General features: G+C 54.2%; 2 protein-coding genes across 2 annotated transcripts; one reads left to right on the forward strand and one right to left on the reverse strand.

The window, feature by feature from the left end:
- Nucleotides 1–12,732: 12,732 nt before the first annotated feature.
- Nucleotides 12,733–17,927, reverse strand: SOX8 (SRY-box transcription factor 8). Its single transcript, XM_071571446.1, has 3 exons — nucleotides 17,283–17,927; nucleotides 15,881–16,119; nucleotides 12,733–14,917 (listed from the first exon to the last, which is right to left on the reverse strand). The coding sequence occupies exons 1-3, from the start codon at nucleotides 17,726–17,728 to the stop codon at nucleotides 14,190–14,192; spliced, it is 1,413 nt and encodes a 470-aa protein (XP_071427547.1). The 5' UTR covers nucleotides 17,729–17,927; the 3' UTR covers nucleotides 12,733–14,189.
- Nucleotides 17,928–24,957: 7,030 nt separating this feature from the next.
- Nucleotides 24,958–51,789, forward strand: LOC139679583 (lipase maturation factor 1-like). The gene is made up of 3 exons (XM_071571450.1): nucleotides 24,958–25,196; nucleotides 36,757–37,066; nucleotides 51,724–51,789. The coding sequence occupies exons 1-3, from the start codon at nucleotides 24,968–24,970 to the stop codon at nucleotides 51,740–51,742; spliced, it is 558 nt and encodes a 185-aa protein (XP_071427551.1). The 5' UTR covers nucleotides 24,958–24,967; the 3' UTR covers nucleotides 51,743–51,789.
- Nucleotides 51,790–68,734: the final 16,945 nt, after the last annotated feature.

The raw sequence follows: 68,734 nt of genomic DNA on the forward strand, positions 1-68,734 counted from the left end.
TTTATATATATATTGTTAACTCATTCTTAGCCCATACCCAGGAAAAAATTAAAAAACAAGAGAATCGTGGGAAAAGGACAGGGACACCTTCCACCATCCCAGGGTGCTCCAGAGACTGTGGAGGAAGAGAAAACCAAGTTCTCCCTCTTCTTTCCACCAGTCAGGACCAGAGAGGTCGTTTTCTGAAGGATGTGAGTGTGGGAGCTCATCCTGCTCCAAACTCCCTTCCCTGAGTGTTTGGGACCTGAGGGGGAGGATGGGGATGGGGAGGCAATGCTGGGAACTCCATGGGAGCCAGGATGAGGCCACCCCAGTCCACCCCAGTCCATCCCAGTTCACCCCAATCCACCCCAGTCCACCCCAGTCCATCCCAATCCATCCCAGACCATCCCAGGCCACCCCAATCCATCCCAGGCCACCCCAGTCCATCCCAGTCCACCCCAGTCCATTCCAGTCCACCCCAGACCATCCCAGTCCACCCCAATCCATCCCAGGCCACCCCAGTCCATCCAAGTCCATCCCAATCCATCTCAGTTCACCAGAGTCCATCCCAGTCCATCCCAGTCCACCCCAGTTCACCCCAGTCCATCCCAATCCACCCCAGTCCATCCCAGTCCACCCCAGTCCACCCCAGTCCATCCCAATCCATCCCAGTCCATCCCAGTCCACCCCAGTCCACCCCAGTCCATCCCAATCCACGCCAGTCCACCCCAGTCCACCCCAATCCATCCCAGTCCACCCCAGTCCATCCCAGTCCATCCCAGTCCGTCCCAATCCATCCCAGTCCACCCCAGTCCACCCCAGTCCATCCCAATCCACCCCAGACCATCCCAGCTCACCCCAATCCATCCCAGTCCACCCCAGTCCATTCCAGTCCATCCCAATCCACCCCAGACCATCCCAGCTCACCCCAATCCATCCCAGTCCACTCCAGTCCATCCCAGTCCATCCCAATCCATCCCAATCCACCCCAGTCCATCCCAGTCCACCCCAATCCATCCCAGTCCATCCCAGTCCACCCCAGTCCACCCCAGTCCACCCCAGACCGTCCCAGTTCACCCCAATCCATCTCAATCCATCCCAGTCCACCCCCGACCATCCCAGTCCACCCCCGACCACCCCAATCCATCCTAGTCCACCCCAGTCCACCCTAATCCATCCCAGTCCACCCTAGTCCACCCCAGTCCACCCCAGTCCATCCCAGTCCACCCCAGTCCACCCCAGTCCACCCCAGTCCATCCCAATCCATCCCAGTCCATCCCAGCTGGGCAGCAGGAGGCTCAGGCAGCCTCAGGGGTGCTGGATGCTGTGAATTGGCTCCCAGTCACTTTTGCTCCCCTAATCCTTGGCAATAAGGAGTTCACCCGCAGCTCCTGCTCCGAGGGCAGGCAGAGGGATGTTCCCTGCCGGGATCTGGGAGCAGGAGGCACCTTCCCTGTGGTACCAAAGGCATCCTGAGGACAGGAAGGAGCCTGTCAGCCATGACGTCACCCCGGGTGAGCTCAGAGCGGCATTCAAAGGGCAAGCTCAGTGTGCCAGGCCCGGGTGCCAGGGGGCACAGCTTTCTGTTTCCATCGGGCTGCAATGAATCACTCCCAAGGTGAAAAAAAAGCTGCATCTTCATTAAAGTTCCCTTCCCTCCCCCTCCCCGAAACTTCCAAGCAGCTGCGCACGGAGCTGACAGCGAACTGCTCTTCCCATTTGTTATCCTTCTGTAAAGCAGAAAGCCCTTTCCTCGTCCAAATCCCCCCTTTCCTGGTCCAAATCCCTCCTTCCCAAAGCTTTTTAGCGCTTCCTCCTCTCCCTCCTGCGTGTGTGGTTTGTGTTAGAACCGCTTGACATCAACAACAACCACAGGGCAGCTCCGGCAGGAGCCGCCTCGGGGGCTGCGTGTGCGAGGTGGTCCAGGAACTTCCAGCGCCCGGCAATTCCAGGGGGATGCTCTTCCCTGCCCTGCTGCTCCCGGGCTGGGCTGGCACAGCGGGCAGTGCCCGGCAATTCCAGGGGGATGCTCTTCCCTGCGCGGGGCTCCCGGGCTGGGCTGGCACAGCGGGCAGTGCCCGGCAATTCCAGGGGGATGCTCTTCCCTGCGCTGCCACTCCCGGGCTGGGCTGGCACAGCGGGCAGTGCCCGGCAATTCCAGGGGGATGCTCTTCCCTGCGCGGGGCTCCCGGGCCGGGCGGGCACAGCGGGCAGTGCCCGGCAATTCCAGGGGGATGCTCTTCCCTGCGCGGGGCTCCCGAGCTGGGCTGGCACAGCGGGCAGTGCCCGGCAATTCCAGGGGGATGCTCTTCCCTGCGCGGGGCTCCCGGGCCGGGCTGGCACAGCGGGCAGTGCCCAGGTGGATGCTTTTCCCTGCTCTGCCGCTCCTGGATGCTCTTCCCTGCGCTGTCTCTCCCGGGCCAGGCTGGCACAGCGGGCAGTGCCCAAGTGGATGTTTTTCCCGGCTCTGCCACTCCCGGGCTGGGCTGGCACAGCGGGCAGAGCCCGGGCATTCCAAAGGGATGCTCTTCCTTGCGCTGCCGCTCCCGGGCTGGGCTGGCACAGCTGGCAGTGCCCGAGAATTCCAGAGGGATGCTCTTCCCTGCCCTGCTGCTCCCGGACCGGGCTCCCACAGCGGGCAGTGCCCGGGAATTCCAGAGGGATACTCTTTCCTGCCCTGCCGCTCCCGGGCCGGGCTGGCACAGCGGGCAATGCCCGGGAATTCCAGGGGGATGCTCTTCCCTGCCCTGCTGCTCCCGGACCGGGCTCCCACAGCGGGCAGTGCCCGGGAATTCCAGAGGGATACTCTTCCCTGCCCTGCCGCTCCCGGGCCGGGCTGGCACAGCGGGCAATGCCCGGGAATTCCAGGGAGATGCTCTTCCTTGCGCTGCCGCTCCCAGGCCGGGCTGGCACAGCGGGCAATGCCCGGGAATTCCAGGGGGATGCTGCGCGGAGCTCCCGCGGCCGCCGCTCCTGGAGAACGGGGAAAAGCAGGGCAGGTTTATTAGTTCTTTTTCCTCGTGCTAAATGAAGCCGCTCCTGGCAAGTCTAAATATTTACTGCCGTTCTCGAACACACACACACACAAAAAAAAATTAATAAAACTATCCACGGAGCCAGATTCTGATTCCCAATTATTTTGCTCTGGTGAAGTTAAAATAAAATAAAAAAAAAAAAAGATCCCAACTTTGTTTGTGCATTCTCATTGGAAGGACAATGCCAACAATGGCTAAATAGACAGCATAATAAATAGCCCCACAATGCCGACATAAAGGCCTTTCTGGTACTGCATACAAAATATAAACTGTGCCATGCCATTATTATTCCGCAGCCCTTGCCGAAACACTGCAGTTGAAATTCCACCCCCAACGTGCACCTAATCAGCCATTCACAGCCCCTTAATGACTTGTCAGTTCTTTGCCCTGCCATTTTCTGTCCAATTAATTCTTTTATTGTGCACCGGATAAAGGAAGACAAAGGCCTTCCATGCAATAATGAATCATTAAAATTCAGCAGCTCCTCTCTTGCGCTCTTGGCTCCTCACCAGCAATTCAGGCTGGTTCGCATTCGTTATGTGTGTGGTGCTTAAAATTCACTCTACCTCAAACAAGACCTTGCAAAATGCTTAACCCTTTCCTGGGTGGAGATCTCCAGCCCCTCGCTGGGAATTTCAACACGCAGCAGGGGGAAAAAAGGAGAGAGAGAGAGAGAGAGAGAGAAAAGAGGAGGAGGGGGATGAGAGAGGGGAGGGGAGAGGCAGGCAGGGGGGTTTGGGGTAAATGGTTTAATAGCACGTCTCTGACAGTCACAACATCGCCTGAGCACACCCACAAACAAACACGGGCAGCAGGAGCTGGTGCCAGCGCGGTGCCAGCGCGGCCGGGCTGCGGAGAGGGGTGGGATGGGTGAGATGCCATGGTAGGATGGGTGAGGTGCCAGGGTGGGATGGGGTGAGATGTCAGGGTAGGATGGGTGAGGTGCCAGGGTGGGATGGGGTGAAGTGCCAGGGTGGGATGAGTGAGGTGCCAGGGTGGGATGGGTGAGGTGCTGTGACGGGATGGGGTGAGATGCCAGGGTGGGATGGGGTGAGGTGCCAGGGTGGGATGGGGTGAGATGTCAGGGTGGGATGGGGTGAGGTGCCAGGGTGGGATGGGGTTTATGGTGGCAGTGTGGGATGAGTGAAGTGCCAGGGTGGGATGGGTGAGGTGCTGTGACGGGATGGGGTGAGATGCCAGGGTGGGATGGGGTTTATGGTCCCATGGTGGGATGGGGTGAGGTGCCAGGGTGGGATGGGGTGAGGTGCCAGGGTGGGATGGGGTGAGGTGCCAGGGTGGGATGGGGTGAGATGCTATGGTGGGATGGGTGAGGTGCCAGGGTGGGATAGGTTTATAGTGCCATGATGGGATGGGTTTATGGTGCCAGGGTGGGATGGGGTGAGGTGTCATGGTGGGATGGGTTTATGGTGCCATGGTGGGGTGGGTGAGGTGCCAGGGTGGGGTGGGTGAGATGCTATGGTGCGATGGGTGAGATGCCACAGTGGGATGGGTTTATGGTGCCAGGATGGGATGGGTTTATGGTGCCAGGGTGGGATGGGTGAGATGCCACAGTGGGATGGGTTTATGGTGCCATGGTGGGATTGGTGTGAGATGCCATGGTGGGATAGGTTTATGGTGCCATGCTGGGATGGGTTTATGGTGCCAGGGTGGGATGGGGTGAGACGCCATGGTGGGGTGGGTGAGGTGCCAGGGTGGGATGGGTGAGGTGCCATGGTGGGATGGGTTTATGGTGTCAGGGTGGGATGGGGTGAGGTGCTGTGATGGGATGGGGTGAGATGCCACAGTGGGATGGGTTTATGGTGCCAGGGTGGGGTGGGTTTATGGTGCCAGGGTGGGGTGGGTTTATGGTGCCATGGTGGAATGGCATGAGGTGCCACAGCAGGCCAGGTGTGCAGCTCCACATCCCTCCCTGGGCAGCACCTCCCACCCCCACCGACACCTTTGCATCACTTTCCCTAAACCAACACAGCCCCAGGAGCTGTGACAAGGCCCTGAGGGACACTCTGGTGTTTCAGATTACGAGTGGCTTGGTTTTCACTCCTAATTGGTTTAAGATAAACTGCAAGAAGCGGCTTTTAAAGCAGAATAAGTGTGTCCAAGTGGCTTTTTTTCAAACAGGGGCTTCTCTAAATCAGGTCAAAGCCAGCCCTGCAGTTAAGCCCGTGCCAGGCTGTGCATGGCAGAGCCCCCGGGGCCATATGGGAGCAGCTGAATAGGGGTCAGCAGTGACACTGGTGGCTCTTTGCAGCCCGGGGGGGGCAGAGCCCCGATTTCAGCACCACCCACCCTGTTTATCCAAGTGCCAAACCAGCCCTGGGTTGGTGGCAGCAGCCACCCCACCGGTGTGTCCTGTCCCACCAGAAGAACCCAGGGGTGGGTTTGCTTTCTGAGCTCTGTTAAAAGGGAATTTTTCAGTGCAGGCAACGTGGTTTTGTGGAAAAATGATGCCTCTGGAATCTCCCTTCTCATGCAGGAAGGCTCTGCAAAAAATAAACTGGCTTTGCACCTAATCCATGGAACTGCTGCTCCGGCCACATCCCCGTGGCTGGAATCTGCAACCACTCTGTGGCAGGAGCCCCATGGCCTGACATCCATCAGGAGCCACCTGAAGGAATGGCATTCCCAAACTCCCATGCCCCCCATCAGGCAGCAGCCCCTGCACTGCCACCCCCTCCCAGCAGCAGGGATTTCCCTGCAGCTCTGGCTCCAGCGGGGTCTGGGAGTTCAGGATGGCAGGAGAAGGAGGTGATTGGTAATAAGCACCATTTTCTGTGGTTTGGGCTCCAGGGTGACTATTTTTAGCTCCTGCTGACTCATTTGGGAAATGGCTTCCCCTCCACAAGCCTCAGTTCCTGCCTGTGCCATCCTTATTTCCTGCCTGTGCCATCCTTATTTCCTGCCCGTGCCATCCTCAGTTCCTGCCTGTGCCATCCTTATTTCCTGCCTGTGCCATCCTCAGTTCCTGCCTGTGCCATCCTTATTTCCTGCCTGTGCCATCCTTATTTCCTGCCCGTGCCATCCTCAGTTCCTGCCCGTGCCATCCTCAGTTCCTGCCTGGGCCATCCTCAATTTCTGCCTGTGCCATCCTCAGTTCCTGCCTGTGCCACCCTCAGTTCCTGCCTATGCCATCCTCAATTCCTGCCTGTGCCACCCTCAGTTCCTGCCTATGCCATCCTCAATTCCTGCCTGTGCCATCCTCAGTTCCTGCCTGTGCCACCCTCAATTCCTGCCTGTGCTACCCTCAGTTCCTGCCTGTGCCATCCTCAGTTCCTGCCTGTGCCACCCTCAGTTCCTGCCCGTGCCACCCTCAGTTCCTGCCCGTGCCACCCTCAGTTCCTGCCTGTGCCATCCTCAATTCCTGCCTGTGCCATCCTTATTTCCTGCCTGTGCCACCCTCAGTTCCTGCCTGTGCCACCCTCAGTTCCTGCCCGTGCCACCCTCAGTTCCTGCCCGTGCCATCCTCAGTTCCTGCCCGTGCCACCCTCAGTTCCTGCCCGTGCCACCCTCAGTTCCTGCCCGTGCCACCCTCAGTTCTCACTCATAAGATGCATAAGGAGAACTTAACCCCCCCTGTCCTGGCTCAGCTGGGCAGTGCAGAGGAGATGGATCAGGGCTGGATTGGGTGGTTCTGGCTCCCACACTCCTGAGCAGCTTTCCCTCCTTCTGTTAATTAAAGTGGCATATGATGAACTCCCCAGACCCTGTGCAGCCTCTGCAGGGTCTCCAGGGAGGAGTGGGGCAGTGGGAGGTGGTGCTGGTGTCACCTGGGGGCTGGGGTGTCTCCAGGTATCCCTCCTGGAGAGGTCAGGAGTTGATGGGAAAATCCCTGCTCCATTCCCACCCCCCAAAAAGGAGCTTGGAGCCCTTGGTCAAGTCTTGCTCAAGAATTTGCCTTCAGAGCCCTAAATCAGATCCAATCACACCTTCTTGAAGGCTGGAATTAAGGCAATATTGGAGTTTCCTCAAAGTTCTTCCCCAGGCCTGGGCTCATCCAGGCTCCATGGGGACCAGGGCTGTGCCATGCTCTGTTCCCTCAGGTCACCCAGCCTTGGCCCAGCAGCTCCTGTGGCCACCAAGACCTTCCTGTGGCCACCAAAACCTTCCTGTGGCCACCAAGACCTTCCTGTGGCCACCAAAACCTTCCTGTGGCCACCAAGTCTTCCCATGGGCCTGTACATGCTGGTCCTGCTCCCCAGCTCTCTCTGGCACAGCTCTGCCCCACCAGGGTCACTTGGCTGAGCATTTGCACCCCTGAAACAGCCCTTGTGCCCTCCTGGCACCTCCACACCCTCAGTTCCAAATGGCACTCACATCTCTAGTCATATTAATGTCATATTTCATTTTTTGGCCCCCAGATCCCAGGGCACAGGGTGCCAGGGGCTGTGAGCACCCAGCCCTGGCACTGGGAAGATAAAAGGTGGCAGAGGGAAGAGGCCAATCCATTACAGGGAGCAGGGACATCCCCACGTGGAAGTTTATTAAAGCTCAGCACTCTCCTAAAAATGCAATTTAATAATCTCTTTGCCACAAACTTACAACCCAACTGGAACAAACTCACAACAAAAATTGATACCACTCCAGGAAAAATTAAAATAATGAGGATGTGATGGGAAGGGACTTTTTTTTTCCCACCATGCAGAAAGAATGTGGGTACAGCCTATAAAATGAATTTCCTCCTTCTTACTCACCAGCCCTGTCTGAGCAATTCAGCTGAACAGCAACTTCCATTCTTCTCTGCTCCAGAAATGAAATGGGGGAACTTTTTATCACTCGTGGATCCCTGCAATTATCTTGAGAACCTTTTTTTGCTTCCAGGCAGGGGTCAAAAGGCAGCCTTGGTTTCACCTGATCTCATTGACTTTGCAGAGACATTCCAGACTCAGGCCAACAACACGAGGGCCACCAGCGCCGGGTGGGACACACAATGGTGCCATTCACGGGGGCAGGAGGGCACCCAGCTCATGGCAAATCCCTTCTCCTTCTGCAGCTGGGACAGGCACGGGGCAGGGAAGGGCAGGATGAGGCCTGGAATGAGAGGGGCACCCACAGTCATTGCTGATCCAAGTGCCCCAGGTGGGGTTTTTGCCCTGGGAAATGACAGGGGAGGCTCGTGAAGTGGGAATGGGGGTGAGGGGAATTGTGGGGGTGCCAGGGTGTGTGGGGGTCTCTCCAGGTCTGAGGTGGCTGATGATGGATCCTTAAGGACCAGAGAGCCCCCTGGACACTGTGGGTGCCTCAGAACCAGTAGCATCTCTCCATGTGTGTGAGGTGAACTCCTGACCAGTGCTGTGCTGGCAGGTTGGGTACAGGGGTGGATAAAAGTGAAGGGATTCCTCCAAATCAACTCCTTTGTCTTGGGTGAGCCTTGTGAGCCCAGGGCAGCCTGAGCTGGCTCTGCCTCCTTGACCACCACTGAGCTGATCTACAGTACCCCAAGAAAGGGTGACTCCCAATCCTGGTGCCCTTGGCAATGCCCAACTCACCCTGAGCCCTGAGGGGTAACGCTGGTTTGTCCAGGTTGGCACATTTTACCTGCCTGGCACCTTCCTGAGCAGCCATTTCACAAGGGCTTTGAATTGGAGTCACCAGAAACTGCATAGTGAGTGTCCCAAAAACCCCACCCTGAGCATCCCAAAAACACATCCTGAGTATCCCAAAAAACCCACCCTGAGCATCCCAAAAACACACCCTGAGCATCCCCAAAACACACCCTGAGCATCCCAAAAACACACCCTGAGTATCCCAAAAACACACCGTGAGCATCCCAAAAACCCACCCTGAGCATCCCAAAAACCCACCCTGAGCATCCCAAAAACCCACCCTGAGCATCCCAAAAACACACCCTGAGTATCCCAAAAAACCCACCCTGAGCATCCCAAAAACACACCCTGAATATCCCAAAAACACACCCTGAGCATCCTAAAAACACACCCTGAGCATCCCAAAAACACACTCTGAGCATCCCAAAAACACACTCTGAGCATCCCAAAAACACACTCTGAGCATCCCAAAAACACATCCTGAGCATCCCAAAAACACACTCTGAGCATCCCAAAAACACACTCTGAGCATCCCAAAAACACACTCTGAGCATCCCAAAAACACATCCTGAGCATCCCAAAAACACACTCTGAGCATCCTAAAAACACGTTCTGAGCATCCCAAAACCCCACCCTGAGTATCCCAAAACCCCACCCTGAGTATCCCAAAACCACCCTGAGTATCCCAAAAACCTCCCCCGAGTATCCCAATCCCCCCCTCCGAGCATCCCAAAAACACACCCTGAGTATCCCAAAAACACATCCTGAGCATCCCAAAAACACACTCAGAGTATCCCAAAACCCCACCCTGAGTATCCCAAAAACCTCCCCTGAGTATCCCAACCCCCCCCCCCCCCGAGCATCACAAAAACACACCCTGAGTATCCCAAAACCCCACCCTGAGCATCCCAAAACCACCCCTGAGTATCCCAAAAACCCACCCTGAGCATCCCAAAAACACACCCTGAGCATCCCAAAACCCCACCCTGAGTATCCCAAAAACCCACCCTGAGCATCCCAAAACCACCCTGAGCATCCCCAGCTCAAAAGGCAATAAAAATCACCAGTCAGCATTTCCTGCCCAAACTGGAATTGCTTTCAGGAGCTGCACAGGAGTCTCCAACGTATCCCTGGAAATGTCCAAGGCCAGGCTGGATGGGGCTTGGACCAGCCTGGGCTATGGAAGGTGTCCCTGCCCATGGCAGGGGTGGCACTGGGTGATCTTTAAGGTCTCTTCCAGCCCAAATGATCCCATGATTCTAATTCCAAGGCTTACACCACCAGACCACACGATGGAGATCCAGGATATCCACAATCAGCAATTGGACTTCGATGATCCTTGTGGGTCCCTTCCAGCTGCAGGTCTATGACAAATCTATCCTATAAAATACACATCTCTATTGTATATTAATTCCTCAGTTTCTCCATGTACTCCTAAAAGCCAATTTTATGTTTGCAAACCTTATGGAAAGCTAAACCCAGAAAGAAAATGGATTTAAAAGCTGCCTGTTTGGGATGTGCATCTGGAGGAGAGCACAGCTCCACACCCCCCCTGCAGCTCCTGGAGGGGACAGGGAGGTGGCACTGCCGGGATGTCACCCCACACTGGAAGTCAGGGCTGGTGGAAACACCAGGAGAAGGGAGAGAAGAGCCTGGTGATGTTCCCCAAGGCCAGGACTGGGATCCATCCTGCTGGGTGCTGCTCTCCCAGGAGCCAGGGAATCTTCAGTGCAATCTTTAATTGCAGCTGTTGGGGTGATTGGCAATTTTTAATATCAATATTCTGGGGTGATTGGCAATTTTCAATATCAATATTCTGGGTGATTGGCAATTTTTAATATCAATATTCTGGGTGATTGGCAATTTTCAATATCAATATTCTGGGGTGATTGGCAATTTTTAATATCAATATTCTGGGTGATTGGCAATTTTTAATATCAATATTCTGGGTGATTCACAAGTCTTTATTTTAACTGCCTTTTATCAGGTCCCAGTGAAGTCACCCCAAGCTTTGCTATGGAACATCAAGGAGAAAGCAAAGATAAATCCTCACATTCTCATCCCACCTTTATTTTTTTTCCTTTCCCCCCACCCAAAGTGTGCAAGTTTGGAGAGGAAACTCTCCCTCAACAGGCAGGGCAGGCAGAGCCAAAACATGGCTATTTTTCAAGCATAAATCAGGATTAAGGCTCAGAACTTGCAGTGTTGCTGGAGGGAGGGAAGGGAAGGGAAGGGAAGGGAAGGGAAGGGAAGGGAAGGGAAGGGAAGGGAAGGGAAGGGAAGGGAAGGGAAGGGAAGGGAAGGGAAGGGAAGGGAAGGGAAGGGAAGGGAAGGGAAGGGAAGGGAAGGGAAGGGAAGGGAAGGGAAGGGAAGGGAAGGGAAGGGAAGGGAAGGGAAGGGAAGGGAAGGGAAGGGAAGGGAAGGGAAGGGAGGAAAGGGAGGAAAGGGAAGGGAGGGAAGGAGAGGGAGGGAAGGGAGGGAAGGAGAGGGAGGGAAGGGAGGGAAGGAGAGGGAGGGAAGGGAGGGAAGGAGAGGGAGGGAGGGAGGGAAGGAGAGGGAGGGAGGGAGGGAAGGAGAGGGAGGGAGGGAGGGAAGGAGAGGGAGGGAGGGAGGAAAGGAGAGGGAGGGAGGGAGGAAAGGGAGGAAAGGGAGGAAAGGGAGGAAAGGGAGGAAAGGGAGGAAAGGGAGGAAAGGGAGGAAAGGGAGGAAAGGGAGGAAAGGGAGGAAAGGGAGGAAAGGGGGAGGGAAGGAAGGAAAGAGGGAGGGAAGGAAGGAAAGAGGGAGGGAAGGAAGGAAAGAGGGAGGGAAGGAAGGAAAGAGGGAGGGAAGGAAGGAAAGAGGGAGGGAAGGAAGGAAAGAGGGAGGGAAGGAAGGAAAGAGGGAGGGAAGGAAGGAAAGAGGGAGGGAAGGAAGGAAAGAGGGAGGGAAGGAAGGAAAGAGGGAGGGAAGGAAGGAAAGAGGGAGGGAAGGAAGGAAAGAGGGAGGGAAGGAAGGAAAGAGGGAAGGGAGGGAAGGGAGGGAAGGGAGGGAAGGGAGGGAAGGGAGGGAAGGGAGGGAAGGGAGGGAAGGGAGGGAAGGGAGGGAAGGGAGGGAAGGGAGGGAGGGAAGTTACTCTCAGCTTTGGCTTTGGGTGCAATAACGTCCCTTTGCCAGGAGTTCTGTGAAGGAGCACGGAGCGAACGGTGCCCCCTCGCAGGGGCTCCTGGCACAGCCTGCCCAGGGCACCCCCAGCCGTGGCACCGCGTCCTGCAGGCTCCAGTGACAGCCCGAGCTTCCCTCCTGCTCAGCACAGTTCACCTTTTCCCCAGTGCTGCCCAACACCCACGGCAGGGAGGGCTGAAATTCCCCAATCCCAACTTTTCCTGCCAGGCTGAGTCCCCCTTTTGTCCGAGCTGGTGAAACCAAACTGTGCCTTCACATCTATATGAGAGAACAGAATAAAAGTCACAAATGTAACTATTTCAATCACTGCATTTATAAAAAAAAAAAAAAAAAAGCCTCAACCAACCACGACATGCAACATGTAATTTGGTTGCTCTCATAATTCAGAGGTATTTACAAGGGCTCAGCAACCAGAAAACTGAAATTCTTATGTCAAATTCCTACGTGCTCGACAGAAGAAAATCAACTTGGACTAAAACCACACGGGGCTGACCCTGCAAACCCGTCCTATGTGAGCAGGCTCAGTGAAATCCTAAGAAATCCTGGGGATTGTGGGCATGGAAATACCCTTCTTGAAGGAAAAATTAAATAAATACATTTAAAGGTATTTAAAAAACCTCCTAGTAAGACACTGTTAAAGTAGAGGGAAAAGGAGGGAGGGGGAAAAAAATAAAACCAGACAAAAAGGAAAAGAAATCCTCGACGAAAATATTTTATTCCAAATAATCCACCTCTTTCCAAGCTGTTCTCCCCCTTTTTGTCTCAGCACAGAAAGAAAACAGAACGACGTCCTCGATAAAAAGCCACTTTTAATTTTATCAAATGGATCTGTACAAAAGTTAGCATTGCTTAGTCAGAAGCCAGTGAAGAGAACAGATCAGTAACAGGCAAAGTCTTTCAAACTTCATACAGAAAAATAGATTGCATAAAAATCAGCTTTTTTTGTCTTTCCCCCCAACCCCCACGTCCCCCCCCACCCCCCCACCATCCCAAAGGAAATATGCAAAAAAATATTTTTTTAGAAAAAAGAGTAGGAAACGTAGAAAAGGTAAAAAGATGAATAACCTCTGAAATGTGGGTTTAGATTTACAAAGGTTTAAAGGCACAAGTTCCCATAAAATAGACAGTTATTATATGCTCAGCATACAATGGAAGAAGTAGAAATATATCAATGAAATATTAGTCTAAAAACTAAGTACCTAAACATTTTTAGTGGAGGAGATTTTAGTTTCACAGCTTGATGGATGGTCCCTAGAAGCCAAAATTAAAGCAGAAGTTGGTAATTCCTCATTAAATTACACCTTCCTATAAAGTAGTCCTGGATCTGAAGACTCCGCAATGCCTCAAAAATCCCATTTTAACACCCCAAGGCAGGTGACTAGAAAAGCCACCTGCCCTTTTTAGCCATCGTTTCAGCCTCCCAAATTAATTAGTAATTTCCCCCCCTCGTTATTTCACATTCCCATCTGAGCTTCCAGGTCTGCCCTGGGCAGGTTCCCTCAGTCCCTCTCTCCAACACGACTCCAAAAAAAAAAAAAAAAAACCCCAAAAAACCAACGAAAATCTATAGACTCATAACACCATTTTATTGGATCATCTCCACTATTTTTTATGCTCCCTCCTCCCCCATCTTTAAAATCTTTTAAAATTCTGCTTTGTTTTTCTTGCACAAAATTACTTCATTAATTAAACGACAAAATAATACAGAACATAAATACGTATTTAACAGATTTCAAAAAAAAAACAAAACAAAAACAACCAACAAACCAAAGAAAAAAAAACATTTGAAGCTTCCAAAAAAACAAAACAAAATGTTAATTACAGCCAAACCTTGCTTAGAAGAACTCCTGACTAAAAAAAAACCAAACACTTCAGACATGGAATTGGTTGGTCCCACCAGCCTCGTTTGTTCCCACGGGATTGTTCCAAGGAATAGTTGGGTTTTCAGGGTTCAGCCCTCTTGGTCCCAGTGAGTTCTTGCCCTCAAGGTTGGTCCGTTCCTCACATTGCAATAGACCCTTAAAGTCTCAAACAGCTTTTTATTGTTGTTTTTCCTCTCTCCCTTTTCCCACCCCCTGCTCCACTTTTGCACTTGTCGCCTTCCCCTCCGAGGAAGTTCAGTCCAGTCCAGTCCAGTCCTCACAGAGGAGTCGAATGGTTTTTGTCCTTCATTTATTCAAAAGGCATCGCTTCGCTTTTGTTGGTTTTTTTTCCTCTTTGTTTGTTTTTTTAAATCATTTTTGTTTGCTTTAAACCATATTAATCAAAGAAAAATAGAGCTCTGTCCTTTTGGAGAGTTCCGAAGCAAGGGGACATCCAGTCGTAACGAACAGAGTTCCCAGCGGCTCAGGAGGCACTTTGGAAACCATGGTGGGCACTCCACGCTCTTCCTCCTCGTTCCTTCATTAGTGCAGATTCCTGGGAAGCCCTGGAGGGCCCCACACATCCCTTAAGGCCTCGTCAGGGTGGTGTAGACCGGCTGCTCCCAGTTGGCGGTGGGGCTGTGGGCGGGCGGGATGGACAGCCCGTTGAGGATGGGCGTCGCGTAGGGCCGGCGCGACGAGTGGAAATAGGGGTACTGGTAGATGCTGGAGGGGTACCCGGGGTAGGGGTTGTAGTAGTTGGAGCTCTGCAGGTCCGTGTAGTCGCACTGGGAGCTGGAGAAGGAGGCGGCGGCCGTGGCGCTGGCGGCGCTGGTGGCGCACGCCTGGGCGCTGTAGGAGCCGTAGTCGGAGTGCGCGGGGGAGCCGTGGGACTGGTCGCTGTAGTGGCTGGGGCTCAGCTGCTCCGTCTTGATGTGGGGCCTCTGCTGGCCCGACTCGGCCGCGGGCGGCGACGCCGAGGCCGGGCTTTTGTGAGTCCACACCTGGTTGGCACCGGCGGTGCCCGTGGCAGAGTGGGAGTAGGACGTGCCATAGGAGCCCCCTCCGGCGTGCTCGGCTGGCATGGCCCCGTGGCCGTTGAGCGGCAGGTACTGGTCGAACTCGTGCACGTCGAAGGTCTCCATGTTGTTGATGACCTCGGTGCTCAGCTCCGAGATGTCCACGTTGCTGAAGTCGATGTTCTGGCGGCCGCTCTCCACCAGGCGCCGGCCCTCGTGCTTCAGCTCCTGCTTGCTGCCGTGGTGCAGGTCGGTCTTGGGGGTGGTGGGTGGGGTGGGTGGCCCGTGGGTCTGGCCTGGGGAGGAAGGGACAGTGAGGTTTTAGGAGTGACCACAAGACACCCGACTCCTTCAAGGACCGTTAAAAAAAAGCGTTTCTCCCATTTCTTATCGCAAGGGAGATTTAAATCTCCGTCCCCACATCGGAGCTGGGTGATGTCCCCCTGCGAGCGTGCCAGGGACTGGGTGCCCTCTCTGGGGTAACCCACTCACTTGGGTGATGGTTCCCAGCGGGAAGGAGAAGACAGGGAGCGCGCTGTGCCCATCGGGATCACTTTGGGACACAGCAGGACACCCTGGCTGCACAAACCGCCCTGCACGCAGGAAGCAGAACCAGGGGGTGGCTCCAGGGGGACCTGCTCAGGCTCTCCCCGAGGGCAGCCCGGAGCCAGCGCGGCTCTCCCGGGGGCAGCGCAGCCCCGGCCGGGCTTCCCAGCCAGGCCGGGCGGGAGCGCAGACGCGTCTGGAGCCGCAGGACGTTCGCAATGCTCCTGGAATCTGTCAACACGCGCCCGGAGCCAACTCACGGCCGAGCGGGAGCTGGGGGGGAGCTCAGCCCCGGGACCTGCTCCCCAGGCACCCTGATTATTAATACTCTTATTAGCTCGCAATTAACTCCCTGCTCCGGGAGCTGGGAAAACGAGATCCCTGAGCTTTGGGGTTTCCTACAGCACAGTCGGCTCCGTGAGGATTTACTACAGAAAACAGATCCAGTACTACATTGACAGATCTGGTAAAGGGACTGGAGTTGGACCACGGGTTGGACTTGATGATCTCGGAGGTCTTTTCCAACCCAATCCATTCTATGATTCTGTGAAAACTGTGCCCACACTCACAGCTGGGGCAGCACCACAGCTCCTGCCCTCGGACGGTCCCAGTGCCACCAACACCCATCCGTGGGCCGTGCCCGCCCGCAGGTTCGCATCCCAAACCCACACGGCCGGGATGTGCCAGTCTCCCTTGCCCTCGGGGCTCGTTACCTGCGTGGTCGCCGTGGTGGTGGGGGTCGGCCATGCCCCCCAGCCCGCTGTCCCCCTTGTAGAGCTGCGTGCCCCCGTGGTGCCCGAGCTCGGCGCCCGAGTCCGAGTCGCTCTGCCCAGCCTTGACGCTTTTCCTCCTCCGGGGCTGGTATTTGTAATCCGGGTGATCCTTTTTGTGCTGCACCCTGAGCCGTTCGGCTTCTTCCACAAAGGGACGCTTCTCGTTTTCACTTAATAAACTGGGTCAATGTGGATTTTTTTTTTAATAAGGAGAGAAAAAAGAATCCAAAATTAGTATCTTTTCTATAAAAGTTTTCAGCCTGTTTTCAGACTTGCACATCTCCACTTCCCACACACTGACTTGAGCCATCAGCGATTACAAAATGAACATTCTGTGGCAAAAAAAGAACTAAAATCCAAGGCAAAAAAAATAGATTATAATACCAACTATAGAGGCATGAAAAACTTCATGACTATGGATAGTGATAACTGGGCAAAACAAAATCCCCCTTTCCCATTTTCAAACGCCTTTCCCAAACACAATTCCCGTGTTTGTCCTACAAATGCCACCCCCTCCCCACGACAAACATCTCCAGCTTTGTTTGGTGCTTACAAAGAAACCACGAAGGCACCAGCGATGGGATTATCGCTTCCCAAACTCTCCCCGTCCCTGCCCAGACCTCTCTTTGCAAACTCTCGGAGAGGCTCAAACCGCATCGGGAGCATCGCAGGAAAGTCTGGGAGTTGGGGACAGGCACGGTGGGATCCACCACGAGGGAAAACGTGGCTGGAAACAGAGCAGGGTCGGATATAGCCAGCAAAGAAAAGTTTCCACCCGTGGGAAGCACCGAGCTGATAAGAAGGGAAAGTAGGAAGCTCATTAAAATAACTGCTAAAAAATTGTTGTTTGCGTTTATAGCTCGTTAAGCTCCAAGAAGCCGAAAGGAAAAAAATATAGAAAACCCATAAAACAAGTAATTAAAAAAGTCTCATCGCCTGGGGATGGGGACGGGGGAAACCCCAGCCAGGCAAGGGAAGGCCCCTGGCTGTGCATCTCCGTGATGGAGCAGGGAAAGGACCGAGGGGGGCCAAGGCCACGCTCGGGGCATGTTTCGGAGCAAGGAAGGACCGGCGCGTCCTTCGCGGGGATGCTCGGGGTGTTTGGGGGAGTTCGTAACTCGGTTCGAAGCGCTTCCCGTGGGCAGGAAAAATGAAGATTAATAAAAACACCGCAGGGGAAAAGGATTAATAAAAACACCGCGGGGAAAAAGGATTAATAAAAACACGGCAGAGGAAAAAAGAAAAAGGTTTCGAGAGGCGGCGGGAAGGGGGATCCAGGCGCGGAGGAGGCAGAGCCGTGCGGGGGGATGCGGGGGGTCCGCGAGCGCGGCTCGGCACTCACCGCCAGAGCTTGCCCAGGGTCTTGCTGAGCTCGGCGTTGTGCAGATGCGGGTACTGGTCCGCCAGCTTCCTGCGGGCAGCCTGTGCCCACACCATGAAGGCGTTCATGGGCCGCTTGACGTGCGGCTTGGCCTTGAGCGATCCGTTGCCGCGGACGGGCATGGGCACCAGGCTCCAGTCGTAGCCCTTGAGCACCTGCGAGACGGCGTCGCGGATACAGGCGGGGAAACGCTCGTCCACCTCGGCCGCGTCCCCCTTGGCACCCAGAGCGCCGGGGCCCGGCGGGCGCGGGGCGGGTGCGGGACCGCAGCCTCCCAGCCCCTCGGAGCCGGCGGGCGACAGCGGCGAGTCCGAGTCGGAGTCCACGTGCGACATGGAGCTGGTGGTGCCCGCGGGGCTGCACGGCGGCTCCAGCGCTTTGTCGCGCTCCTCGGTCATGTTGAGCATCGGTGGGCGCAGCGGGTGCGGGGGGCACGCGGGGCTGGCCGGGCCGGGGGCCGCGCGCGCGCGCTCCAAAAGGGCGGAAAAAACCAATAAAATCGTAGAAAAAGTTTGTTTAAAAAAAACCCCAAACAACAACAAAAAGATAAAGACACGAACAGCTCGAAACTCAGCCCTAAGCCCGGCGCGCCCCCCCCCGCGCCGCCCGCGCTCCACGTCCAGTGCGGAGCGGGGGCCCCGCAACCGGCGCCTTTAAGGGGAGCGCGCGCGGCCACGCCCCCGCCGGCGCCTCCCATTGGCGGAGAGAGGCCTAATTTGCATAAGGGGCGGGGCGAGCCGCTCGCCCGCCCGTCCCGCACTCCCGCCCCGCACTCACTCCCGCAGCGCCGCCGGCCCGACCGGGGGTCCCGCACGGGGGTCCCGCACGGGGGTTCCCTGCCCGCCGCCAGACCCCGTCCCGGCTCCGTCCCGGCTCCCTGTTCCTCTCTCGCCTCCTCTGTGCTTTTTGCGCTGCGAGTTGCCCGGGGGCTTCACCGCGCCGCGGAACCGGCGGAGACCCCCCGACGGTGGGGATGGGTTTGATGCTCCAGCCCGTTTTGGGGGGCACCGGGGAGCGGCTGCGGGAGGGCCCGCGGGGTTCTTTTCCGAGGGTGCCCGAAGGGGCTGCGTGCTCTGCGACAGCCGCTTCCTTCTAAAGCATCTTTGCTGGGGGTTTTTCGGTGCGGGGCAGGGCGGGCAGAGCCCCCCGTGTGTCCCTCGGTGTCCCCCGGTGTCCCCTCGGTGTCCCCCGGGCCGCCGTGCGCTCCCCGCAGCCTCCAGCGCGTCGCTTCCCTCCTCTGCCTCTACGGGCAAAAAGCGGAGGAAAGGGGGAAATCGCTGCAAAAACCGACACGAGACCCTCCGTGTCGCCTCTCCCGACTCTCCTCTCCTGCCTCCCCGCAGCATTCCCGCAGCATTCCCGCAGAGGTCGGTCCCGGGGGGCAGCCGGCAGGTCCCGGCCGGAGGAGGATGCGGCAGCTCGGGGTGAGCCTTTGGGAAAAAGGAGATTACTCCAAAATCTCCCCCATCAGCTTGAGCTGCCCCTCTCCCAGCGAGCGCCGCTTTTGCAGCATTTATTTGGAGCATTTGATTCTAATTATCCGCGGAATTCAGCCTTCTAATTGCGACTCTGGAAAAAAGAACCCAGCAACTCCCCAAATTCCAGTTTTATCCGCTACTTCCCCCCGGAAAAAAAGAGGGTTCATATACAAGATCGACACGGGGAAAATTAGGAATTGGGCTTCAAGCATTCCGGTATTTAAAAAAATAGCAGGAACGTGGCGGTTTTAAAGCGTTTTGTTTAATTACTGCGATGTATAATAATAAATAAAGCTTATGCTTTGAATTTCAATGTGTTTAAATGTGCCTGAACGTCCATCTGCTTTCTCTGTGAAAATTAATATATTGTCTTCAATGTAAAGCAGGACTTTTTTATAATTTTATTTTAAAAATTTCCAATTTCCTTATTCTGTACTTTCTCCAGATTTCAGCTTTGGCTTTGCAGTCATAAAGTGAGTTGCCTCCTGACAAAGCTATTTTAAGTATAATTTTACAAAGTATCTCTTAAAAAACTATTATTTCGAGGCTCAAGGTGAAATAAATGTGTTGAACTTGCAAATGAGGAATAATTGAAATTTTCTTCCGAAGCTTAATGAGATTGGGGAAGAGTTTGTTCCCCTGGGCTCCAAACCAGTGGCTTTGCAGTGCTGTTGAACATTTGGCAAAACCTTTTTCCCCCTCATGTGACATGTAATTAATGTATATTCCTATAAATCCTGTCTCGTTGGGTTCTCACAGCTCTTTAATAACTTTACCTTACAATTTACCTGACTCACAGAATTTCAGTGTTTCCTCTGTCTTTGGCAGAGTCAAGCAATAATCCCTGTTTTTAGTTCAGCTTTTCCAGCCTGTCCTTCTGGAGCACCTTCCTCGGAAGATCCGACCCTCATTGCGTGACTGAGACTGGGAAGGGATTTGTGGGATCCTCAGAGTGTTGGGGCAAACCCACCGAGGTAGGAAGGAAAAGAGCTCCCGTTTTCTGCTCCCTGTCTTCAACTCCAAGTCAAATTCCTGCAAAAGAAGCCCCCAAGGACAGCAGGAATTAGAGCCGTCGCTTTTCTCCCCGCTTGCTGCTGCTTTTCGGAGCTCCCCAGCCCTGCCCGAGGCAGGAATTGCATTTCCCAGCCCACACGCTTCAATTCCTCTTTGTCCAGCGCAGGTAGAAGGAGGACAAGTCGCAGGAGCCGTTTCCTCTTGCTCAGAGATGGGCACGGGGAAGAGGCCGTGCCTGGAAGGGGAGCAGGGAACGTGTCCTGCTGCACGTCTGGGCTGGGGATGCTGCACAAACCATGGCGTGTCTCTGTGTGTGTCACTTCTCAGCTGAGCTGCTGGAGGGAGCAGCGTTGTCCTGCCCAGGACACCGGGAGAGGAGGGAGCTGGAGCACCTGGGAAACCTCAGAGCTCCGGTTTCCTGAGAAGGTCACTCATCCATGACAGGGAATGAGATAATGCTGGGAGAACAAGTAGGTTCAAGTGGTGCTGTTTGTCTTACAGGGTCTCACACTCATTTTTTGTATGACAAAGGACCAGTGGTGTTTGCCCAGGAGCTGCAGGGCAGGTCCTGCACTGATCCCACAGGATGTGCCACCTGGCCTGCCCCAGGATGCTGCAGGGCAGGCCCTCCCATCAGGATTCCCAGGAAAAGGTGCAGATCTGGGAGGGAAGAGCTGAGGTTCCTGCCACCCAATGGAGCCTTCAGAGCCCACCCAGGTGGGATTTGGTGGAACAGAACCAGCTGTTCCTGGCAGGGTGGGCACAGCAGAGCTTGGTATTTGGAATATTCCTTCAATTTCTTTAGAGTCTGACATGGCCTCCCATAAAGCTCCTGAACAGCTCACACGAGTGTTTCCTGGAATCAGGCACTAAATATGAGGTCCACATGCCTGTCTCCATCACAGTGGCCCTTGGGAATCCTCAGAATCCCTGTGGGATGGAGGCAGCTTGACCTCCCATCCAGCTTCCTCTCTTCCATACCCATTCCTTACACAGGGGCAAGACTGTGTGCATTGGCTTCAGAGCAGGCAGAGCCCTGCTAGAGCCAGGGAGGAGAAATTCCTCCTCAGTGGAAGCCTGGGAAGGAATTTTTGGAGCATGAGAGCACATGGGAATCACTGGACACGACAGACAGACAGACCACACTCCTCCCCTGGCTGGGTGCAGGCCCAGCCCAAAGGTGGGCTTTGCTCTCAATCTCAACAAGAGGCAAAGTCACCATTTATCAAAAATTGGCCTCCTTGGAAGTGCCAGCATATTTTACTTGGGAATTCCAGAGGGCAAATAGAAAGTGTCTTACAGAGTGTGGGGTGGTGGTCCCTGATAAGGCCTCACACGTGTATAAGTTACACAGCAAGCCCAGGTGAGCTGTTGGCAAAGGATCTCTTCTTTCCTCCTGCACAGCACAGGCTGGATGGCAGCTTTTCAAAATAATGGAGATTATTACAATTAATTATGATTACTGTGGTTGTTGTTTGTCCTGTGGTACTGCTTAGGAATCCCTCTTCTGAATCAGCACCTCCTCATTATCCTGTACAAATACAGGGTGAAAAAAGGTAATTCTTCCTCTCAAGATCCTTTTCAGCCTTAATCCTGCTAACCCTGGAGTTAAAGATCAGATTTCCCCAGGGAAAGTCTGGGGATTTTAAAGGAAAAATCCTTATTGCTGGAAAAATCTTAACTACTGGAAGGAAGCTCCCAAATTCTTTGTGAGATCCCCATGTCCCTTTCAGGCAGCGCAGCTGAAGGCTCAGTGGGGTGCTGTGTAACTGCATTATCCATAACTGAATGTATGTTCTCTTCAGAGGAGCCCCCAAACGTTAATGCTGCTTTACAAACAACTTATTTCTGCTCCCATTCCCTTTCTCCGTTTTCTTTAAAGCCAATTCCTGGCAGCCAGAGGGGGCAAAAGGCCAGACCTGAATGAACACAGAGCAATTTCGGGTGCCAGGGCCGGCAGGGTTGAGGTGCTGCTGGGGCCAGCTGCTGGGGGCTGGCACAGTGAGGGTTTGTTTCCCTGGCACTTTTGCAGCTGTTTGGAACGCAGCAAAACAGGGGCGGGCGGGGGAGGCGGAGCGGCGGCCGCCGCTGGGTGAATGAGGATGAGCATCAATGATGCCCCTGCCCGCCTGGCATGCAGGAATCGCCCCCCCTTGGAGGCTGCAAGGCTCACAGCCTCGCTCTGCAGGGGCTTCTTGGCCTCATCTGCTCGGGGCTCACACTGTTTTCTCTTCTGGTGTCTCACTTGGGAAAAGGGGGAAAGTCACAAGCTGAAAATAAAAGTCAATGGTGAAGAGAGGAGTGAGTAGAAAACCCCCCAGAGAGGATGGTCCACTCAGAGCTGTGTCCCAGCAGGGAGTTGGGACACAGGGCTCAGCTGATGTAGCCACCAACTGGTTCACCACGTGTTTTCCTTTATGGCTTGAATCATCTTCCAGTAAAGCCAGGAAAGGCTTCCATTGCCTGTTACGAGAACTGATCAGTCCTTTTTAGTGACAATTCTGCCATTTTAAGGCTTAAAATGTGCAGCTCATCTTGTTGGAAGGTGCTGCTGACACACGATGTGCCCCAGGTTTGGTGTCTGTTCCTGCCACCATCCCACCCTGTGCATCTCAGGGGGACCCTCAGCAATGAGAACAACCCAGCTTGGTGTTCCTTTCCCAGCTCTGGTGTCTGTTCCTGCTACCATCCCACCCTGTGCATCTCAGGGTGACCCTCAGCAATGAGAACAACCCAGCTCAGTGTTCCTTTCCCAGCTCTGGTGTTTGTTCCTGCCACCATCCCACCCTGTGCATCTCAGGGTGACCCTCAGCAATGAGAACCAACCCAGCTTGGTGTTCCTTTCCCAGCTCCATTTATTCCTTTCCCAGCTCCATTTATTCCTTTCCCAGCTCCATTTATTCCTTCCTTTTTTTGGTTAAATCTTTAGCCTAAACCCTTCGTTTTTCCTCAGTGATTTCCTCAATTATTGTTTGTTTTCCAGACATTTCCATTTAATGTGGAATTCGCTGTGAAAGACCCCACAGAGGAAACCATTAGTTTCCATCCATTCCAGTTTCTCCTCCCCAAACTGCAAGAGCCAAACTGCAGTTTACCAGAGGCCTTTAACAAACAGCTGATTTTCCCTCCCCTATACAATGCACCATTATGTGGGGGTTTTTTTCTGGGCAGAACAATGAGAGCAGCAGTGATGGGAAACTGGAAAAACAAAAGGGGCATTTAGAAGGGGCCGTTTCAGAGGCTGAGAAGGGGTGAATAATGTCACACCTGACAGCAGATCCTTTCTCAGTGGGCATCAGATGGGGCAGCACGGCTGGGGTTGCTGGGTGGGTTCATGTCTGTGCTCAGCACTCACTGCTGGGGACACTTCACTGAACTGGTTTGGCTAAAAAATGCAATTTATGAGCTCAATGTGGCAAAGTGCTCGATGGCTATAGATTATTGGAAGTAATCACAGTCAGTGAATTTAGGTAAGATATTGGGAAAAAAATCCCTCCCTGTGAAGGTGGGGAGGGGCTGGAATGGATTTCCCAGAGAAGCTGTGGCTGCCCCAGCCCTGGGAGTGTCCAAGGCCAGGTTGGAAAGGGCTTGGAGCACCCTGGGCTGGTGGGAGATGTCCCTGCCCATGGCAGGGGGTGGGACTGGATGGTCCTTAAGGTCCTTCCAACCCAAACCACTCTGTGATCCTGCATGGGAAGCCTGGGGAATGTAGCTTTGGATGTTCCCTGGGGATGAGCTGTGGGGCTGCAGCCAGTGCAGGAGACAATCCCGAGCCCCTGGCAGGGGTGGGCACAGGGCTCTGGAGCCACAGAATCCCGGGATGGCTGGGGTTGGGAGGGGCCTCTGGAGAACACTCAGTCCAGCTCCCTGTCACCTGGAGCAGGTGACAGAGGGACGTGTCCAAGTGGGGTTGGAATGTCCCCTGAGAGGGAGACTCCACAGCCTCCCTGGGTGGCTGTTCCAGAGCTCCGTGGAAAGAAGTTCCTCCTCACACTGAGATGGAACTCGTGTTTTAGTTCATGGCCATCACTCCCTGTCCTGTCCCTGGGCACCTCTGAGCAGAGTCTGGCACCGTCCCCTGATAACCCTTGGGGATATTTGTGTGGATTGATGGGATCCCCCCTCAGCCTTCTCCTCTTCAAGCGATGCTCCCGACCTCTCGACAGTCCCTTCTTCCCTCTATTCCCAGGGCATTCCCGTCTCTCCCAGACGCTCAGCCCCTCCATTCCCGGTTCTCCCGGCCGCTTGTCCCCTCCATTCTCGACTCTCCTGGCTGCTCATCCCGTCCATTCCCAGCTCTCCTTCCCTCCATTCCCGGGGCATTCCTGGCTCCCCCGGCCGCTCATTCCCATTCCCGGCTCTCTCGGCCGCTCATCCATCCCCGTTCCCAGCTTTCCCGGCCATCCCCCCACTTCCCGATCCATTCCCGGCTCTCCCGTCCTCTCTGTTCCCGGCTCTCCCGGCCGCTCGTCCCCTCCATTCCCGGGCCATTCCCAGGGCATTCCCGTCTCTCCCGGCCGCTCATCACCTCCATCCCCGGCTCTCCCAGCCGCTCATCCCCTCCATTCCCAGGGCATTCCCGGCTCTCTCAGCCGCTCATCCCCTCCATCCCCGGGCCGTTCCCGGCTCTCCCGGCCGCTCATCCCCTCCATCCCCGGGCCATTCCCGGCTCTCTCAGCCGCTCATCCCCTCCATCCCCGGGCCATTCCCGGCTCTCCCAGCCGCTCATCCCCTCCATCCCCGGGCCGTTCCCATCTCTCCCAGCCGCTCATCCCCTCCATTCCCAGGGTATTCCCGGCTCTCCCGGCCGCTCATCCCCTCCATCCCCGGGCCATTCCCGGCTCTCCTGGCCGCTCATCCCCTCCATCCCCGGGCCATTCCCGGCTCTCTCAGCCGCTCATCCCCTCCATCCCCGGGCCATTCCCGGCTCTCCCAGCCGCTCATCCCCTCCATTCCCAGGGCATTCCCGGCTCTCCCAGCAGCTCATCCCCTCCATGCCCGGGCCGTTCCCGGCTCTCCCAGCCGCTCATCCCCTCCATCCCCGGGCCGTTCCAGTCTCTCCCAGCCGCTCATCCCCTCCATCCCCGGGCCGTTCCCGTCCCTCCCGGCCCCGTGCCCGGCCCCGCCCGGCCGCACATGCTCGCTGTGTCGGACATGGCGGCGCCCGCTGCGGGGCCACGGCGGCGGCGGCCGGAGGGGTCCGGAGAGCGCGGGACAGAGCCTGCTGTGCCCCCCGGTGTGCCCCCCGGTGTCCTCCCCGATGACACCCCCGATGACACCCCCGAGCCCCCCGGGCGTGCTCAGGCGGGTCCCGCCGGCGCCGGCACCGGCACCTTCTGGCTGACCCGCATCGTGCTGCTGCGCTGCATTGCCCTGATGTACTGTGAGTGCTCCCGGGGCTGTCCCGCATTGTCCCGCATTGCCCTGATGTACTGTGAGTGCTCCCGCAGCTCCCGGGGCTGTCCCGCATTGTCCCGCATTGCCCTGATGTACTGTGAGTGCTCCCGGGGCTGTCCCGCATTGTCCCGCATTGCCCTGATGTACTGTGAGTGCTCCCGGGGCTGTCCCGCATTGTCCCGCATTGCCCTGATGTACTGTGAGTGCTCCCGGGGCTGTCCCGCACTGCCCCGCACTGCCCTGCACTGCCCTGATGTACTGTGAATGCTCCCGGAGCTGTCCCGCACTGCCCTGCATTACCCCGCATTGTCCCGCACTGCCCTGCCCTGCCCTGCTGTGCCATGAGTGCCCCCGGGGCTGTCCTGAGGCTGTCCCGCACTGCCCTGATGTACCCTGAGTGCTCCCGCGGCTGTCCCGGAGGGGCTGGTGCGTGCGGGGAGGGCGCTGTGCTGTGGCGTGCCATGCCGTGCCATGCCGTGCCGTGCTGTGCCCATGCCGTGCCGTGCCCATGCTGTGCTGTGCCGCGCCATGCTGTGCTGTACTATGCTATGCCATGCCGTGCCCATGCTGTGCCATGCCCATGCTGTGCCGTGCCATGCCCTGCTATGCTGTGCCATGCCCATGCTGTGCCGTGCCGTGCTGTGCCCGTGCTGTGGCGGGCCCATGCTGTGCCATGCCATGCTGTGCCGTGCCATGCCCTGCTATGCTGTGCCATGCCGTGCCGTGCCGTGCCATGCCGTGCTGTGCCATGCTGTGCCATGCCCCAGGCCCACATCCAGACCCCATCCCGCATGGAAGGGAGGCAGTGATGGCACGGATGGGCCCTGCCTGTCACCCTGTTCCTGCTGGATTTGGGGTGTTGGGGACCTGTTAGAATGCCAAGCTCCAGGGGATGGGTGAGATGTGACATGGGAAGGGCCAAGGCTGCCAGAGATCAAGGGGTGCTTGGACAACACTCTCAGGGTCAGGCTGGGATTTTTGGAGGGTCTATGCAGGTCCAGGAGTCAGACTGGATGATCCTTGTGGGCCCTTCCAGCTCAGGATATTCTTTGATTCAATAATCCTGGTGGGTCCCTTTGAACTCAGAGTCTTCAATGATTTTATGATCCTTGTGGGTGCCTTTGAACTCAGAATCTTCAATGATTTTATGATCCATGTGGGTCCTTCCCAACTCAGAATATTCCATAATTCTCTGGTTTTCCACTCCTGCTTTGCTGGTGGGATTCTGGTGGCAGGACAGCGTTGGTGAGGTTGGAGCTCCTGTGCTGGTGGAGCTGGAAGGAGGGTTTGCTCCCACCACGAGGCTGGAACCTCCCAGCAGTGCTGGTGGAGCTGGAAGGAGGGTTTGCTCCCACCATGAGGCTGGAACCTCCCAGCAGAGCTGGTGGGAGCTGGAAGGAGGGTTTGCTCCCACCATGAGGCTGGAACCTCCCAGCAGTGCTGGTGGAGCTGGAAGGAGGGTTTGCTCCCACCATGAGGCTGGGACCTCCCAGCAGTGCTGGTGGAGCTGGAAGGAGGGTTTGCTCCCACCATGAGGGTGGAACCTCCCAGCAGAGCTGGTGGAGCTGGAAGGAGGGTTTGCTCCCACCACGAGGCTGGAACCTCCCAGCAGAGCTGGTGGAGCTGGAAGGAGGGTTTGCTCCCACCATGAGGCTGGAACCTCCCAGCAGAGCTGGTGGGAGCTGGAAGGAGGGTTTGCTCCCACCATGAGGCTGGAACCTCCCAGCAGAGCTGGTGGGAGCTGCTCATCCTTCAAGGCAGATGTTGTGAACTCAGCTGTTCAAGCCTTTGCCTTATGCAGAAGCAGGACTGGAGGGAAAGGTGACATCCTTGGGTGCCAACACTGCCAACCAGAGCCTGGAACGGACACAACCTTAAAATGCTTGACAGCAAAACCAGTTTCCAGCCTCTGCCGTGCTGGTTTGACTCTTGTTCTGGCCCTGAGCACACAGAGAGCCCTGCTCAGAGCCCAGGGTTGCTCCACTTCAAAAATATTTACAGTGAAACCAAAACTGACATGTAACACACTACGGTACAAATTCTAAACTTGCCCCAGATTTGTCCACAGAATCGTTAGAATTTGTAGCCTGCCAGCCTGCTTAGATTATTTTGCATCAAACCCGTGCAGAAGTTGTAGCTCCGTATGGGTTTGACACGTGCTCTGTTTCTAGTTTGGTTTCAGCTCTTGGTGAAATGGGAGGTTATGACTCTTTCAGTCAAAATGAAAGCGATTCTGATATTCCCCCGTGTGTAAATCCAGACTGCTGAGTTTCCCAGAGCTCAGCTGGCAGTTCCTTCTGAAAAACTGATTAGTGTTCCCTTTGTGGAGGCTCCTGCTCTTTGATCGTGGGTTTGGGCTTATAAACGGGCCACATCTGGGACCAAGTGTTGTCCCCAAGGGTGGTGGCACGTTCGGTGGGGTGGGGCTGGAGGGGAGAGTGGGAGGGCAGCTGGTGGTGGCTGGAGGGGTGGGAATTGGGAGAAGGCAAATGGATGAGACCTTCTGGTGATGGGGAGACCTGATCTGGGACACCAGAGCAGTAACAGGTGAGACAAGTTTGGAGTTAATTAAGGGTGAGGTGATTTACAGGTGGAAACAATTACGAGTGATGGGCTGCAGGATAAGGGGAGGGTGGGAATGGTGGGACAGGGAGAGGAAGCTGAGCCTGCAGAGGGTGAGTAGAAGGAGAATGAGGACAAAGAAAGAGGGAGAGGAATTGTACGTGGTGCTTTTCCACGTGGGAGAGGGGAGTGGCTGAAGGAGGGAGGAGACCCCAAAATGCTTCTGCAATGCTGAATGTGGAAACTTTTTTAGGGAGAGGTGCCCAAAAGTGTTTGGGTAGTGAAGCTGAAGGAACAGAGCAGGAGTCTGGTTGTGTCCTGTGTGAGGGAAAAGTTTATCTGCTCATTATGCAACTTCTGCTGGGCTGCAATTGGGTAACAGGGATGTCTGGTTTTGGTTTTGGCTGAGGCACAGCTGAGTGACCCAGAACCAGCAACCTGGGCCTGGCTTGAGGCAGCTTCAGTTCCTTCTTGGGCTGACCCTGGTGCTGGGGCTCCATCTCCAATCCCAGAGTGGGGGAGATGCCACCCAACCTCCAGCCCTTCCTGAGGTGAGTGGTCCCTGGTGTGTGGGAGGTGGAGAGGCTGTCAGCAGCCTCCTGGGACCTGGCTGTTGGGCTGGGAAGCTCCTGAGGGAAGCTGGGCTGCCTTTTGATCCCTTCTGAGAGCCCAAGTCTAGAAACAGAACACAGTGTGGTGTCTCTGTGCCCGGCTGCTCTTCCAAGCTCTCTTCTGAAGGTGGAACCATTGACTGTGCCACGTGAGTTCTGGGTGGTTCAGAGGCTCAGGCTGGCTGAGGAAGCACCTGATGCTGTTGTGACAATGTGACATTCCTCAGTTGTGGGAGGTTTCCCCCACTTTTGCATCCAGCCCTTTCATTGCTGCTGGGTTAAGCAGCAGACCCTGTGGGGACCTTGTGTGGAGGTTTGGGGCAGTGGTCACTCCCTGGCTGCAGCTCCTGCCTCAGGGCAACTGTGGGAGCTGAGGGCTTGCTCTCCTCCTGGGTGGAAAGGGAGGGGTGGGAGGGTGGAGGACCCTGTGCATGGGATGGAGAGGACCATGATTTGGGGGCTGCAGTGATGCTGAGGTGAGGGGCAGAATCCTGGGGGTCCTGCTCCTTCCTGCCCCTCTCTCCATTCTCAAGAGGGTGTTTATTGCCTGCTGCAAACAAGGGAGATGCTTTCCCTGAGGATCTTCCCCTGTGGAAGGAGGAGAGGCAGAGCAAGGCAGGTGGGAAGTGTCCTGACGTGTGCCCTCCCTTCTCCTCCACCCCCTTTGCTTATAACAACTCTCTTCTTTTCTTGAAGGGGCTTTCCAGCAGCAGCCAGAGCCTGGGAAGTCCCTGGCAAAGCAGCTCCTGTCTGAGAGGCAGGTTAGAGAGGGGAAGGAGGACCTGGATCTGATGGTTTGGGGAGGTCAGTGGCCAAACCCACCTGCTGGTGCAGGAGTGGGGAGGAAGGGCAGTGGCTCCAGGTGCCAGTGCTCTCTGAAGGTTTGCTCTCTGTGTTGGGGGGCTCAGCAGAGCAGGAGGGTAAAGGAAACCCCTGTCTGCAGTTCCCTGCTGAGCAGGAGCTGGTACCATGTGCTGGTAAATGCTCTGACTTTTGAGTTCTGGCCACTCACAGCCCTCAGGTGTTCTCAGATCCGGGACCTCTTTCACCTCACAGGTGTGGGCAGAGCAAGCAGGAACACCCTTGTGGAGGAGGAGAGCTTGGGGTAACTCAGACAATCATGGCATGGTTTGGGTTGGAAGGACCTCAAAGCCCACCCAGTGCCACCCCTGCCATGGGCAGGGACACCTCCCACCAGCCCAGGGTGCTCCAAGCCCTGTCCAGCCTGGCCTGGGACACTCCCAGGGCTGGGGCAGCCACAGCTTCTCTGGGCACCTGTGCCAGGGCCTGCCCACCCTCCCAGGGAAGGATTTCTTCCCAATATCCATCTAACCTGCCCTCTGGCAATGGGAAGCCAATCCCCCTTGTCCAGGCACTCCAGGCCCTTGTAAGGAGTCTCTCTCCATCTTTCTTTTAGCTCCCTTCAGGCACTGGAAGGTCTCAGGGCACCCCAAAGCTTCTCTTCTCCAGGCTGGACAATCCCAGCAGAGCTGCTCCATCCCTCTGGGCATTCTGCTGCCTCCTCTGGACTCTCCAGCAGCTCCAGGTCCTCCCTGTGCTGCCCCCAGGGCTGGAGGCAGCTCTGCAGGTGGGGCCTCACCTGGGAGGGCAGAGGTTTGGGAAATGCTGTTTTGAGATTTGAAGGTTTTCCATCCCGGTCTTGCACTGTGTGTTCTTTCTTTGTGACAGGGAGTGATGTTTTGGCAGTACAGAAATTCTTTGAGGTCTTGTTGGAGGTGCTGTTACAGGTAAAGAGCTGGTCCCAAAGCTCTTGACAACAAATGTGCATTATTTTCTCCCTTCACCTTCCTTCTGAGTCGTTGTTAGGTGCCCTTTTTGGATGATTGCTCTGATCAGATTCCAGATGTAGAAGTTGAAGTAATTAGATACCACCCTCCCCAATCTCAGCCAGGCTCTGTGGAGTGCTTTGAAATAAAAGCTATTATTTAAATGCAGTTTATCTTCCCTCTCCTTATGTCGTGTTTAGCAGTATTTTCTTTCCCCAGAGCTGGAGCTATGGGAGGCTCATGCTCCTTCTTCCTAATTCTGAAATCTAAAGCCCTCTCAGGGGGGTTTGGCTTCCTGTAGGTTCCTTCCTCCTCTTTCCCTGCCATCTCCTCTGCTTTCCCTTCCCTCAGTTACATTAAAAGGCTCCCAGTGGCTTCCAGCTTGCCCAGTCAGGCTTAGAGAGCATCTTCTGGTGCTTTTTCTCCCCTGGAAGGTTTTGTTTCAGCTTAGACCTTGTTGGGAGGTCTGTCCAACAACAGCAGCACGTCAGCACTGGGTCCTCTGAGCAGCTGATCCCCCTGAAATGGGAATATGGGACCAGGACAGGAGAGGGGAGCCTGTGTCCCAGTCTGCTGCTTGCCCAGAGCTGCTCTGGGCCAGAGGGATCCTCTCAGGGGGTCCCCCAGCTGCAGACTGGGCTGTACTGGTGTGGCTGTACTGGTGTGGCTGGACCTGAGCCCCCCAGGGAAGGTTTGCAGCAGTGCCACAGCCCAGCCTGCTCTGTTTGCCCCCAAACAAGGAGGCAATGGGAGATAAGGGCTTAAAAACCCACCCCAAAGTCTTCAGTGGCAAGAAAAAAAGGTGTGAAGAAGAGAGGAGTTTGTTGTGTGGTTCTTTGTGGAGAAGGGGGTGCTTGGCTTTGCTCAGTGCTGTGGGGTTGGTGCTTCTGTGTTGCAAAACTTTGCAGGGGAATTTATCAATTGAAAACTGAACTTGGTTAATTCCTCTGATAATAAACCAAATACCAGGAATATTCTTCTCTTTCTTCTCTTCACCAGCACAACCTCAGCTTGCAGCATCCAGCACAGGGCCTGTCTGGATGCCTTCCTGGGTCAAAGGGCCACTTGATCTGTGGCTCCAGGCAGACTCTTTGGTGGTGGGCAAAGTGTAGCTTGGTTTTCATGCAGAGCTCTGTGCTCTTGCCTCATTCCTTCTTGTGGTTTGGGCATTAAGTAAAAGTTAAGACTTATTTTAACAGGGGAGGGGGGGAGAGAAAACCACATGACCGGAAAGGTTTGGATTTCACATCTTTAAATCTTTACTGAGCATGAAGAGGGGGATTCTCTCATTCCCCTGCCATGAGAGGCTGAGCCTGGGCTGGGGGAAAGGAGCTGAGGTGACAGGGAAAGGGGGACAGACCAAATCACTTGGGATGGGGGGCTCTGGTGCTGCAAGCCTGGGTAGCTCAGCTGGTTATAACTTGGTTGTGACAATGCCAAGGTCAGGGGTTCAATCCCCTGTGTGGGCTGTTGATTCAAGAGTTGGACTCGCTGATCCTTGGGGGTCCTTCCAGCTCAGAACAGTCTGGGATTCTGAGCAGTGCTGGGTTTAGGGGGAGAGAAAGGAGCCTGGGAGGGAAAAGGAAGGTGTGGAGGGAGGGGGGAGTTAATGGAAAAGTACAGTTAAAGCACCTTCTGAGGTGAGAACAAGCAGTGAGGAAGAAGGTCTATTAGCAGTCGGTGCCAATTTACATGTATTATGTAAAGCTCAGCTCTGGCAGGGAGAGGAAGGTGCTCCCATGTGAGCTGTCACAGGCTCTGCTGCTGCACAGGGAGGGGGTCAGAGCCACTGAGCTCCTCAATCTGCTCAGGAGAGGGTGGGCTGGACAAGGGCCAAGGGCTCCAGGTGGGACACAGGAAACTGGGATGGGCTGAAAGCACCCAAATCTTGGAAGTGTCCCTGAAAAGTCCCGGCAGTGGGCACAGGGAAGGTGAGAAATGGGTTTTATTCTGGGGAGTTGGAGGGGTGCAGACTCCCAGGAAGAAGCTCCAGGACAAAAGAGGAGTGGGTGAAGATCCCCCAAGCCCTGGCAGAGCAGGGAGTGTGGCAACCAGTGCCCAAGGTGGAAGGAAACCTGTTTGACGTGGAGGGAGTGGGAAGATGGAGAGTGGAAAATCCCCCAAGCCAAGGCCACAGGGAGAGGGATTTCAGAATGGGGGTTAGGGAAGAGGAAGAAGCTGAGGCTTTGGGGGAAAAGGGACTTTTTTACCTCCCTGCCTGAGCCAAGGTCAGAGGGAAGGTTGCTGGAGAAGGGAGGGAGGTCTGTTACACTGGAGTTAAGGGTACAGTTTCTCCAGGGGCTCAGGGAGAGGAAGCAATGACAAGCTGATAAATAACTTCCCTTTTTCCCTGCTGGATCTGTGCATCTCCTGTCTTGGTGGAATCCTTTAAAGAGTCAGGCCTTGGTTATGGCTGTTCCCTGTGTCCAGTAACACAGAACTGCTGCTGGAGGGCAAAGCCTCTTGGAGATGGAGCTGGTGCTTGGGATGGGGCAGGGAGAAGGGATTGGGTGGGATTGGGAGCTGCCTGAGGGATGTGCTCTTGGAAGGTGCTCCTGAGATCAGCTCAGTTGGTTAAAACTTGGTTATAACAATGCCAAGGTCATGGGTTCAGTCCCCTGTGTGAGCCACTGACTTGAGTTGGACTCGATGATCCTTGAGGGTCCTTCCAGCTCAGAACGGTCTGTGAAATCCCAGAGATGCTGGGGCTGAGTGCAGGGGGTGCACAGTCCCCAAGGCAGCAGCTCAGCCTGGGGAGTGTCCAGGAGAGGGAGCTGGAGCAGGCTGGGAATGCTGCAGGTGTGAGCAGTGGCCTGGGAGCCCAGGGATCAACACACAGCTGGAAGGGGCACATTTGGTTTGGGTCAGGTGAATTCTGCCCAAACTGGGGCTGTTGCTGGTGGCTTTTAGTTGGGAATGTTGAAAAATCCATGTTCTGGGAGAAAACCCCTTTGGAGCCCAGACTGGGCAATCCCAAAATGTGCATTTTGTGTCAACCCCAGCTCAGGGTTTGCTGCTCTCAGACTCCAAAAGGCTGTGCAGCATTTTGTCCATCCAGTGTGCACTTTTCTGCAATTGCTGTAGTTTGTTTTTCCTAATTTACCCTTGCCTTGTTTGTCCTGCATATGGTGCAGGGGTCTAATTTAGACTTTTTTAGGCAGTGATGGGTTGGGGCAGCAATTCTGGAGCACTTAGAGGTGAATTTGATTAGCACTTTTGGAAAACTCTGCAGCAAATTGCAGTGCTAATCACGGGGAAATCAAGCCATGGAGTTTTAAGGCAGAGCTGGTCTTTACTTGTGTTTTATTTAAGCCAAAAATGAAGATATTAAGCTGTCTGAAGGTCCCAAGTATTTCTGCTGGTTTCACATGTCAGGCTTTATGGAGTTGTGCTGAACTGGGTGTTGGTAGAAAAGTAGGAATAAAATATAAACCATTTAATTTGCAGTCCAGACAGACCCTGTAGAGTTAGAATGGATTGGGTTGGAAAAGACCTCTGAGATCATCAAGTCCAGCCCTTGATCCAACCCCACTGTGATCACCAGATCATGGCACAGAGTGGGGCACTCCATGCCCTGGGCTGGTGATCACAGTAGGGTTGGATCAAGACATGGTGGATTCTCACTCAGTGCCACATCCACAGAATCATAGAATGGATTGGGTTGGAAAAGCCCTCTGAGATCATCAAGTCCAACCCTTGGTCCAACTCCAGTCCCTTTACCAGATCATGGCACTCAGTGCCACGGCCAAGCTCAGCTGAAAACCCTCCAGGGATGGGGAATCCACCCCCTCTCTGGGCAGCCCATTCCAATCCCTGAGCACTCTCTCTGCAAAGAATTTTTTCCTGATTTCCAACTTCAATTTCCCCTGGCAGAGCTTGAGCCCATCGTGCCCCCTTGTCCTATTGCTGAGTGCCTGGGAGAAGAGACCAACCCCCAGCTGGCCAGAACTTCCCTTCAGGCACTTCCAGACAGTGCTGAGGTCACCTCTGAGCCTCCTCTTCTCCAGGCTGAACACCCCCAGCTCCCTCAGCCTCTCCCCACAGCACTTGTGCTCCAGCCCCTTCTCCAGCCTCGTTGCTCTTCTCACTTGGGTTGGAAGAGACCTCTGAGATCATCAACCCTTGATCCAACCCCACTGGGATCACCAGCCCAGGGCACTCAGTGCCCTGGGCTGGTGATCACAGTAGGGTTGGATCAAGACATGTTGGATCAAGACATGGTGGATTCTCTGTCCCTGATCACAGTGGGGTTGGATCAAGACATGGTGGATTCTCTGTCCCTGGAGGTGTTTCAGAGGACACTCAGTGCCACCTCCAGTCCCTTCTCCAGCCTCGTTGCTCTTCTCTGGCCCCGCTCCAGTCCCTCAATCTCTTTCCTCAACTGAGGGGCCCAGAACTGAACACAACACTCAAGGTGTGGCCTCCCCAAGGCAGAGTCCAGGGGAAGGGTCACTGCCCTGGGCCTGCTGGCCACGCTAGTTTGGATCCAGGCCAGGATCCCATTGGCCTTCTTGGCCACCTGGGCACACTGGTGGCTCCTGTTGAGCTTCCTGTCCCTCAGTCCCCCCAGGTCCCTCTGCCTGGCTGCTCTCCAGCCACTCTGTGCCCAGCCTGGAGAGCTGCAGGGGTTGGGGTGGCCAAAGGGCAGGACCTGCACTTGGCCTTGTTGAACTTCATCCCATGGACTTGTGATCAGATTTTCTGTTGTCTGATAGAATAAAATATTCTGTGTATCTTATTCATTTGTAAAACCCTTCACTGTGTCTAAGAGATGGATGGGAAGAGATGCAGGGAATTCACTTTGTGGTGTCTCTGCTGTGCTTGAGGATCTGCTGGAATCAAAGGGAACCCTCCCAGTGACCTCTGATGTGGATTAGGACTTTTTAGTGGTTTTCCAAATGAGAACAAAACAGTTGGTGTGTGCAAAGATCTGGGGAAAGTGTTAAGTGGATTAAGTGGCCCCCAGTGGAGCCCTTTGTCTGGCTGGGCAGTGGGACATGAGTTTGAGTCCCTGGGGCTGCACACTCCTGGTTGCTGCTTAAGGCTTCAAAGAACTGGGAATCCAGGGTTTAATTTCAGTGTTCCCAGCCAGAGCCAGTGACCAGATGACACCAGGATTCCTGTTTGCAGAGTGACCCTGCTCAGATAAGCAAGGACCCAAATTTGATCATTAACCAGGGAGGTTTGGGGGGGGGGACAAAATGCCCTTTGCAAGAGCTCTGGTGGGGCTGGAGGCTGATAATGTTTGAAAGATGGGCAATGAGTGATGGAGCCTAATCAGGGAGTGTTGGCCTTCATTGCTTTTTTTTTCCCCTGAGAAATGGAGATTGCTGCAGTTACAAACTGCAAATTGGTAAGGGGAGGAGATTCTTAAAATATGAGCTAATCCCTACGAACTGACCAACTTTCTCTGTAGAACATCAAATTCTAGGTCTATGATCTGTAATTAAATTGCTTCTGTGCTGTTAAAAATAGCAGCTGGTTGTTCTAAGCCTGTCCAGTGCAGGAGCACAGACACTATAAATGGCAGAGCTGCAGGGATGTGGAAAAGTAGCAATTTAGGGGAAATATTAAGACTTTTCCAACCTTGCAGGACGTGAGAGGATCCACAAAGTCAACCCATTGCAGAGCTACTGCCTTGGCAGCTGTGATGGAGAACCATTAACCATTGCACTGCCAAAGGAAGTGAGGGGTGCTTGGAACAGCTCAGGGGGCCTTAGGACAGAAGGGACATGGACCTGTTGGAGCAACTCCAGAGGATCTCATGGAGATGCTCCAGGGCTGGATCCCTCTGCTCTGGAGCCAGGCTGGGAGAGCTCATCTGGACAAGAGAAGGCTCCAGGGAGACCTCAGAGCTCCTTCCAGTGTCTAAAGGGGCTCCAGGAGAGCTGGAGAGAGACTTGGGACAAGGGTCTGGAGGGACAGGACAAGGGGAATGGCTTCCCACTGCCAGAGGGCAGGTTTGGATGGGATACTGGGGAGGAATTCTTCCCTGGCACAGGCTGGGCAGAGAAGCTGTGGCTGCCCCAGCCCTGGGAGTGTCCCAGGCCAGGCTGGACAGGGCTTGGAGCACCCTGGGCTGGTGGGAGGTGTCCCTGCCCATGGCAAGGGTGGCACTGGGTGGGCTTTAAGGTCCCTTCTGGGATGAGCTTCCTGCTCCTGCCCTGGGGCAGGTCACTCAGGTCCAGGGAGCTTTTCCCAGCAGTGCATTGGGGAGTTTGGCTGCAGCAGGTGGGGTGGCCCTTCCAGCTGTTGAGGAGCAAATGATCTCAGACAGACTCTGTGCTGTCTCCTGGTGTGAAGGGAGAGACAGGATTTAGGGAATTCCTCTGCCTTCTGCATCGTGGTTAATAGAAATCAGGGAGTCATGGAATGGTTTGACTTGGAAGGGACCTTAAAGATCATCCAGTTCCAATCCCTGCCACGGGCAGGGAATCTTCACTTGAGTGTTGGATTCTAACAGAGATGGAGACTTGAACAAGTTCCTCCTGACACTTTAATATTCTTCTGTAACTCAGGACTCAAAATCCATCCTTCAGCCTGGCTGATTCCTAACACAGCTCCCCCCTCTCCTTGTTTTCTGTAGTTGTGGCCTTCCTGGTGGCATTTCACCAAAACAAGCAGCTCATTGGGGACAAGGGGCTGCTCCCTGCCAAGCTGTACCTGCAGAGCATCAAGAAGTATTTCAAAGGCAAGATCAACCTGGATGCCCTGAGCTATGCCCCAACAATCATCTGGTTCCTGGACTGGTCTGCCATGGACAGCACCTTGGACTGCCTGGCCCTGGTTGGCCTGGCAGTGTCATCCTTTGTGCTGGTGACTGGATGTGCCAACATGGTCCTCATGTTCATCCTGTGGGTTCTCTACCTCTCCTTGGTCAACGTTGGACAGATCTGGTAGGTTCTCAAGCTCTCTGCTTGTTCTTTTCTGGTGTCTTGGGCTGTTTGTTGTGCACATTGACTTTGTTACATTTTGGGCTGATTATCTGCTTAGGAACTGTGTAGGAATGTGAGATAAGGAGAGCAGAAATGAGTCCTGGGCATGTCCCAGCTCTGTCTTCCCTGGGATATCTTCCCTCATGTCTGGTCTCCTCTGAGAGAGGTAAACTGGCTGCACTTGTTGGACTTGATGATCCATGTGGGTCCCTTCCCACTGAAGTTATTCTATAAAGTGCCAAACTGTGTATTATCCCTTGCTGTTAGGGACCTGCCCTAAGAATTACTCCTGGGCTGGTGTCTCAGCTCTGTCCAGAAGAGCTGGAACACTCAGGACAAGCCTGTGGGGAAAGAGGAAAGGTGGAATGGTGTCTGTCTGCAGGGAAAGGCTGTGGGGCAAAAATAGAGGCTGTGGGTGGTCCTTGCTCTTCTTCAGGTCCTAAATGTGTTGGTTGAAAGAGGATGTGCCCTTAGAACCCCAAATTTCATTAGTTCCCTCCTGAGCTGCCTCTCTGCCTCCAGCACAGGGGAGGAGGTGCCTTTGGGGAGGTCAAAGGTTGTGCCATGAGGAGGTGCCCAAGCTGTGCCACTGGGATGCTCTTCCCAAACCTTCTGGCTCCACAACCCACCACAGGACACGTTTCCTCTAGATGGGCTCAGGGGGTTGGATTTGAGGCTTTGCTTGTGCTGGGGCAGCCCTGGGCTGTGTCCTGTCCCATTCCTTCCTCTCCTACTCCAGCTGGTATGTCAGTGGGTGAAGGACAACAGGCTGAGCTTTCTCAAAGCTCCATTCTCTGAGCTCTCAACTCAGCATGACCCTAAGGCTGTGACAGCAAGACACACATTTGGAAAAAAAATTTGGTGGTTGGTTTTCTGTTGCCAGTTTCCAAGTGATTCCAGAATTGCTCCTGTATTTTCTGGGTGATTTATGTCACAGAGCCTGAATTCAGGCTCCTTCCTGCCCATTTCCAGAGATACTGGAGCAGCAAGATCTGCATGTGGTCCTTGACTTCTTCCTCTTTTGGGTTTCTGTGTGGGAAGGGGGGAAAAAATCCCAACAACTTTCCCCCCAAGCTGCAAAGGTTTTGTAGCCCAAAGCCAGACCTGCAGTGACTCCAAGGGTGAGGATTGGATTCCTGTTATTCCTGAAGCACTGGGATAATTAGTGGGCATGACTGGCTCCCTTCATTAGTGCTCCCTGTGCTGCTGCTGTGGCTGCAGTGGGGCTGTAATGCCATTGCAGTTTTATTTTAGGGAATCTGCCTGGAATGTGGTGTTGTGTCTCTTTGGGCAGTCCTGTCCTCTGCCCCCACGGGCCTGTCCTGGTACAGGCAGAAGGGAAGGGGTTTTCTCTTCCAGGGAGGGGTGACAGTCCTGCAGAACTCTTGAGCTTTTCCCAGAATAATTCCTGTTGTGCCTGTTGGCTCTGAGTGGCTGTTCTGGCATCTTTCCAGTCTTTAAGGATGAGGCAGAAGGCTGTGGATTGAGAGGGGAGCTTTTCTTAACTTCTTCCACCAAACCAGTGTCCAGCAGAGCATGTCCAGGAGGCTCCTCCTGGGCAGGGGGGAGCTCATGGCCAAGTCCTGGGTGTCTTTCCAGCTCCAAGACAATAATCTGCCCAGCAGGAATTCACACAGAGCTTGGAGTTTGCCTTTTGTGGGTGCTGTGGTTGAAAGGAATTGCCTCTTGATATTTGAGATAAAACTTTTAATTTTTTTTTTCCTGCCTTTGCTGCTTCAGGTTTGGGGTTTAAAATTTAGTCTGGCACAGGCAGGTGCTCCTGGTGTTCAGCAAAAACACAGCAAGGGATTGGGGTTGGGTTCCTCTGGGAAAGGGGAGAGTGGATGATGTTGCCTCAACTTCTTCTCTTTTTAATATTCTCTATGAAACAGGAAATGAGGTGGTTCTTGTTAAGGAGTGGGGGAAAGGAATCAAAGCAACCCACCAGCCCAGTTCCTTCAGCTGTGGTTGCATTTTTCATTCCACCCTCTGCAGTGGGTCACTGGGTGGTCAGAACCATATTATTATTGTGCACACAGTGTGACATGGAATTCCCTGGGGAAAGGGCTGCTGGGTGCTTGCAGTGCAAGGAAACCCAGGGAAGGAGCAGAGCTGAATTTCCCAGGGAGTTGTGGTGGCAGGAGGGGTGAGCTGAGTACCCAAAGGGGGTTTGCAGCAGCACTGGCCTTAAAGCTGAGGCTGCCTTTGGTTCTCCTTCTCACACTGGTTTGTCCAGGGGTTTAGGTGGGCCTTTAACTGTGTTCCCCTCAGCTTTGGGCAGAGTGAGAGGTTTGCAGGAGTTGGGGTGCTTCTCCAAAGCAGGAGTTGGGGTGCTTCTCCAAAGCAGAAGAGGCAGTGTGGCAATGCCTTCTCAATACATGGCTTGGGGGATGTCATGTCAGAGATGGGCTGATGGAGAGAATCCACCAGCCACTGAGAATGCTTTAACAACTGATGGTTTTAATGTGGTTTAAATGGAGAAACTGCATAGTCACTGCTTGTTCTTCCCATAGCCCCCTGCCAGGCCAGGGGACTGGGAGAAGGACAGTGACCTCATATTTCCTGTCACCCCCTCCCATTGAATGTAAATCCCCTTATTGGCACAAATCCAGACTCCCCTCTTGTCCCTTATTGCTGAGTTTGTGTCCCTCCAAAGTCCATATAAACCTGTACCCCTGATTGAACTTCCTCTTTGTTCCTGCCTTCACCAGTGGTCCCTGTGTGTCCTTTCTGGGGGCTCTCATGGTTGGGGTGAGCAGAGAGCACACACTTCTCCCGGGTTAATGGACTGATAGTCCAGGACCAGGAGAAGTTCCAGATTGTTGCTGATTCCTTCAGAAACCAACCCTCATAACGCAGCTCTTTCTAAGGTGGGGAAGGACAGCATGGCCAGACAGCCCTGCCTGGAGCTGTGGGACAGCTCAGCACAGAGGGGGCAGAGAGGTGCCCGTCGGGGAGCCCCGAGGGGGGGCAGAGAGGTGCCCGTCGGGGAGCCCCGAGGGGGGGGGGCAGAGAGGTGCCCGTCGCCGGGGAGCCCCGACGGGGGGGGGGGCAGAGAGGTGCCCGTCGCCGGGGAGCCCCGACGGGGGGGGGGGGCAGAGAGGTGCCCGTCGCCGGGGAGCCCCGACGGGGGGGGCAGAGAGGTGCCCGTCGGGGAGCCCCGAGGTGGGGGGGGAAGGGGCAGAGAGGTGCCCGTCGGGGAGCCCCGAGGGGGGGGGGGGGAGAGGTGCCCGTCGGGGCTCCCCGACGGGGTGGGGGGGCAGAGAGGTGCCCGTCGGGGAGCCCCGGGGGGGGGGGGGGGGAAGAGAGGTGCCCGTCGGGGAGCCCCGAGGGGGGGGCAGAGAGGTGCCCGTCGGGGAGCCCCGGAGGGTGGGGGCAGAGGTGCCCGCCGGGGAGCGCCGGTGCTCCTGCCCCTCTGGCCAGGGTGGACTCCTGTTCTCCAGCTCTGGGGCTGCCCCTCCCAGCACCATCCTTTGCTGTAGTGCCTGGGAAGTCTCTTCAAGGAGGACAGGGAATGATAAGAGGCCACTGAGGAACAATTTATTCCTTTTATTGCCTTTGCTCTCTTCCCTATTTTAATTGTAAATGTTGCTGTTTGTTTTGGGCTGGAGGGGAGGCTCTTTCAACTGCTGTCCAGCTGGCCTGGGCTCAGGCAGGGGGAGCTTCACAAGAGCAGCCTCTGCTTTGAAGGGCAGGACACGCTGCCTGTCTGTGCTGGGGAATCCTCTGGGAGCTGGGGATGCTCCTGCTGGGACAGCTCAGCACCAGCTGGGGGGCTCCCAACCCCCAGGGGGCTCCTCCCGGGACAGGCTGGTGTTGGAGGTGGGTTTGCAGCATGAGCAACCTACAATACTGAGAGCTGGGGCTGGGGCAGGGTCCTGGGGCTGAGTTTTGGATGTGCCAATTTGTTGTTGGCTCTGAACTAAGATGCACTTTGGTGGTTCTCAGTCAGTTGAGCTTTCAGAGAGCAGCACTTTAATTCTGGTGCCTGTGAAATGTGAGGCCAAGATTGCCAGGTTTGAATCATAGAATGGATTGGGTTGGAAAAGACCTCCAAGATCATCAAGTCCAACCCTTGGTCCAACTCCAGTCCCTTTACCAGATCATGGCACTCAGTGCCACGGCCAAGCTCAGTTAAAAACCTCCAGGGATGGGGAATCCACCCCCTCTCTGGGCAGCCCATTCCAATCCCTGAGCACTCTCTCTGCAAAGAGTTTTTTCCTGCTCTCCAACTTCAATTTCCCCTGGCAGAGCTTGAGCCCATCGTGCCCCCTTGTCCTATTGCTGAGTGCCTGGGAGAAGAGACCAACCCCCAGCTGGCCACAACTTCCCTTCAGGCAGTTCCAGACAGTGCTGAGGTCACCTCTGAGCCTCCTCTTCTCCAGGCTGAACACCCCCAGCTCCCTCAGCCTCTCCCCACAGCACTTGTGCTCCAGTCCCTTCTCCAGCCTCGTTGCTCTTCTCACTTGGGTTGGAAGAGACCTCCAAGATCATCAAGTCCAACCCTTGATCCAACCCCACTGTGATCACCAGCCCAGGGCACTCCGTGACCACAGTGGGGTTGGATCAAGGGTTGGATTGATGATCTCGGAGGTCTCTTCCAACCCAGCTGATTCTGGGATTCTGTGATCCCTTAAGGACAGCTTTCTGTCCTGTTTTCCCTGGCTGTTGGATGCACAAGCCACTGAAGCTCCTTCAGAGGGCACTAATTGGGCTCCTCTGCAGTGCTGAGCTGCAGATGTGAGTGTGGATGTCTCCAGAACTCTGCCTGTGACAGGCCTTGCTTGGCCACCCCCTGCCTGAAGGGAAGTTCTGGCCAGGTGGGGGTTGGTCTCTTCTCCCAGGCACTCAGCAATAGGACAAGGGGGCACGATGGGCTCAAGCTCTGCCAGGGGAAATTGAAGTTGGAGAGCAGAAAGAAATTCTTTGCAGAGAGAGTGCTCAGGGATTGGAATGGGCTGCCCAGAGAGGGGGTGGATTCCCCATCCCTGGAGGTTTTTCAGCTGAGCTTGGCCGTGGCACTGAGTGCCATGATCTGGTAAAGGGACTGGAGTTGGACCAAGGGTTGGACTTGATGATCTGGGAGGTCTTTTCCAACCCAATCCATTCTGTGATTCTGTGGATGTGGCACTGAGGGAGAATCCACCACATCTTGATCCAACCCCACTGTGATCACCAGCCCAGGGCACAGAGTGCCCTGGGCTGGTGATCACAGTAGGGTTGGATCAAGACATGTTGGATTCTCTGTCCCTGATCACAGCAGGGTTGGATCAAGACATGTTGGATTCTCTGTCCCTGATCACAGCAGGGTTGGATCAAGACATGTTGGATTCTCTGTCCCTGATCACAGTAGGGTTGGATCAAGACATGGTGGATTCTCTGTCCCTGGAGGTGTTTCAGAGGACACTCAGTGCCACCTCCAGTCCCTTCTCCAGCCTCGTTTCTCTTCTCTGGCCCCACTCCAGCCCCTCCATCTCTTTCCTGAAAGTGGGAAGGTTTTCTAATGCTGGGCACAATGTTCCCAAAGCAGCTGTGGGTCTGCTCAGACTAAACCTGGACGTGTTCTCTGGGTCATGGGCCACACTCAGAGTGTCACACTTTCATCAGGAGCTCAGTGTGTCTGTCTTAAAATACTGGTTTGGGTTTTTTTCCCCCCCCATCTGCCACTTGGAATTTTTCCTTTTGAAGTTGGAGGAGACTGTCAAGAACCTGCCAGTGCAGGAGAATATTTAATGTCTGACCCACTGAGTGAAGTGCTGAATGTTATGTTAATTTTAACCTTGATTTTTCTTGTCACTTCTGCAAACTGTGCAGAAATCAAAGGATGGGAATGAGGAGTAGCCCCAGATTGAATGTAGTAGAAGCTGTTTAAGGAAGATGCTCAGGAAGATTCTGTGGGAATCCTTCAAATTTGCAGCCTGCAAATGGTGCTTGGCTGGGCTCAGTGCACAGGTCTGTGTCTCTCTCCCCCCCTTCCTCCCTCCTGAACATGATTATCCTCCATTTCAGCAAGGAGGGGACAACCTGCCCTTTGTTCAAAAGTGCAAATCCTCCTTGGAGGTGACCCCCTGAAACCTCCCTGTGTGGGTCCTTTCCCTGTGGTTTCTGCTGGGCCATGTCTGAGATGGACACTGGCCATGGAGGTCCTGGGGCAGGACAAGCTCTTTGGGACAGTCATTGCAGCAGAGCTTCAATCATTTTTGTAGCAGCATAACTAATGCACTTCTGAAGTGAATTGGTAATTCTGGAATAAATTCCCTTTTATCCCACAGTAAGGTGTCTCCAGAGAGCTATTACATTTTCTTATATAAACAAACTTTTCAGCTGCTCTGCCACTGATCTCCTGTTTCTTCTTCAGTTGTTTCCTCTCCCCCAACATTTGCAAATGGCATCTGAAACCCCTTCCTTCCCCTTGGTTATTGTGTAATTTCATTTTCAGAGCTCCTTGCCCACTGTTGGGGAACACAATTCCTGAGACTCTTGATCCAAAAGCTGGAATTGTGGCTTTTTAAATCCTATTGGTTTTTTGTTTTTTTTTTTGGTTCATGACTAAGATTCTGGTGGAGTTACAAGAGCTCAAGGGAGCAGGTTAAACAAGCCAATAAATAAAATATTGGAGCACGAGGTGGCCACGGTGTTGTGCTCAGTGTGTTCTGCCCTGCTGGAGCTGCTGCCAACAGGTATGGGGTGAAATGGGGCTGAGCAGCACCTGCTTTTCTGCAGGGAGCATTAAAGAGAGTTGTGCTCCTGTTCCCTTCAAAGCCCCCGTGCCCAGGGGGTTCCTAAAACCTTGTTGGTGCTCCAGCCCAGAGGGGAGGAGATGCCTCTGTCTCTCTGCCCCCAAACCTGGGCATTTTTCATGTTTAGCTGCTTGAATAATAACTTAAATCTTTGATGTGAAAGGACTTAGTGGAGGGACAAGTGTGCTGTGGGTGAGGGAAGCTTGTCTGAGGTTTGGGCTTTAATTGCAATTAAATTAATGTCCTCAGAAGTCCATTTGCAGTGGGGAAAGAAGAAAGGCTTGTATGTCTCATTAAAAAGCACTTGACCTCTGCAGGACTTGAATCCCTGTGAGTTGGTGGGTGAGCTGGGGCTGGGGCAGGCTGAGCTCCAGCACCTGCTGGGGGCTCCCTGGGGGCTCAGGAGGTGCCCAGGGCTGTGTTTGCCCTCCAGGAGGGCATTGGGAGCCTTTAAATGAACCTCTCCCCTGGTTCCTTTCCTCTTATGTTCTACAGCTTTGGATGTTGAGATTAAAGCACTCGAATTTTTTCTGGTGTGATCCAGGTCAAGGTTAGAGACAGAGATCTGAGTTCTTATTCCAGAGTGTGAGTTTGGGTCTGGATTTGGCCAAACACCATTCCCATTTTTAATTATACTGGTTTGTGATGCTTCTATGACAAGGACACAGCACTTGGAGCATGAACAGAATTGTCATGGAATGGTTTGGGTTGGAAGAGACATGAAAGGTCACTTCATCCACCCCCTGCCATGGGCAGGGACACCTCCCACCAGCCCAGGCTGCTCCAAGCCCTGTCCAACCTGGGACACCCCAGGGATGAGGCAGCCACAACTTTGGGTACCTGTGCCAGGGCCTGCCCACCCTCCCAGGGAAGAATTCCTTCCAATACCCATCTATCCTGGGATGCCATTCCCTTGTCCTGTCTCTCCATCCCTTGTCCCAAGTCCTTCTCCAGCTCTTCTGGAGCCCCTTCAGGCACTGGAAGGGGCTCTGAGGTTTCCCTGGAGCCTTCTCTTCTCCAGGTGAACATCCCAATTCTCAGCCTTTCCCGTGCCCCCTCGGGGGGGGGGGGAGCCCCCCGTGCCCCCTCGGGGGGGGGGGAGCCCCCCGTGCCCCCTCGTGGTTCTGCCACACAAAACAGAGCTGGAAGAATCCCCCTTGGAGCTTCCAGGAGCTCAGATCCAGATGAGGATGATGAAGGATCCCCAGGGGTGCATTTGAGCTGGGGAGGGTTTGTTAAGCACTTTGGGTAATTCAAGGAGATTTTTTTTTTCCCCAGCCCTGAGGAAGCAAATCCTGAAAGATCAGGAGGGAGTGGGAACTTGGGTGTCCTGGGTTTTATCAGGACATTTGGGGAATTCTCTGGGATCACTGTGCAGGCAGGAGTGGATGTGTCAGCTGTGCTTGACCTTGGCAAGCTCTTCCCATCAGTCTCCATCCTGCTTTATTGGCCTGTCTGGAATTAATACAGGCCTGTACTGAGGGACTGCAGGGCTTAACTGATCCCAGCTTTGCAGATATTAAACTCTGAAGTGGAAGCAGGAATTTCATGTTGTGCCTGAATCCAGGGTACAATTTTGTGTATTAGAAAAAAAAATGGAAGATCTTTGGATAAATCCCATTGACAAATCTCACCTTGCTGCATGTGCTAAGCTGGAGTTATTTGGAGGGTTTTTTTAGGGCTTTGTTTTTCCAGCTCTCCAAAATATCTCAATGACAACAAGAAGAAAACTTAGAATATCTTATTCCTTTTTCTGGATATCTTATTCCTTTATCTGGCCTTGGCAAGAAACCTGAGGAATTTCTTTGTTTCTGAGGCTCAGAGTCTCCCATCCCTTGTCCTCAGAGCTGCCCTCCCTCTGCCCAGGGAGAAAAGCTGATTTCTGGCAGGGTAACCCCAAAGGTGCAGCTCTCAGGGGCTCATCCTTCCTGTTGGGGAAGCTGCTCCTTGGCACTTCCACCCTGCCAGGAGAGAGGGAGGGATGGGGTTCAAAGCAGGCTGGGGACACATTAATGAAAGCCCAGATTAATTCCATGTGACACCCCTGCCTTGCAGTACAACTGGGAACTAATGAGCCTAATGAGAACCAGGCTGGGGGCTGAGAGATTCCAATTTAATCAGGGCTGATGGCAGACATGAATCAGGGAGAGTTTCCCCACCCCACCATGGGGAGGGTTTCCCCTCCCTGCCCCAGCCTGGGCGTGGGTTTGGCCCCAGTCCTTGAGAGGGGCTGGTCCCTGTGCATGGACCCCCTGGCACCCAGACTGGGGGTGGGTTTGGCCTCAATCCCTGTGCATGGACCCCCCTGGCACCCAGACTGGGGGTGGGTTTGTCCCTAGTCCTTGAGAGGGGCTGGTCCCTGTGCATGGACCCCCCTGGCACCCAGCCTGGCTATGCCAGTTCTCCAGCCCCGTGCATGGACCCCCCTGGCACCCAGCCTGGCTGTGCCATGGCTGGGTTAGTTCTCCAGCCCTGTGCATGGACCCCCCTGGCACCCAGACTGGGGGTGGGTTTGGCCTCAATCCCTGTGCATGGACCCCCCTGGCACCCAGCCTGGCTGTGCCATGGCTGGGTTGGTTCTCCAGCCCTGTGCATGGACCCCCCTGGCACCCAGCCTGGCTGTGCCATGGCTGGGTTGGTTCTCCAGCCCCGTGCATGGACCCCCCTGGCACCCAGCCTGGGGGTGGGTTTGGCCTCAATCCCTGTGCATGGACCCCCCTGGCACCCAGCCTGGCTGTGCCAGTTCTCCAGCCCTGTGCATGGACCCCCCTGGCACCCAGCCTGGCTGTGCCATGGCTGGGTTGGTTCTCCAGCCCTGAAAATGGGTGTATTTCTCCTCTTGGCTGAGGCACTTGAGTTAAATGCAGGTGGTCATGGGGTTTGTGCCTTTAATTTAGGGCTCCTTCAAGGGGCAGGAACAATCAGAGTTAATGAGATTGGGAAGGACCTTAAGATGAGTCCAACCATTAACCTGACACAGAGTCCCCCCTCTGAGCCATGTCCCCAAGTGCCACATCTCCAGCAGGAGCAGAGAGCACATGGAATACCCACACCCAAACACCTTTTCCCTCATCCCAGGCAGTGAGAGCTCCTGCCTGGAGCTGGGAATTGCCATCTGGGTTCACTTGGAGATGTTGTCCATGGAGAGCAGTGAGAGGAGCTGTTAACACCAGCTGTGGCTTCCTTAGGGATGCAGCAGGGAATTCTCCAGCCTGGAATTCAGTGCTGGGCCACTGCAGGGCTGGTTCCACTCCAGGGTTTATTATAAATACAGATGGGTTTGCCTCGTAAACATCGAGAGATGTAAAGGTAAAAGTTCCTGTCTGTGTTTTATACTATTTTTAATAGACTCTGTTTGGAATTTTGGGTTTGGAACGCTCTCAGGTTTTGGGACGTTCTCCGGGGTCTGGGACGTTCTCCGGGGTCTGGGACGTTCTCCGGGGTCTGGGACGTTCTCCGGGGTCTGGGACGCTCTCCGGGGTCTGGGACGCTCTCCGGGGTCTGGGACGCTCTCCGGGGTCTGGGACGCTCTCCGGGGTCTGGGACGCTCTCCGGGGTCTGGGACGCTCTCCGGGGTCTGGGACGCTCTCCGGGGTCTGGGACGCTCTCCGGGGTCTGGGACGCTCTCCGGGGTCTGGGACGCTCTCCGGGGTCTGGGACGCTCTCCGGGGTCTGGGACGCTCTCCGGGGTCTGGGACGCTCTCCGGGGTCTGGGACGCTCTCCGGGGTCTGGGACGCTCTCCGGGGTCTGGGGCGCTCTCCGGGGTCTGGGGCGCTCTCCGGGGTCGGGGACGCTCTCCGGGGTCGGGGACGTTCTCCGGGGTTCGGGACGCTCTCCAGACTTGGAAGAGGAACCCAAACAGCCTGGGTAGTTGTGGGGCAGTTGAGCAGAAAGGGAATGGGAGTTCATTGGGCAGGTCTGGCCCTTGTGCTTTTCCTCCTCTTTGAGCCAATCAAACCATCATCCCACATGCAGGAAAAATGCAGTTCTGTGGGAAAGGGGATTTTTTCTGCCAGGTGGGATTGGGAACTCCCAGTCCCTTTGCCCACAGGGGGGTTTGGGGACAAAGAACGTGTCCCCCAACCCAGCTGGGCTCTGCTGCACCAAGGACACATTTCCATCAGGAACAAGCAAGTTTTGCTTTCCAGGAATATCCTTGAGCTGGAATTAACCGAGTGGTGAAAAGCATTTAATCCAAATATTTGGTGATGTTTGTGATTCCCAGCTGGAATTCCCAGCAAAAATAGGACATGAATTTTAAGTCATGGCTCAGGACACTGATTTTCCCACCAGAAAACAGACAGGACATCAGAGTTTCATTTGATTCAGACAAGCCAAGTGGGACATACTTTAAATTTGCAAAACTTGGGAGTTTGGTAGAAAATTCCTCTGTTGAAATTTGCCCCAAAGCTGCAAAATCCCACCCAGGAAATCCCATCCATGTTTTCCTTTGCCATTACCTGGTGGGAACGTTGCAAATGCCGAGTGGTGACGTTGTTGTTGAGGGTGTTTTGAGATATTTGGATTGATGGATTTCAGGGCTAATTGAACTCCTGAGTGCCAATTAACGCACCAGTTCAGGGCGTTGGCAGGAGCCGAATCTTCCTGAAAAACCTTTAAAACTTGGCATGTTTTTTTAGTTTTGGTGGTTTTTTTCCTGGTGTGTTTTGCTGTTTGGTTTTTTTTTTCCTCGAGTGTTTTGGTGTTTTTTTTCCTGGTGTGTTTTGGTGTTTTTTTTTTCCTGGTGTGTTTTGTGTTTTTTTCCTGGTGGGTTTTGGTGGGTTTGTTTTTCTTGGTGTGTTTTGGTGGTTGTTTTTTTTCCCTGGTGTGTTTTGGTGTTTTTTTTTTTCCTGGTGTGTTTTGGTGGTTTTTTTTCCTGGTGTGTTTTGGGGTTTTTTTTCCTGGTGTGTTTTGGTGTTTTTTTTTCCTCGAGTGTTTTGTGTTTTTTTCCTGGTGTGTTTTGGTTTTTATTTCCTGGTGTGTTTTGTTGGTTTGTTTTTTTTTTTCCTGGTGTGTTTTGGTGTTTGTTTTTCCTGGTGGGTTTTGGTGGGTTTGTTTTTCTTGGTGTGTTTTGGTGTTTTGTTTTTTTTCCTGCTGTGTTTTGGTGGTTTTTTTTTTCCTCGTGTGTTTTCCTGGTGTGTTTTGTTTTTTTTCCTGGCGTGTTTTGGGTTTTTTTTCCTGGCGTGTTTTGGTGGTTTTTTTTTCCTCGAGTGTTTTGGTGGGTTTTTTTCCTGGTGTGTTTTGTTTGTTGTTTTTTTTCCTGGTGTGTTTTGTTTGTTGTTTTTTTTCCTGGTGTGTTTTGTTTGTTGTTTTTTTTCCTGGTGTGTTTTGTTTGTTGTTTTTTTTCCTGGTGTGTTTTGTTTGTTGTTTTTTTTCCTGGTGTGTTTTGTTTGTTGTTTTTTTTCCTGGTGTGTTTTGTTGTGTTGTTTTTTTTTCCCTGACTTGTTTTGGTGTTTGTTTTTTTTTTCCTTGAGTGTTTTGGTGGTTGTTTTTTTTCCTGACATGTTTTGGTGTTTTTTGTTTTGTTTTGGTGGGTTTCTTTCCTGGTGTGTTTTGGTGTGTTTTTTTTTTTCCTGGTGTGTTTGGGTTTTTTCCCTGGTGTGTTTTGTTTGTTTGTTTTTTCCTTGAGTGTTTTGGTGTGTTTTGTTGGTTGGGTTTTTTTGTGGTGTGTTTTGTTTCTTTTCCTGGTGTGTTTTGGTGTTTGTTTTTTTTCCTGATGGATTTTGGTGTTGTTTTTTTTTTCCTGATGGTTTTTCTTTTTTTCCTGGTGGTTTTTTTTTTTCCTGGTGGGTTTTTTTTCCTGGTGGGTTTTTTTTTCCTGGTGTTTTTTTTTCCTGGTGTTTTTTTTCCTGGTGGTTTTTTCTTTCCCTGGTGGTTTTTTTTCTCCCTGGTGGGTTTTTTTTCTCCCTGGTGGGTTTTTTTTTTTCCTGGTGTTTTTTTTTTTCCTGGTGTTTTTTTTTTTCCTGGTGTTTTTTTTTTTCCTGGTGGTTTTTTATTCCTGGTGTTTTTTTTTTCCTGGTGGGTTTTTTTTTTTCCTGGTGGTTTTTTTTTTTCCTGGTGTTTTTTTTTTTTTCCTGGTGCTTTTTTTTTTTCCTGGTGCTTTTTTTTTTTCCTGGTGCTTTTTTTTTTTCCTGGTGCTTTTTTTTTTTTCCTGGTGCTTTTTTTTTTTCCTGGTGCTTTTTTTTTTTCCTGGTGTTTTTTTTTCCTGGTGGTTTTTTTTTTTCCTGGTGGTTTTTTTTTTTCCTGGTGGTTTTTTTTTTTCCTGGTGGTTTTTTTTTTTCCTGGTGGGTTTTTTTTTTCCTGGTGGGTTTTTTTTTTTCCTGGTGGGTTTTTTTTTCCTGGTGTGTTTTGGTCTTTTCTGCTCTTGTGTTGTTGTGCTCTGCACTCCACTAATAATAATATTAATGTAGAAGATAAAATAATAAAATTCTGGTGTTGGGATTGAAGCCATAATGGGAATAAACATAAATTTTTGAAGAACAACATCCTAAAACTTGTTCTACTTTGGGCTACACCTTTAGTAGGAACTGATAACCTGAGAGGAAATTGTTGTGGTGTAGAGAAGGCTAAAGATAATTCCAGTAATTCCAGAGCAGACCAGGAGCTCTGGGTGCCCCTTGTGGGGTTTGTGGTGCCCCTTGTGGGGTTTGTGGGTGCCCCTTGTGGGGTTTGTGGGTGCCCCTTGTGGGGTTTGTGGGTGCCCCTTGTGGGGTTTGTGGGTGCCCCTTGTGGGGTTTGTGGGTGCCCCTTGTGGGGTTCGTGGGTGCCCCTTGTGGGGCTTTGTGGGTGCCCCTTGTGGGGCTTTGTGGGTGCCCCTGCTGGGGTTTGTGGTGCCCCTGCTGGGGTTTGTGGTGCCCCTTGTGGGGCTGGTGGGTGCCCCTGCTGGGGCTGGTGGGTGCCCCTGCTGGGGCTCGTGGGTGCCCCTGCTGGGGCTCGTGGGTGCCCCTGCTGGGGCTCGTGGGTGCCCCTGCTGTGGCTTGGGGGTGCCCCTTGTGGGGGAGCCCCTTGTGGGACTTTGGGGGTGCCCCTTGTGGGACTTTGGGGGTGCCCCTTGTGGGGTTTGGGGGTGCCCCTTGTGGGGTTCGGGGGTGCCCCTTGTGGGGTTCGTGGGTGCCCCTTGTGGGGTTCGTGGGTGCCCCTTGTGGGGCTGGTGGGTGCCCCTTGTGGGGCTTTGTGGGGGTGCCCCTTGTGGGGCTTTGTGGGGGTGCCCCTTGTGGGGCTTTGTGGGGGTGCCCCTTGTGGGGCTTTGTGGGGGTGCCCCTTGTGGGGCTTTGTGGGGGTGCCCCTTGTGGGGCTTTGTGGGGGTGCCCCTGCTGGGGTTTGTGGGGGTGCCCCTGCTGGGGTTTGTGGGGGTGCCCCTTGTGGGGCTTTGTGGGGGTGCCCCTTGTGGGGCTTGTGGGGGAGCCCCTTGTGGGGCTTGTGAGGGTGCCCCTTGTGGGGCTGGTGGGTGCCCCTTGTGGGGCTGGTGGGGGAGCCCCTTGTGGGGCTGGTGGGGGAGCCCCTTGTGGGGCTGGTGGGGGTGCCCCTTGTGGGGCTGGTGGGGGTGCCCCTTGTGGGGCTCCTGGGTGCCCCTGCTGGGGTTTGGGGTGCCCCTGCTGGAGCTGCTGCTTTGACATGTTTACCAAACAAGGGCATACCATTGAAAATATCCCTTTAGTTGCCCCCAAATCAGGGGATTTGCTGCTCTTCCCTGTCCAGGTAGGAGCAGTTTCCCTTTGGAGTTGTGTGTGATGTGGCTCAGACACTTTGCTGTGTCCTTTGACAGTGTTTTGAAACTCAAACCAAGTGACCTGAGAAATAAAACCTAATCCCAGATGTAGTTTCCTTGAATTATCAACCAAAAGACTAATTGTTTTTCTTGTTGTTTTGTTTTCCAGGTATTCCTTTGGTAAGTGAATAAAAGCAAGACCAACCTGCAGTGGGAATTTCCTGCTGCATTTGTGGGTATGTGGCTGTTACAATATTCCACTTCCTTTGCTTGGGTTTTCTCTGTCAAATGTTTGAGTGGTTTGTTTTTTTTAATGAAGTTTTTAATTGCCTTTCACTGAATTTCTTCCTTAAAGAAAGGAAATTCTGTATATTGGGCTGGGGGTGATTTGCTGGGAGGGTTGTGGAGGTACCACCAGAATGTGGAGGGTTGGACTTGAGTTAAATAAGCTGAGTGTGAAGGTTCCCTGGGAGGGAACTTTTCTCCCAAATTCCAGGTCCTTTCCCACAGGGAAATGTCTGTCCAGGAGCTCTTCCTCCCCTCCTGGGCATCTCCACTGGGCTGAGGAGCAGTTGTTGCTCCCCTGGAGGTTGGGAAGGTGATTCCTGCTTTGCCCACCTTGGGGTTTTTTTGGCATTAAGTTCTCCAACCCAAATTCCAAATGGAAAGTTGGAGATCCTGGTGGCAAACATTCCTGTCTGTGGGAATGCCAGGCCAAGTGCCAGGGTGCTGCTGGTTTTGTGGGCAGTGCTGCTGTGCCCCAGTGTCCCCAAACAGCCTGTTTGGATGTGCCTTCTCCTGCTGGGGGCAGGTCCTGGTGAGGATGGGAATCATGGAATAGAATCATAGAATGGATTGGGTTGGAAAAGACCTCCAAGATCATCAAGTCCAACCCTTGATCCAGCCCCACTGTGATCACCAGCCCAGGGCACTCCGTGCCCTGGGCTGGTGATCACAGTAGGGTTGGATCAAGACATGGTGGATTCTCCCTCAGTGCCACATCCACAGAATCACAGAATGGATTGGGTTGGAAAAGACCTCCCAGATCATCAAGTCCAACCCTTGGGCCAACTCCAGTCCCTTCACCAGATCATGGCACTCAGTGCCACGGCCAAGCTCAGCTGAAAAACCTCCAGGGATGGGGAATCCACCCCCTCTCTGGGCAGCCCATTCCAATCCCTGAGCACTCTCTCTGCAAAGAATTTCTTTCTGCTCTCCAACTTCAATTTCCCCTGGCAGAGCTTGAGCCCATCGTGCCCCCTTGTCCTATTGCTGAGTGCCTGGGAGAAGAGACCAACCCCCACCTGAACAGAACTTCCCTTCAGGCAGTTCCAGACAGTGCTGAGGTCACCTCTGAGCCTCCTCTTCTCCAGGCTGAACACCCCCAGCTCCCTCAGCCTCTCCCCACAGCACTTGTGCTCCAGTCCCTTCTCCAGCCTCGTTGCTCTTCTCAGTTGGGTTGGAAGAGACCTCTGAGATCATCAACCCTTGATCCAACCCCACTGTGATCACCAGCCCAGAGCACAGAGTGGGGCACTCAGTGCCCTGGGCTGGTGATCACAGTAGGGTTGGATCAAGACATGTTGGATCAAGACATGTTGGATTCTCTGTCCCTGGAGGTGTTTCAGAGGACACTCAGAGCCACCTCCAGTCCCTTCTCCAGCCTCGTTGCTCTTCTCTGGCCCTGCTCCAGCCCCTCAATCTCTTGCCTCAACTGAGGGGCCCAGAACTGAACACAACACTCAAGGTGTGGCCTCCCCAAGGCAGAGTCCAGGGGAAGGGTCACTGCCCTGGGCCTGCTGGCCACGCTAGTTTGGATCCAGGCCAGGATCCCCTTGGCCTTCTTGGCCACCTGGGCACACTGGTGGCTCCTGTTGAGCTTCCTGTCCCTCAGTCCCCCCAGGTCCCTCTGCCTGGCTGCTCTCCAGCCACTCTGTGCCCAGCCTGGAGCACTGCAGGGGGTTGGGGTGGCCAAAGGGCAGGACCTGCACTTGGCCTTGTTGAACTTCATCCCATTGGAATCAGCCCATCCCTCCAGCCTGTCCAGGTGCCTCTGCAGAGCCCTCCAGCCTGTCCAGGTGCCTCTGCAGAGCCCTCCAGCCTGTCCAGGTGCCTCTGCAGAGCCCTCCAGCCTGTCCAGGTGCCTCTGCAGAGCCCTCCAGCCTGTCCAGGTGCCTCTGCAGAGCCCTCCAGCCTGTCCAGGTGCCTCTGCAGAGCCCTCCAGCCTGTCCAGGTGCCTCTGCAGAGCCCTCCAGCCTGTCCAGGTGCCTCTGCAGAGCCCTCCAGCCTGTCCAGGTGCCTCTGCAGAGCCCTCCAGCCTGTCCAGGTGCCTCTGCAGAGCCCTCCAGCCTGTCCAGGTGCCTCTGCAGAGCCCTCCAGCCTGTCCAGGTGCCTCTGCAGAGCCCTCCAGCCTGTCCAGGTGCCTCTGCAGAGCCCTCCTGCCTTCCAGCAGGTCGACACTCCCTCCCAACTTGGTGTCATCAGCAAATTTGCTGCTGATGGACTCAATCCCCTCATCCAAATCATCAATAAAGATGGGAAGGGGCTTTGTGTTCCCAAGGTGTCCCTGGCCAATCCCAAATGGAAAATTTAAGATTATTTGAAGTCCTTTTGTGTTCTGGGGGTTTGACCCCTTTTCCCTCAGGGAGTTGCATTTCTGTCCTTGTTTCCAAGTGATTGTTTTAATCCCAGGCAAGGGAAGTGTCAGTGGGAATATTGAGCTGGTCCTTCAGCAGGTGGAGAGGCAGAGGAGGGTGGAGGTTCTGCCCATTGTTACCCCTCAGCTGTTTCAGAGACACTTCATGTTGGGTGTGGGTATTTAACCAGCTGGACAAGACAACCCCAGACCTGCTGAGGACACTCAGCTCTAACTCAGGTCACTCATCCTCTGGATGTTTTCCACTCTTGCTGATGGTTGGAGAAAATATTGTGCTTTTTTTCAGGGGTGTTTCATCTTTTTTTGGCCTTTCTCTGTGCCCCAAGTCACCCCTCGAGGCTGCCTGAGGTCCTTTGTACACAGTAGGGTCTCTCCCTTCCTTGTTCTTGGCTTAAGGGCCACTTCAGAATCAGATGAATGAGATGTAAATGTTGAGTTCCTTTTGTCAGAGTACAGGAAAACCACAATATTTTTGTTCTAATGTAGCTGAAACAACAGCCCTGGCAGCCATTGCTGGAGAGGGCCATTAAATATTGCTGAGCTCTGGGTGCCTTTTTTTGCTTTGGGAGCATCTACTTCAAAGCAAGATCCTTAAAAAGAAAATTCCTGGAGAGTTCTTTGTAACTGCTGACAGTTTCCTGCCCCCTCCAGGATGTGTGGGGTGGGTTGGTTTTTGTTTTTTTTTGATACATCTTAGTCTGGATTTTGGGAGCCTCTATGAAAACTCCTGGGAATTTTAAAGAATTCCAGAGTCTGGAAATGACACTAAAGTGTCCCCAGGCCAAAGGGGTTCAGTGCTCTGGCCACAGGTTTTGCTCTTTGCTCTGTTCCCTTGGCTCCTTCCCTGTGGACAGGCACAAATGTGGAGCTTCCCTGCTGGCACATGGAGCCCCTTGGAGTGTTTTGGTCCTTCCTGGCTGTGCTGGATCCTGCTGGGATCTTGGTTGGATTCTGTGGAATTCTGGAGAGCAGAATGTTGTATATGGGTTGTTAAATGTGGGAATGTGGCTGGGTCTGCAGGAGTGAAATTGCTCCAGTAAATGAGTGATCCAAGTGCTGTGAGCCTGTTGGAGAGGCCACCAGGTACATCCTGCTGGAATTCCAGGTGGTGTTTGTCCATCAGGTGCTCAGGGCTCCCATCTGTGTGGATGTTCCTGTTCTATCCTAAAGCAAATGTTCAAATACTGAATGGATTGGGAGCTGTAGGAATTCTGGGGGTGTTTTGGTGGACATCCAGCTCCAACTGTTGGGATGTTGTTTGGACAACACTGTCAGGCACATGGTGGGGTTGTTTGGGTGTCTGTGCAGGGTCAGGGGTTGGACTGGGATGATCTGTGGGTCCCTTCCAGCTCAGGCTGTTCTGGGAGGGAGGGATGGAGGGAGGGATGGAGGGAGGGATGGAGGGAGGGATGGAGGGAGGGATGGAGGGAGGGATGGAGGGAGGGATGGAGGGAGGGATGGAGGGGGAGATGGAGGGAGGGATGGAGGGGGAGATGGAGGGAGGGATGGAGGGGGAGATGGAGGGAGGGATGGAGGGGGAGATGGAGGGAGGGATGGAGGGGGAGATGGAGGGAGGGATGGAGGGGGAGATGGAGGGAGGGATGGAGGGGGAGATGGAGGGAGGGATGGATGGATGGATGGAGGTTCTCCCTGCCCTCAGCAGGGCACAGGCTGCTCCTGCCCAGCTGAGCCTTCATGGCAGCTCCATCCTCAACCTGTGCCAAGGGCTTTCCTCCCTGGCCTCTCTGCTGGATTCCCCCTCCAGGTGCCTTGGTGACCCCTGGGTGCCACCACGAGGCCTGGCCCAGCTCCAGACAGAGCAGTTCTCCCTCTCTGAGGGTTCCAACTGTGTGCTGGGACCAGAGAGAGCCACCAAGGCCAACTTGCTGGTTTATCCTTCCTTGAAATGAAGGAGACCATTTCTCCTTGCTCAGAATGAGGCCCAAACTGCTTCACCAGCTCTGTGGTGTTCCCAGTTTTGCTGTTCCTGACCCTCTCTGAGCAAGGGTGTGCCCTCCTAGAGCAGGAATTCCTGGTGGTGCTTCTGTCTGAGATGTCCCCAAGGACTTCTTTTTTTTCCTAGTGGAAATCTGGTTTAATATAATGATTTATTATCTCTGCTCCAGGAGAGGCTTGGGAAAGGTGATGCTCTTTGAGAAGTTCCTTGTCCTCTTTCTTCTGTTTTATTGTTCTAAGTAGCCCCAGAGACTCAGAAGGCACTTTGGTTGTCCTGAGACATTGGTCAAACAAGGTGGGAGTGGGAGCTAAGCAGGAAAACTGGCAGGATTCAATGAGTTGTAGTGGATGGAAATGTCTCTGCAGAGAGGAAAATTCCAGGTGTGATGTGGGAAAATGATGTCACTGTCCAGAGAGGTTCTGGCTCCCCATGGCCATTGGATACCCCCTGGATCAGCAATTCCCAGCAAAGGGCAGCCAGAAGGGACAGGAATGGGTCTGTTTGCTGGGGCTGTCAATGGGCTCATCACCCAGAGGGGGTGGGGGAGCAGCTGATCTGACTTGACTCTGGATGCACAAGAGTGTCCTGAGTGGAGCCAAAGCAAATGTTTCCTTAGGGATTGTTCCAGGGAGCTTTGCTCCTGCTCTCCTTGCAGCCAACTCTGTGGCCAAAATTAGAAGCACATTTTAAAAGTAAGAGCTTTTTCTTTTTTTCTTTTTTTTTTTTTTCCCCTCTCACATTAAACTTTCTTGTTCATTTTGGGGTTTGGAGAGAAGACAATTGACTTAAACCCCAAGTTTTATTCCATGATCTGTAAACGTGGACTGAGCAAATAATTTGTACCCAAAATGCCCCCAAATTTTATATTGCATTTATTATCTCAGAATTTAAGCTGAAAGTGTGTTTTGATTAGAAGGAGCATCAAAAGTTGAGAGCAGAGTATTTGTAATTCCCCATCACTTGTTAAATCCTCACTCTTTGCTTCAATGCAAATTGTTCCAAGGAGGATTTTCTTTTAAAAGGTCTTCAGGGATCTCGAATTTTAGATGTGCATTGACATGAAATGAGATGTTGGAGTGCACAGCTGGGCTTGTGGCTTTGGCTGGGTGAGATGGAGATGGTTCTCCTTTGTGAGCACCTTCCCAGGGAAGGAAGGAAGGGCCTGGAGAAGAGGAGGCTCAGAGGTGACCTCAGCACTGTCTGGAACTGCCTGAACCCAATCCATTCTGTGATTCTGTGGATGTGGCACTGAGGGAGAATCTACCACATCTTGATCCAACCCCACTGTGATCACCAGCCCAGGGCACTCTGTGCCCCACTCTGTGCCCTGGGCTGGTGATCACAGTGGGGTTGGATCAAGGGTTGATGATCTCAGAGGTCTCTTCCAACCCAAGTGAGAAGAGCAAGGAGGCTGGAGAAGGGACTGGAGCACAAGTGCTGTGGGGAGAGGCTGAGGGAGCTGGGGGTGTTCAGCCTGGAGAAGAGGAGGCTCAGAGGTGACCTCAGCACTGTCTGGAACTGCCTGAAGGGAAGTTCTGGCCAGGTGGGGGTTGGTCTCTTCTCCCAGGCACTCAGCAATAGGACAAGGGGGCACGATGGGCTCAAGCTCTGCCAGGGGAAATTGAAGTTGGAGAGCAGAAAGAAATTCTTTGCAGAGAGAGTGCTCAGGGATTGGAATGGGCTGCCCAGAGAGGGGGTGGATTCCCCATCCCTGGAGGTTTTTCAGCTGAGCTTGGCCGTGGCACTGAGTGCCATGATCTGGTAAAGGGACTGGAGTTGGACCAAGGGTTGGACTTGATGATCTGGGAGGGCTTTTCCAACCCAATCCATTCTGTGATTCTGTGGATGTGGCACTGAGGGAGAATCCACCATGTCTTGATCCAACCCTACTGTGATCACCAGCCCAGGGCACTCTGTGATCACAGTGGGGTTGGATCAAGGGTTGGACTTGCTGATCTCGGAGGTCTTTTCCCACCCAATCCATTCTATGATTCTATGGCTGGAGTTTTCCTGGTGGTTGCACTGTGGGCATGGAGGGAAATGGGAAGGGAATGAAATAACTGAGCTCAGGCTTCCCAGGGCAGGTCCCCAGCTTGGTTTAGGTGTGCTGAGGTGGGGATGTGCCTGGAGCTGCCCCCTTGGTGGTTCCTGCACATCCAGCTGCAGTGTGAGGCTGCCCAAGAGAATTCCCTGGCACAGTTTGGTTGTGAAAACTTTTGGTTGAACATCCCTGGGAGTGTCCAAGGCCAGGTTGGACAGGGCTTGGAGCACCCTGGGCTGGTGGGAGGTGTCCCTGCCCATGGTGGGGGTGGCACTGGTTGGTTTTTCAGATCCCTTCCAACCCAAAGCATCCTGTGATTCCATGATTGCTCACCTGGCAGCAGGGAGTTGTCACACTGGCACCCAGTGGCACTTGCCACCCAGTCCATGGGGCAGTGGGAGAGGCAGTGGGAGCTGGAGCATGGCTTGGGCTGGGTTATTCCTGGAGAGCTGATCCCTTCCCAGCAGGATTCCCTGGAGCTGAGTGTCCCAGGGAGCCCCTGGGCATGGCTGGGGTTGGACACCCAGATGGCTGCTCTTAATTCCTCCTTCCCCCCTGGGATGGGAGGGATGGAGCTGCTTCCCAACTGGCTCAGATTGGGATCTGCTGCTCCTATTTCTGCTGTAGGAGTGGGAAACTCTTCTCTCTGTCTTATTAAATCTATTTTTCAAGCTGTCACTTGCCCAGGCCTAGTGACAGAGTCGGATGTTTATGTGGCCCTGGCCACTTGAACCCTGGTGTTTCCAATCACAGCAGCACCTTCTGCCAGCAGGTCTGAATTAAATGCTCCCCCTGACCCCCTGCCCTCGCTGCTCTTAAATTCATGCTTTAAAAACAGCTTAATGAGGGGTTTACTGGCCCAATTGGAAGTTTTTATTAAAACCTATTAGTGTGCTGGAGTAGCCCAGCCTGAAGGAAACGATTAGCCCAGAGCAGCCCAGCTCAGGGCTGGCCCTCAGCCACTCCAGGTTCTCCCTAAACTGCTTCCAGACCCCTGTTAACCCCAACACTGCAGCCTGCATGGAATTCATATCCTCTGCCTGAATTTATGGCTTGTCTGATCCTCTCCCCGGCCTTGTGTTCAGGAGAGCACTTTGGTTTAATGGCATTAGAGCTGCACTAAAGGGTGCTGTGCCTTTGGGGCAGGCAAAGAACCTCAGGGAGATGGGATGGTCCCCAGATCTTGTCCCTTTGGGTCAGGCAAAGAACCTCAGGGAGGTGGGATGTCCCCCAGACCTTGTGCCTTTGGGGCAGGCAAAGAACCTCAGGGAGGTGGGATGGCCCCCAGATCTTGTGCCTTTGGGGCAGGCAAAGAACCTCAGGGAGATGGGATGGCCCCCAGATCTTGTGCCTTTGGGGCAGGTAAAGAACCTCAGGGGGGTGGGATGTCCCCCAGATCTTGTGCCTTTGGCTCAGGCAAAGACCCTCAAGGGGGTGGGATGTCCCCCAGATCTTGTGCCTTTAGGTCAGACAAAGAACCTCAGGGGGGTGGGATGTCCCCCAGATCTCATGCCTTGGGGTCAAGCCAACAACCTCAGGGAGGTGGGATGTTCCCCAGACCTTGTCCCTTTGGGGCAGGCAAAGAACCTCAGGGGGGTGGGATGTCCCCCAGATCTTGTGCCTTTGGGTCAGACGAGGCTGATCTGAGACCCTCAGGGGGGTGGGATGTCCCCCCAGATCTCATGCCTTGGGGTCAAGCCAACAACCTCAGGGAGGTGGGATGTCCCCCAGATCTTGTGCCTTTGGGTCAGACCAGGCTGGTCTGAGACCCTCAGGGAGGTGGGATGTCCCCCAGATCTTGTCCCTTTGGGTCAGGCAAAGAACCTCAGGGGGGTGGGATGGCCCCCAGATCTTGTGCCTTTGGGGCAGGCAAAGAACCTCAGGGGGGTGGGATGTTCCCCAGACCTTGTCCCTTTGGGTCAGACCAGGCTGGTCTGAGACCCTCAGGGAGGTGGGATGTCCCCCCCATCTCGTGCCTTGGGGTCAGGCAAAGAACCTCAGGGGGGTGGGATGTTCCCCCAGATCTTGTGCCTTTGGGTCAGGCCAGGCTGGTCTGAGACCCTCAGGGAGGTGGGATGTCCCCCCAGATCTCGTGCTGGTGCTGCCCCAGGGGTGGGGTGGCCAAGCCACGGTGCCCTCGTGGTGCTGGGTAACCTTTCCCTGGGTTAGTGGTGGAGCACCCCAGGGTTGGGCATGTTTTCTGCAGGACACAGACCTTGGATACAGGAGTTGGAGGATGGAAATCCCTGCTGGCTTTTGTTGAGCACTTCCAGTTGGGTCTTAACTTCTTTGCTGTGTTTTCTATTAAAAACTGGTCCAGTGGCTCTTGCCTACCTGGCAGGGCTGCTGGAGCCTCCCTGTGCCAGTATCTCCATGGTCATGGAGCTGCACCTGGGCTGGTGGAAGGTGCCCATGGCAGGGGGTTGGATCTGGGTGCTCTTTAAGGTCCCTCCCAACCCAAACCATCCCAGGATTCTGAGAGGGCAAACTGATGAGTGAGATTTGGAATCTCACTTCCAAAACTTGCTCTTAGCCTGGAAATGAGCCAGATTCCCCCTAAGAAGACAATAAATATAAAAATTAATTTTAAAAAGTGATGCCCAAGCACCATCCAGGCTGCTCTTTGAGCGACAAAAACTTGGATTCTGGGATGCATTTGGAGTGTGGAATAATCACAAAGCAAAAAGCAACCGGTGCTTCTTCCCACCACCCATTCCCTGAGGGTCATCTCCTGCCTCTGCTTTTCCTGGCACGTGGATGCCCCAACCTTGGGAGGGAGGCACCTTTTCAAAGGAATGTTTGAGGAACAACCTGCCGGTAAAGTCATTCCTGAGCAGCAGCGCCTTTGATTGCAGCAATTATGCAAATGATTGAGGGAGAGCAAACACTTCTTGGCAAGAGCTGCTGGAAATGGTGGGGCTGGAATGAGAGAGCAGAACTCTCTCTCCATGCAAGGAATGTTCCTGCAGCCCTTTGCAGTGTTGGTTGGCCCTTGACCTGCGGATGTGACTTTATTTTGCCTCCATCCAGGAATGTAAGTGGGTGGAATGGGAACTGTGGCCCTGCAGGAACTGGGCAACCCTTCCCCTCAGCCAACTCTGCACAGCTCTTGGGACTGACTTTTGTCCTTGCCTTAAGAAAAGGAAACAAACAAAAATGCTCTTTGCAAGCCGAGAATTTGGAGAATTCAGGAGGAATTTCTCCGTGGAAAGGGATGGTCAAGCTTTGGATGGTTTGGAGTCTCCACTCCTGGAGGTGCCCAGGGAAGGAGTGGATGTGGCACTCAGTGCTGTGGGCATTGGGCACAGGGTGGACTTGATGACCTTGGAGGGCTTTTCCAACCCCAATGATTCTGGGATTCCATGATTTTCAGCAGAAGAGGTGAATTGGATGGTGTGTCTGGCAGGAGTGGAGCTTCCCTTCATTAAGCTTCCCCTCATTAAGTCTCTCAGATGAAAGCACTGTCAGAGTTAATTGACTTTTTCTCCAGTGTCAGTTTTAAAGCAGAGGAGTTGGATCTTTGGCTCCCAGAATTTGGAGTTAGAAGGAATCACCTGCTGCTGGTGTGGCTGAGATGGGTCTCCTGGTTGAGTCTGTGTGACCACCCTGACCTGGCTCAGGCTGTGCCTCAGGGGGAGGTCACAGCACTTGTTGTGACTCTTGGGAGTTGTTGCTTCTCCCTCTTTTTTTATTGTTCCCATTTCGTTGCACAAAAGGATGAATTTTCCCTCTGGAAATCCAGAGCAAACTCTCAGCCAGGGTGACCTTGGACAGTAGCCACAAAAAGTGTCCTGTAAATATTGTACAAGGGATTATTTTTTCCCTTTTGCTCTATTTTTACAAACCAAACTCAGACAACTCTTTGATAATCAGATTTTTTTTTCCCCAAAATCCCAGACAACGTTGGCTTTGTTTTATGTCATAGAATCATGGAATGGTTTGAGTTGGAAGGACCTTCAAGATCATCTCATTCCACCCCCTGCCATGGGCAGGGCCACCTCCCACTGTCCCAGGGTGCTCCAAGTTCCATCCAACCTGCTCTTCACCTCATATTGGTGGATTTTCTGCTTCAAACCCAAACCTTTGTGTTTGGAGGATCTTGGATATTCTGCTGAGCAGGAATAGTGGCCCTTGTTGTGTTCTTGATTTGTCACAACCTCCAGGACTCAGCACATCCCAGGGATAATCCACCTGCTTGGAAAACAGCCAGTTCCACCCAGTGAGTCCTGCAAGCCCCAAACCCACCCTAAAAGCAGAACCCACCTCAGAAGTGAGAGACAGGGAAGGTTTTCCTGGTTTTTTTAGTGAGAAAGACAAGCTGGGGAGAATCCAGTGCCAACAGTGGATCAGCTGCCCAGCAGAGGTGGCCCCTCCAGGCTGACCCTTCCCAGCCTGGAGGTGTTCAGGTCCTTGTGGTACCTCCAGGCTCTGGGGCGAATGAAGGGTGAGAGCTGGGCAGAGCTGGGCAGAGCTTTCCAAGCTTTCCATCCACCCTCAAAGCAGAACCCACCTCAGAAGTGAGAGACAGTGAAGGTTTTTTAGTGAGAAAGACAAGCTGGGGAGAATCCAGTGCCAACAGTGGATCAGGTGGCCCCTCCAGGCTGACCCTTCCCAGCCTGGGGCTGTTCAGGTCCCTGTGGAACCTCCAGGCTCTGGGGGGAAGGGTGAGAGCTGGGCAGAGCTTTCCAAGCTTTCCATCCACCCTCAAAGCAGAACCCACCTCAGAAGTGAGAGACAGTGAAGGTTTTTTTAGTGAGAAAGACAAGCTGGGGAGAATCCAGTGCCAACAGTGGATCAGCTGCCCAGCAGAGGTGGCTCCTCCAGCCTGACCCTTCCCAACCTGGGGGTGTTCAGGTCCCTCTGGTACCTCCAGGCTCTGGGGGGAATGAAGGGTGAGAGCTGGGCAGAGCTGGGCAGAGCTTTCCAAACTTTCCATCCACCCACAAAGCAGAACCCACCTCAGAAGTGAGAGACAGGGAAGGTTTTTCTGGTTTTTTAGTGAGAAAGACAAGCTGGGGAGAATCCAGTGCCAACAGTGGATCAGCTGCCCAGCAGAGGTGGCTCCTCCAGGCTGACCTTTCCCAACCTGGGGCTGTTCAGGTCCTTGTGGAACCTCCAGGCTCTGGAGGGAAAGAAGGGTGAGAGCTGGGCAGAGCTTTCCAAGCTTTCCATCCACCCTCAAAGCAGAGAACCCACCTCAGAAGTGAGAGACAATGAAGGTTTTTGTGGTTTTAGTGAGAAAGACAAGCTGGGGAGAATCCAGTGCCAACAGTGGATCAGGTGGCCCCTCCAGGCTGACCCTTCCCAACCTGGGGGTGTTCAGGTCCCTGTGGAACCTCCAGGCTCTGGAGGGAAGGAGGGTGAGAGCTGGGCAGAGCTTTCCAAGCTTTCCATCCAGCCAAAGTTCAGCTTTGGCCTGGGACAACAAGTTTGATTTGTATTTTTCTATCTTTCTGAAGTTTAAATAAACCTTGATGTGCAGAATAACCCCAGAATAATCATAATAAACAGAAGGGCATCCAGGGAGCTGCTGGAGGTTTTGTTTTCCATTAACCACACTGTCATTTCTGACATGCATCTGATTTCTCTGGGGCTCTTTCACCACTCAGAAATGCCCTTTTTCTGACCTGAGCTCCATCACACACACGTTTTATGGCAGTAATTTATGAGGATAATTCCAGCTCTGCAGGTAAAGTTTTGGAGCACCATTTTTCTTGGAGATGGTGAGTCTTGTTGGGTGTTCCCAAGGTGTGTGGAGGAATTACCAAGTCAAGGGTTGAGGGCTTGGCATTGGGCATCTCTGGGCAGCTGGAAGTTGTGTGGGGAGCTCTGGGGAATCCAACCCTGGGGATGTTCATCCTGCTTTTGTTTGGTCTGGGGTGTGGCATTTTGAGCAGAAGTCCCTAAATTTTGGATGTTTTCCATTAGGAATGTTTGAGGAGCAGGAATTCCCTGCAGTTTGGGTCAGGTTAAAGGGGCTTGATCTTTTCCAAGCCTCTGACTGATGAGAAAAGCCAAAAGCTCCTTGTGTGGAGAAGCCTGGGCAGAGCTGCAGCTTCTCCCTGCAGAGTCCCAGCTGGTCAAGGGAACTGGGGGAACACTTGAGTCCTCCTGCCCTTGTCCATCTGGTGCTCCCTTTTTTTGGCCATGGATTAAAAATCCATTGGCTTGGCCAATAAAATAAAGGTTTGGCTTCAGGACATGTATTTTATTGTGCTCTCATCTGCACTTACTGTCTCTTCTCTTGCTGGAAGGAGGTGAAATGATGCCTGAGGTTACTTTTTTCTCTTCTTTTAAGTTGTTGTCTTACACTTTTTTCAGTGCTGCTGAGGCTAAAATGATGTATTTGTGCTGGCAGAGGCCCCTTTGAAGCCTCTGTGGCTCTTCCCAGGTCTCTGTTTTGGAGTTTCTTTCATTTTCTGTGCTCACTCCCCATCTAAAGTCTGGGGGAAGTGTTGGCAGAGGAAGAGCCAGAGGTCAAGTCTGATCCCCCTCTGTCCTAGTTCAGCAGGAGGGACCAGCTAACCCTGTGTGGGGGTGATCAAAGCTGTGTATTCTCCCCCCTCTATTCATTCCCCAAGGTCAATGGGCCATTTGCAGCAGCTGCCCAGGGAGTCATTGGCACCTTCACACCCAGCCTGAGGGGGCGGAGCTGCCAATGGGCCATCAACAGGTAACACCCCCTGGCTCCCAGAGTTAATCACCCACTGTGTGAGTCCCCACCCAGGGGGAGGGACTGGGTGCTCCCTGAGGGTACAGAAGTGGTGGGTAAGAAGACCTCAGGAACTTCTCGTGGGATCCAGAGGAGCAGCAGGACCTTGACAGGAGGAGCTCTTCTCTTGCTGTCCCAGAGTTGTGTCTCAAGGATGTTGGATCAGGGAGCCCAGGCCTTGGAGCTGCTTCTTCTCTTGCTGTCCCAGAGTTGTGTCTCAAGGATGTTGGATCAGGGAGCCCAGACCTTGGAGCTGCCTCTTCCCTTGTTGTCCCAGAGTTGTGTCTCAAGGATGTTGGATCAGGGAGCCCAGGCCTTGGAGCTGCCTCTTCTCTTCTCTTGCTGTCCCAGAGTTGTGTCTCAAGGATGTTGGATCAGGGAGCCCAGACCTTGGAGCTGCCTCTTCTCTTCTCTTGCTGTCCCAGAGTTGTGTCTCAAGGATGTTGGATCAGGGAGCCCAGACCTTGGAGCTGCCTCTTCTCTTCTCTTGCTGTCCCAGAGTTGTGTCTCAAGGATGTTGGATCAGGGAGCCCAGACCTTGGAGCTGCCTCTTCTCTTCTCTTGCTGTCCCAGAGTTGTGTCTCAAGGATGTTGGATCAGGGAGCCCAGACCTTGGAGCTGCCTCTTCTCTTCTCTTGCTGTCCCAGAGTTGTGTCTCAAGGATGTTGGATCAGGGAGCCCAGACCTTGGAGCTGCCTCTTCTCTTCTCTTGCTGTCCCAGAGTTTCACTGAGAGGAATTCCTTTTGCCAACTGGGAGCTGAAATATTTGGTGTGTTTTGATGTGATTTGGGGCATCTTTGTGCAGAAGTTGAAGCTTCTGCATCTGCTCCCCCATGGGATGCCCCAGTTTTGTGAAATCCTCTCTCAGCACCTGCCAGGAGAGTTTCATGTTAGAATTTTGGAGCTAAGGAGGTTGTTACTTCACCAGATACTTGTGACCTCCTCCTCCTCCTCCTCGTGGCATCCACCATGTCCTCTCCAGCTCTTGGAAAAATGTGCTCCACTTTTTTATTTTTAGTGCAGGGAAGTGACTTTCTCAGGGGCTTCTTTTCCACTCCTGGCCTGGGTGAAGCCACAGTGGTGAGTCCTGCTCTTCCCAGGAGCTCCTGGCAGGGGAGGGCACCCAAGGGCAGAGCTGGTGTCAGTCAAGAGAGGGAAGGGGCAGGAGTTCAGCACTGGTTCCAGCACCGACATCTCTGCTGGTTCTTGGCTCCTGGACTGGGGTTTGGACAGTTGGGGCTTTGATGGCAACTCAGTTGTGATTTCGTGTTCTTTTGTAGGGGGTTGTGCCTGGCCGGGCATCCCAGGGTGGAGCTCGGGCTGGGCATCCCGGGGCAGGGAGATCCCGGGGCAGGGAGACCTCGGGCCGGGCATCCCGGGGCAGGGAGATCCCGGGGCAGGGAGACCTCGGGCCGGGCATCCCGGGGCTTGGGAGCTCGGGCTGGGCATCCCGGGGTGGGGGGAGCTCGGGCCAGGCATCCCACAATGGTGCCATGCCTGTGCCCCAGTGCCACGCTGGTGGGCTCAGCACAGTGCCATCCCAGTGCCCCAGTGCCACGCTGGTGGGCACAGCACAGTGCCATCCCTGTGCCACACTGGTGGGCATACCACAGTGCCATCCCTGTGCCCCAGTGCCACACTGGTGGGCACAGCACAGTGCCATCCCTCTGCCCCAGTGCCACGCTGGTGGGCACACCACAGTGCCATCCCTGTGCCCCAGTGCCACGCTGGTGGGCACACCACAGTGCCATCCCTGTGCCCCAGTGCCACGCTGGTGGGCACAGCACAGTGCCATCCCAGTGCCACACTGGTGGGCACAGCACAGTGCCATCCCTGTGCCCCAGTGCCATCCCTGTGCCCCAGTGCCACACTGGTGGGCACAGCACAGTGCCATCCCTGTGCCCCAGTGCCACACTGGTGGGCACAGCACAGTGCCATCCCTGTGCCCTAGTGCCACGCTGGTGGGCACAGCACAGTGCCATCCCTGTGCCACACTGGTGGGCACAGCACAGTGCCATCCCTGTGCCCCAGTGCCATGCTGGTGGGCACAGCACAGGGATCTCGGTCCTGAGAAGCTCCAGCATTCCCAGCTGTGCTGGTGGTCGAGCCCTGGGGTGGCTCCTGGAAGGATCTCAGTGCTCCAGGCAGAGCTCAACCCACATCCCTGCTGGTTTTCCAGGGGCTGCTGCCCCTCGGGGTCCCTGCTGGGGCTCCCTCGGGGTCCCTGCTGGGGCTCCCTCGGGGTCCCTGCTGGGGCTCCCTCGGGGTCCCTGCTGGGGCTCCCTCGGGATCCCTGCTGGGGCTCCCTCTGTGCCCTGACAAAGCACAGCTCGTGGTGGGCACATCCTGCAGTGCTGGGGCAGCCCTTTGGGGCAGCTCAGGGGGTGATTTCAGCTCTTTATTTACTCATTTTAGAGGAAAGTTGCTCGATGCTGAGATTTCCCCCCTTCAGGAACACGGAGGGAAAATGGGACAGAGATAGTTAAGGAGAAGAACTTGGCCAGGACTTTCTGGCACACAGCTTGGGCAGTTAGAATAATTTATTTTAATATTTTCCCATCTGTTTGTTATTATTAACTCTGAAGTGGGGGTGTTGCACAATCTTACCTTTTGGATTTATGGCCAGGAGAAATTTGGGGTAGGTTTTTATCAAACACCTTTTAACTCTGACCAGCATTTGGAACTTCTCCTTTGTGAGCTTTAAGGAGAATGAAATTTAAAACCTCCTGGCACATGCCACCCTTCAAGGGTCAGCACTTTGGGAAATTATCCCACACATGAATTTCTTTAAGTGGTTTATTTTGTTTTTTTTTTTAAATCCTGGGCCCATCAGTGGCTTCTGTTCTTGCTTGGGTTGTGTGTCCTGGGCACTGCTGGGGCACCTCGAGGGCTGTGCCCAGGTCTGAGGCATCAATTCAGGAAGGACATGGAGGGGTTGGAGCAGGACCAGGGAAGGGAATGGAGCTGGGAAGGGGCTGAGGGAGCTGGGGGGGCTCAGCCTGGAGAAAAGGAGGCTCAGGGGGGACCTTCTGGCTCTGCAATCCCTGCCAGGGTCGGGCTCTGCTCCAGGGAATGGCCTCAAGTTGTGCCAGGGGAGGCTCAGGTTGGACATCAGGAGGAATTTCTCCCTGCCCAGGGAGGTTTGGAGTGCCCAGCCCTGGAAGTGCCCAAGGCAGGACTGGCCGTGGCACTGAGTGCTCTGGGCTGGGGGACAAGGTGGGCATCAGGCACAGGGTGGGCTCCATGGGCTGGGAGGGCTCTGCCAAGGTGGGCATCGGGCACAGGGTGGGCTCCATGGGCTGGGAGGGCTTTGCCAAGGTGGGCATCGGGCACAGGGTGGGCTCTATGGGCTAGGAGGGCTTTGCCAAGCACAGGGTGGGCTCCAGAGGCTGGGAGGGCTTTTCCAAGGTGGGCATCAGGCACAGGGTGGGCTCCACGGGCTGGGAGGAGTTTGCCAAGGTGGGCATCGGGCACAGGGTGGGCTCCCTGGGCTGGCAGGGCTTTGCCAAGGTGGGCATCGGGCACAGGGTGGGCTCCCTGGGCTGGCAGGGCTTTGCCAAGGTGGGCATCGGGCACAGGGTGGGCTCCATGGGCTGGGAGGGCTTTGCCAAGGTGGGCATCGGGCACAGGGTGGGCTCCATGGGCTGGGAGGGCTTTGCCAAGGTGGGCATCGGGCACAGGGTGGGCTCCCTGGGCTGGCAGGGCTTTGCCAAGGTGGGCATCGGGCACAGGGTGGGCTCCATGGGCTGGGAGGGCTTTGCCAAGGTGGGCATCAGGCACAGGGTGGGCTCCAGGGGCTGGGAGGGCTTTGTC

The sequence above is a fragment of the Pithys albifrons genome, chromosome 16 (genome assembly GCF_047495875.1).
Source record: "Pithys albifrons albifrons isolate INPA30051 chromosome 16, PitAlb_v1, whole genome shotgun sequence".
Taxonomy (NCBI): domain Eukaryota; kingdom Metazoa; phylum Chordata; class Aves; order Passeriformes; family Thamnophilidae; genus Pithys; species Pithys albifrons.

What these genes read in the sequence shown, in the direction of transcription:
- SOX8 (XM_071571446.1), bottom strand. Translation starts at nt 17,728, where the DNA reads ATGCTCAACATGACCGAGGAGCGCGACAAAGCGCTGGAGCCGCCGTGC. An exon ending in ACCCTGGGCAAGCTCTGGCG is followed by an intron (nt 16,120 to 17,282) that starts GTGAGTGCCGAG and finishes ACATTGACCCAG; the next exon opens with TTTATTAAGTGAAAACGAGA. An exon ending in CCACCACGGCGACCACGCAG is followed by an intron (nt 14,918 to 15,880) that starts GTAACGAGCCCC and finishes CTTCCTCCCCAG; the next exon opens with GCCAGACCCACGGGCCACCC.
- LOC139679583 (XM_071571450.1), top strand. Translation starts at nt 24,968, where the DNA reads ATGGCGGCGCCCGCTGCGGGGCCACGGCGGCGGCGGCCGGAGGGGTCC. An exon ending in CTGCATTGCCCTGATGTACT is followed by an intron (nt 25,197 to 36,756) that starts GTGAGTGCTCCC and finishes TGTTTTCTGTAG; the next exon opens with TTGTGGCCTTCCTGGTGGCA.